The 58,335-nt window shown below is 36.2% G+C and overlaps 2 protein-coding genes and 2 long non-coding RNA genes across 7 annotated transcripts; 3 read left to right on the top strand and 1 right to left on the bottom strand.

Annotated features, from left to right (window-relative positions):
• The first annotated feature begins 457 nt into the window (after positions 1-457).
• LOC113072445 (uncharacterized) lies at positions 458-1,723 on the top strand. Its single transcript, XR_003280295.1, has 2 exons — positions 458-589; positions 1,194-1,723. It is a non-coding gene; the product is annotated as an uncharacterized LOC113072445 (long non-coding RNA).
• Positions 1,724-12,558: 10,835 nt separating this feature from the next.
• LOC113072443 (reticulon-4-interacting protein 1 homolog, mitochondrial-like) lies at positions 12,559-17,647 on the top strand. 3 transcript variants are annotated; one of them, XM_026245418.1, is made up of 5 exons: positions 12,559-12,893; positions 13,969-14,105; positions 14,199-14,382; positions 16,102-16,187; positions 17,457-17,647. In XM_026245418.1, exons 2-5 carry the CDS (start codon positions 13,969-13,971, stop codon positions 17,518-17,520), a joined length of 471 nt encoding a protein of 156 aa, XP_026101203.1. In that variant the 5' UTR covers positions 12,559-12,893; the 3' UTR covers positions 17,521-17,647. The 3 variants fall into 3 exon arrangements, with proteins under 3 accessions (XP_026101203.1, XP_026101201.1, XP_026101202.1); XM_026245417.1 differs by having other exon boundaries at positions 12,563-12,893; positions 16,307-17,647; XM_026245416.1 differs by having other exon boundaries at positions 16,102-17,647.
• Positions 17,648-17,788: 141 nt separating this feature from the next.
• On the bottom strand, positions 17,789-41,408 carry LOC113072442 (beta/gamma crystallin domain-containing protein 1-like). 2 transcript variants are annotated; one of them, XM_026245415.1, is made up of 21 exons: positions 41,261-41,408; positions 34,235-35,405; positions 28,299-32,409; positions 27,445-27,483; positions 27,127-27,245; positions 26,860-27,034; positions 26,583-26,722; positions 25,832-25,958; positions 25,708-25,743; positions 24,798-24,976; positions 24,475-24,601; positions 24,123-24,268; positions 23,346-23,472; positions 23,188-23,217; positions 22,743-22,855; positions 22,487-22,619; positions 21,708-21,847; positions 21,434-21,557; positions 20,885-21,043; positions 20,407-20,569; positions 17,789-19,179 (listed from the first exon to the last, which is right to left on the bottom strand). In XM_026245415.1, exons 2-21 carry the CDS (start codon positions 34,735-34,737, stop codon positions 19,091-19,093), a joined length of 6,780 nt encoding a protein of 2,259 aa, XP_026101200.1. In that variant the 5' UTR covers positions 34,738-35,405; positions 41,261-41,408; the 3' UTR covers positions 17,789-19,090. The 2 variants fall into 2 exon arrangements, with proteins under 2 accessions (XP_026101200.1, XP_026101199.1); XM_026245414.1 differs by lacking the exon at positions 41,261-41,408 and adding an exon at positions 36,655-37,074.
• A 3,535-nt stretch (positions 41,409-44,943) lies between these two features.
• On the top strand, positions 44,944-47,673 carry LOC113072441 (uncharacterized). The gene is made up of 3 exons (XR_003280294.1): positions 44,944-45,277; positions 45,375-45,475; positions 46,691-47,673. It is a non-coding gene; the product is annotated as an uncharacterized LOC113072441 (long non-coding RNA).
• Positions 47,674-58,335: the final 10,662 nt, after the last annotated feature.

Here is a 58,335-nt window from a genome sequence, read left to right as displayed (position 1 = left end):
TTCCGCAGAAGTGCACTTAGGACCCATATAAAGAAATTCCGCTCCATCTAACGTCACACAGAGCCATACTCGAAAAAAACTTTCCGAAACTAGTGACAAACCTGAAGGAGTATTTTTGGAACAGAAATACTCCTTCAAACATACAACTTAATTTTTGAAACTTTGTCCATGTTTAGCATGGGAATCCAACTCTTTAACAGTGTAAAAAAACTCAGTATGCATGAAATAGCATTTCACCCCCCCCCCCTTTAAGGTAATAGAGTAGACAATACAGTTACCTTAGACTGAAATATTATCCACAAATGTAGTGTATTTCAAATTAAAAATAGCTTTTATATAGAGATCTTCTCAGATAAGAGGATGTGATACTTTCTAAACCAGGGGGCAGGTGTTTAAACACGTCACACATCAGTAACTGTGAGAATAAAAACACCACGCCTGCATCACTGAGCACAGACTCTCTGGGGCACAGAAAACATCTCTGGACGAAAAAGAAGAAGAAGAAGAAGAAGAAGGCATCATCATGAATAAAATACTGGCATTGTGCCTTGGGCTACTGATTATAACCTTAGCCTTTTCATCTACTGCGGTAAAACACTGTCATTTCTTTCACTCTTGCCTTATGAGGATTTTTTTTTTTTATTGTTTATTTTTTTGCATTTTGCATTTTACATCTTTCTTATTTTTTCTTTAATAATTTTGTTAATTTATTTGTATAAACTTAGATACCTTTGGTACATAATTCTTAATTATTATTATATAACAAAGATGTCATCAATTCTCTGCATACCATGTCATGTGAGTGGATTTTGTCTTCTCTACTACTTAACATGATAGAGTCGAAGTTAATTTTTAAGTCTCAATATACTTTATTAGAATAGTAATAACATCAACAAAGTGCATTTTCAAGCAGCTTCTTAAAATAAACTTTAAATTGACACATACTGTATAAAAAATGGGCGGGAAAACTAAAATGGGCTTTGTGGTAACATCAAAATTAACTAGCTCTAATTAAAAAATATATATATATGGTTTAATATGGCTGTATCAGCCTGACTAAACTAAGTTACAGAAGCGAACATTATTTAACAGTCTGATCAACTGCACATTTCTACTTTTAACAGTGTACTGTACATTATTGTAATGTAAAATATTCTGCATATTTATTCTGATTTTATTTTATGTTGGTGTAGGACGGCTCTACAGATAATAGTACAAATGCAAATTCAAAAAGTTCCAGTGCTGCAGGATTGGGTCCGCTGCACACCGTGCTGTGCCTGCTGATCCCAGCAGCCACCCTGGGCTTCATCCACAGTAGATCCTAAACTGATGGAGAATGTTTAGATGACCAAGAGGAGCAAAGACATGAAGAGCAAACTTTCCAAAATTCCTGAAGATAGAAGACACAACAAGAACAACTCGACGAGGAGGTGCCACAGCAACTCACATTAGTTATTGACTTTTTTTTTTTTTGTATAAAATATATGTATTAAGTACCAAGGGTCCTCCAAACCCCGAAAAAACCACACCATTAGGCTCTTTGCTATGTTTTAGTCCTGCTTTCCATTGAACCCTTCAGTTGCAGCATCTTGTGAAAGACTACGAATCTGATCATTGTAATCCACCTTCTCCAAAATATTTTTGTTCTTATTGTGATGAACTATTAATTGTAATAATTAAAAATGTCTCTATATGCAAAATTAAAGTGGATGATTTTATATGATTGTGTGTGTGTGTTTGTTTTTAATCCAAATTCAAATGTGTTATTTTCAGACATTTTATAATCAGATTTGACTAATGCGCATAGATTGTAGTATTACACTGGAGTGAAGATTTATAATTCCTTTAACATCGTCAATATAATGAGTGAATTTGACTTTGAAGCAGTTTATTTGGCACACCTGTGTTCAGAGGAAGGAAGACGGATGTGTGCAGTCTTTCAGTTTAAAAAAACAATCAAGCAGGTTACAATATCTGCCAACTAGATCAGAATAAAATAACAATAGCCCATGCTCTCACACCACTCAGGACAATACAAAAATGACTCAGACCTCCGTTCAGACAGGTTCTCAGATCAGAATCAGTTTGATTTTTTCAGGATTTCGTTAATCTGACATTATAGAAAAACGTTCACATCACATGGATGTGCACTTTTTCTTTTTCTGCTGCCCACATCCTCCATCTCTGGAACAGATGTTTCCTTTCATTCAGTTTCTCTCTTTTTCACTGTCTTCTTTTGTATCTATACTCACTTCATTCACATTTCTTTTTCTCTATCCAGACTGAAACATTGTTATTCCAAACTACAACTCTTCCATCTTATTGTATCCCATTACACTTAAAGGAAAGAAAATTGGCTCATTTTCCAACTCCCCAGAGTTAAACATTTGAGTTTTACCGTTCTCGAATCCATTCAGCCGATCTCTGGGTCTGGTGGCAGCACTTTTAGCTTAGCTTAGCATAGATCATTGAATCTGGTTAGACCGATATCATCGCACTCAAAAATGACCAAAGAGTTTCAATTTTTTCCATTTTAAAACTTGACTCTTCTGTAGTTACATCATGTACTAAGATGGACAGAAAATGAAAAGTTGCGTTTTTCTAGGCATATACATGTCGACTTGTCTCCATTTAATATTGACTTAATCAGGAAGATATTCGACATTCTCCACCTCACATAGTGACAGTGTCAACCTGTTTGCACATTCACCTCTTGTACATTCCTGGTTATCTTAATATTTAAGACTGCAGTATACTTTCATGCACATTATTTTCTATTCTATATTTAATTCTACAACATACATCATCTTTTTATATTTAATTCTTTTATTTTTATTATTTACTTTTATTTAATTTTTCGTACCTATATTTATGTAAATTTTTCATCTGTGTTGTATTCTTTAATAATTGCACTGTCCATGGTGCGGACCTGAGTCACATTTCATTGCTGGTTATATATGCTCTATATAATCGTGTATGTAATGCAATGCAGTTGTATCATGGGTGATATTACACAGCGCCTGAAAATAGACCCCAGCTAGTTTGTGTAGTTGCAGCAAAAGCAGAGTTGCTGGGGACTATTTTCTGGGGGAGTTGGAAAATGAGCCTATTTGCAAAAAAGTGGAGTGTTCCTTTAAGCTCATTAGAAGCTGGCTTGCAATCTTATAAAAGTTTCTGTATTAAAAAGTATTTTAAGTAATGTTGCGTAAACACACTGAATAAACCAAAGTAGAAAGACCAAAAATAGTGATTTCTTGGAAAAAAAAAAATATATTTTTAGTACTTCTTCAAAACAGGTTACCTTAAACTGTGTGTAAGGTCACTTTTGAGATGCTGGTGTTTTTGTCCCTCTGATGTTAGAGTGGTATAAGCGGTCAGTTCACCCGAAACTCGAACAGGGAACTTGGTTCATCTATTTTAGGGGTGTGTTTGCGAGAAAATGCATTTATCTCTTCGTATTAATTGGACATTTAAACCCTGCAGGGCTAACAGCAGACCTCTCAATGAACATGCAGACAATCGCCAAATATACTAAAAGGTAAAACTTTGGTAGATACTAAAAAAGTATATAATAAATTGTAAAACAACAGATTCTAGATCCCATATTTGAATGCATTTTATGAATAAATAAACCAGAACGATAAGGGTGTTTTGTGTCTGAGCTGAGAGTACAGACCAGCAGCTATATCTTCTGTATCTGACCCTAACCCACTCTCTATCTCTTTGAAGCAATCTTTCAGTCTGTCGTGTAAATGTGAGGGCAGAACACTGTTTGTGTTGACTGAAGTCATCAATAACGGGCCTTGAAAATTTTATTTTCTTTATTCTGTTGAGAACATCACTATATCAGTAGTTCTGCTCATTGTCTAAACAGAGACTGCTTTTTTCTCTCTCTTAATTTATATAACCTCCCTATTTCTGACAAGAAGTGAATGGTTAATGAAAACTGTTGTAGCTCAGTCAGAGAACATCTCAGTTAAGGCCTATTCAAACCAAGGACAATAAATGTAATGTTACCTGAACTTTATTTGTTCTAATTCTATGCGAATAATAAATAATAAATGTATTTATAATGCACTTTTTATTTCAACAAAATCTCAAACTGCTAAAAAAATATAAACATTAACAGTAGTAACGTAAACAGCACAGATTATATCATTTGTTTCTGTTATTAAAAAGCTGATCAAGAGAAATTCCTAATCTATCGTGCTTTAAAGAGCTTGAGAATTTCAGAATAAACAGAATGTTATTGTGCTTTGGTGTGAATTCTATAGAAACTGTACTTCGTGTGAATGGGACACGCATTGTAAAAACAAATATAACCCATTATATAATCAATGATGCTGTCGACAGCAGATGTGCTGCATAGCACCTATTCTATTTCTAACACAATATGAATACTTAATTTAGATCTGACGACAAAACAAATGGATTTGGAACATTCACTATGACGCATCTAGTGTAGATGGCCGTTGCGTAGACTCAACAGACGTGCCTGGTGTAGACACAGCGTTAAAGGTGCAGTAACATTACCACTGATAAAGCTCTGTGTTATTAGAATAGCTAGGTATGGATCACTGGCCACACAGAAGCAGTTTTATATTGGTCAATACGACAATTTAGAATGACTAAAATCTGTGTGGAGAACATTTTCACCCTCTGTTGAATCTTCCAATCACACAGATTCCTGTTGAAAATGAGGTATTTCACATATGAGAAAATAAATGCCTTTATCCACCTTTATGAAGAGGAGCTCATGCTCTCTAAAAACCTCCCTAGGCTCATCATGGTCATCGTCACTTACTGACATTAATTTTTTTTTTAAATAAATTGATCAGCATCTGTTCTAAAGAAAACAGAAGGACACGCTGAAATGTCATATAAAAAACACTGATGTCACTGATGAATGTGGTTTTGTTTTGGCCTGTTGCGAGTTATGTACTAATTTGAGCCTCCCTGAGAAATGAAAAAGGGAGAGACAACTAACTGGTATGAATAACAGTGCATGCCAGTACTGCAGACAATTAAACTGTTTGTGTAACATGCTAGTGAGAGCAAAAATTAAATTAATATGATAACATCTACATCAACATTAATATACCCCCCCCCCCCCACCACCATCACTGGTTCTTGGTAAATAGTTTTCTGTTTTGAATATGAAGATAATTTAAAGAGATTCATGGTAATTATTCTTTATTAAGTATATTAGTTATATTATTATTATTCTTAAATTGTATTTTGAGAAACCTGTACACTGTAACAAGTATTGTGCCAGTGTGTGTGTGTGTGTGTGTGTGTTTGTGCTGTGGTCAGGTTTTTAGACTGCTATGTGAAGATTGTGTGTGATTTCATATGCACCTCTCAAACTCAGAACAGTTACATTATAAGAGGCAGCAGCCAGAAATGGCAGATCCACAAAATATTAAGCAACTGATTTTAACTTTGATAAAAAGACAAAATGTTTCTTGAGCACCAAAATCTGCATATTAGAATGATTTCTGAAGGATCACGTGAGGCTGGAGTATGGGCTCTTTGCCATCAGAGGAATAAATTACATTTTAATATAAATTAAAATGGAAAGCAGTGATTTAAAATTGTAATATTTAACAATATTTTATTAATTTTTTTTGATCAAGTAATGCAACCTTGGCAAGCATATCAAACATGTAAAAAAAAATAATAATTGATGACCAAATTTTTGAACAGTATATATGCAATACATATAATATACTGCATTAATTTTAAAGATTAAATTTTCATACTGTTCTTTTGTACAACTGTATACATTTTTAAAAGTGACAGAGCTCCAAAGATATTAAACTTGACCCCATGGAATATATGTAATTTATTTTCTGTCACATGTGTACCAGACATTGTTTATCAGTGTTGAACATGATCATGATTGTGTGCTGATTATGATCGAAATTAACCATAACTCAAAATGTGATCAATGATTTAACACAAGAATCTTAAGACAAACAGAATTAGATGATAAATATATATATATATATATATATATATATATATATATATATATATATATATAAAATTATTGCAACCTGGCTTTTGATGGGAAGACATCAGCTCTCTTTATTCAGTAAATAAACCTATAAATAATGACTTTATATTCTGTACATAACTGAAGCTCATTTCCGATGTAAAAAGCTATTGTCATACGTTAGAAACAGGATGTGTGCACTCTCACAGCGTGGTTAAACTGCACACAACAAATGCAGTTTCGCTGCTTGTCATGCAAACTGTGGATTCTGAAATCTACAAGCAATCTCTCAGACTACAATTACTTTCATTCATGTTTTCCCTCCCTGCATTGTTTTCATGTTTTTACAATATCTGTACTATGGTGTAAGCTTTACAGGAGGTCATTTTCAAGATCACAGTATATAACTCAATCAGTTTAACTCAGTGACTCCACTTATGCCAATGCTGCAGAATACATGTAAGTTGTATTTTAATCAAATTAAGTAGAATTAATCATACAGACCACCGTCCAAAATGGAGACAGTCTCATATAGATCCAGTGTGCGCTGATACAGCATTTACACTCACATTCACTCACATTCTCACTCACATTCTCACTTCTTATGTACCTAGACACCAAATTTAACTCTAATTGGTTTCACTTCCTCTGAACTCTACATGTTCGGTCTTTGCATTTTCGATATGATCTTTTTGTGTGTGTCCTTTCTCTGACCGATCGGTCCAGCTTTCTCTCATCGGAGTCTCTATACAAACGGATCATTGGAAAGTTGCCTTGTTGTTCCATCCAGTGGGCTACTTTCAACAGCGTCCAGTCCTGTAGTGTCAGCTGCAGGCTGCCATGCTAAACTCCCCGAATGACCTCAGAAAGGTTATTTGGCCTTTCAGATCAGGTGATACAAATCACATTTGCACAGGTAAACCAGAGGAGCCCTCAAGGACATTCAAAGGATGCACCTCTTAGAATTAAGCGGAGTAATTTCCCTCTCAAATCCACTTCCTGTGCATACCTGCAATGTTAACAGGCTGGGTGAAGACATCCTCCTGAGCACTGCTCGTTCTGTTGTCTTCCTGTACGAAGTCATCGTATCGTGCCGCATCGTTTAGCATTGTGGGTGTCAGGAGAACATCAATGCCAGAGCGAAACACATTTTTTGAATCTTCAGTGATAAGACGCCGCATTTGTTGAGCCTCATAGTTTCTGAGAAAAGGAGTGCAATGTGAGGATTCAAAATGCTGATCTCTGTAACACTACCATGAGAACAAGACTCAGCAGCGTAATAACACACAACTTCAATGTACAGTTCACTTTACCCCGAAACCTTTGCAACATCATAACATTTTATCATGACATAATTTTGGTATTTTAGTTAACAAAAACAAAAAATTATAAAAATAAATAAATACAATACAAAAGAGTGCAAACCTAAAGCTATAGCTTCATACTTTGGCATACTGTAATTTGCTTTGTAAGTGACTTTTCTTTTTGGCAGACAATTTCTCACCCAGATTACAAGAAGAAAGTGCATGTCATGTGTTACAATAACTTCTTCGGATATCTAAGGCTCAATATCTAAGAGGGGTGAGAACCAGAAAGGTGTAACTTTACAGGAAGGCATTTTACACACATGGATGACAGTATACTTTACAGATGCCTTCCCTACTGAAAAATAAATATACAATTTATTTCATACTAAGTATACTACTTATACATTTACGTATTATTTATATTACTTAACTGGTATACTGTCTGCTTAATTGGAACAACTAATTTTGTTCTTAATGCACTTTAATTGTAAGAAAGTAGTGCTTATTACTGTTATGACACTTTCAGCAGCCATTACTCCAGTCTTCACTGTCACGTCAGTTAATCAATGCAATGCATCCTTAATAATGTATTAGTATGTAAAAATGAAATTACTCCTACTTTATTTATTTTTTGTTATTTTAATTGTTAGATCATGTTAACTAATGTAGTTAACTAAGGTTAACAAACGGAAGCTTCAGATCTTACTGAACCTAAACTTTTGAACAGTTGTCTAACTGTGAATACTAACGCAGAAGTAGAAACAAAGTTTTGTTGATAGAAGTGGTCAGAGCTTAATGGTAAGCAAGGTAAAAGCAGGTAAGTTACTTTACCAAGTTGTGTACATCTTTATATTAAGATTGCGTTTGAGAGAGGCTATAAAGACTTTGAATGAACAAGTTTTAAATGATGGCCTGAGGACAAAAAGGGATATTTTTAGAAACACAGCACTTGAAGCAGATGAAGTTTTATTTTTGTAATTGTAGCTTTAAAATAACACCGACGTTTTAAATCGATCACGTTTGCATGTATGTGCATCATGTGCTATGTGACATGTTTAAGACATGTTTAAGCCTTATGTACTGTATTCAAGCCCATCGAAACGTGCCATGTTGGAATGCAACCTCACAGCAACACAGGACGTGGTAACAGATAAAAGAGTGCTGTGTGTGTGGCAGAGAAACGTCTTGTACCCGCGCCCCTGCCTGCTCAAACATGGCTGCAACTCGACTCCACTGGGTCAGTGTCTGTAGACAGGCCAGGTGCGTGATAATTATAAAATCATACAAACTCTATTGAAATATCATACAAACATAGGTTAATCTTACAATTAAATGTAATTATTTATTTAATATTTCACAAAAAAATCTGAAAAAAGCTATTTTAATGACATTGTGGCGAGTGGGGCGGGCCCGAGAGCCGTGGGAACGGGGCGAGGCCAGTGGAGTGATTGGAGATGAACGACACCTGCTCGACCCACGGGTCTCGAGCGTTCATGGCGGCACACTTCCTCGCCTGCTCGATGGCACCGCGGCACCACTGTAACGATAAAACTACCTAATTACGGGAAGAAGGAGGCGGGAAGAGGGAGGCGGGAACCGGCGGACAATCAAATCAAACTTTAATAATCAAAATAAACACAAAACAGCGCAGCAGCCCCTCACAGCAGACTGTGGTGCACAAACAAAACCAAAACACAAACTAAAACCCAGGCCTGGTCCTCTCTCGTCCTTCACTGTCGTCGCTCCTCTTTAATATCCTTCCATCTCCTCCGTGGGACTCGAGACCCATGGGTCGAGCAGGTGTCGCTCATTTCCAATCACTCCACCGGCCTCGCTCCTGTTCCCACGGCTCTCGGCCCCGCCCCACTCGTCACAGACATTACAGTTTTTTTGTCATATTATTGTGCCCCAAATTCTCCCTATTATAAATAAATAAATAGTATACAGTAATGTCAATTTCATTACAATATTACAGTTATCCTGCCTGGATAAAACTTTTTTTTTTACATACAAAGCAGTATGAATTCAATTTAAAAATAATTATTACCATATATATATATAGTAAATAAAAAATTACTTATGCAATTTAGGCATTTTTTCACATTATAGTAACAATAATTATATGCTTTAACATTATAATATGCTAGAAAGGTGCAATAAAATAGGCTTAATGTGAATACCATGGAAAAGTTCATTATTTTTTGTAATTTAATTCAAAAAAGCAAACTTTCTTATATTCTAGATTCATTGCACACAAACTGAAATATTTCAAGAGATTTTTGTTTTAATTCTGATGGTTATGAGTTACAGCTTAGGGAAATTAAAAAATCAGTATCTCAAAAAAATTTGAATATTCCATTTTGAGCTTGATTAGTTTGATTAATTTTGAGTATAAATACTGGCTACCTCTTGGGCTAGTTTAGAACATGCAACAATAATTATGGGAAAGAATACTGACTTGACAGTTGTCAATAGTTTCTGAGAAAAGGAGTGCAATGTGAGGATTCGAAACGCTGATCTCTGTAACACTACCATTAGAACAAGACACAACGGCGTAAAAACACACAACTTCAATGTACAGTTACCTTTACACCAAAAATCTTTGCAACATCTTAAAATTTTATCATGACATAATTTTGGTATTTTAGTTGACAAAAATAAAATAATAAATAAATACAATACAAAAGAGTGCAACCCTAAAACTTTAGCTTCATACTTTTGGCATACTGTAATTTGCTTTGTAAGTGATTGACTTTTCTTTTTGGCAGACAATTTCTCACCCAAATTACAAGAAAGTGCATGTACAGTTCACTTTAAACCAAAATCTTTGCAAATTGAAGATATCATGCTAAAATTTTGGTATTTTAGTTCAAAAATAATAATAAAAATAAATAAATACAATACAAAAGAGTGCAACCCTAAAGTTTTAGCTTCATACTTTGGCATACTGTAATAGCTGTGTTAGTGATTGAATTTTCTTTTTCTCACCCAGATTACAAGAAGAAAGTGCATGTCATGTGTTACAATAACTTTTCGGTATCTAAGGCTCAATATCTAAGAGGGGTGAGAACCAGAAGGGTGTAACTTTACAGGAAGCCCAAAACAAATATTTACTATAGTTTGATCTGACTTTGTGTAGTGATTTCTATTGTTTATAATAAAAACTGTACACACATGGCAAAAAGACAATCATCAACACCCTCCACAAGGAGGGTAAGCCATAGAGGTCATTGCTGAAAGGGCTGGCTGTTCAGGAGTGTAGTGAAGCGCATCAAGAGTGCTGTGGCGTCTGCTGATGTTGCTCCATTGAGTTTTATCAAGTCCAAAGCTAATGCAAGTCATTTAGCAGGAGATTTTGAACACTATATGCTTCCATCTGTTCACAAGTTTTATGGAGATGCTGATTTCATTTTGCAGCAGGATTTAGCACCTATCCACAGTGCCAATACCACTTCCAAGTTTGCTGACCATGATATTACTGTGCTTGATTGCCCAGCCAACTCACCTGACCTGAACCTCACAGAGAATCTATAGAGAAGAAGAAGAGAAGTAACATCTGACAAACAATACAGAGTAGCTGAAGGCTGCTATCAAAGCAAACTGGGCTTCAATAACGCCTCAGCAGTGCCACAGTCCCAGTGGAGAGCAACCCCACAGAGAGAACCAGGGTTTTGTGTAGAACCTCCTGTATCAGATCCCAAAGCTCTAAAAGAAAAAGAGCAGACCAGATGTATGTAACATTATCTGAAGCCTTGTGTAATAAGGTTTTTTACATACAGTCCATAACTCAAGGTGTGCACACGAACACCTATTAATCTAATGTAGAGCACTACATTGCTAAGCAAATACATTTTGTTAAATTATACAATAATAAAGGCTCACAAGGACCAAAATGTGAAATGTGTTACTGTATATCTACATCTGTTCTTAAAATAATGCAAAAAATATTGAATTATATGATATTTAATTTCAGATATATTGAGGACTATTCCTGTACCTTCATCTTAGAGCACCTGCTCAAATATATGAACTAAGCTTTACTAGCACGCTTATATTGAAACAAAAGTCCAGGCATATATTGGCTATTAAATATAAATTGCGTAAGATTCACAGGAAGCTGCTGAGAGATGCCACTGCTGCCTCCTGAAATTCCTCCTGCGATTGCCAAGTCAGAATCGGGATCTGCTGTGCTCTGCCCATGTTATAGGCTTGTTTAGCTCCATGGGTTATGAACCAGACCAAACACCCCATCTGTACTTCCAGCTCTTAAGGAAGACATGCAGACATTAGCATAATCTATTGGTTTAAAAAAATTATTTGCACTACAGATTAAACATTCAGGGTTGGTACCTTTTTTTTTATCTTTTAACTACTAAAGAAGTCTGTTATGCAGACCAACGTTGCATTCATTTGATCAAAAATACAGTAAAATACTGTAATATTATTACAATTTAACATAACATGTTTTAAACTGAATTTATTTTAAAATGTAATGCATTCCTGTAAATACAAAGCTGAATTTTTTTGCTTCAATGATCTTTCAGAAATCATTCTAATATGTTGATTTGGTGCTCAAGAAACATTTCCTATTATCATCAATATTGAAAACAGTTGTTCTGTTAAATATTTTGTCAAAATTGTAACAATTCTCAGGGATCTTTGATGAATAGTGAAAGTTCAAAAGAACAGCATTTATTAGAAATATATGTTTTAAACACTATAAATTCCTTTAAGGCCATCATTGATCATCCTTGCTGAATAAAAGTGTTAACATATTTTACTGGCCCCAAACTTTTAAAAAAGTATGTGTGTGAGTCTAAGCCCATAGCAAACTCATCTAAATTAGATTTTCCAACAAGTACTGCTCCTTGATCCAACAGCTTCTGCACAACTGTAGCACTGAATGGAAGAACATAACCTACAAATGCAAACAGACATGACGTTCACAAATCATCCCTGACACAGCAATGGTGTCTATGTTTCAGTCTTGTGTTAGTGTAATTTTAAACCACGTGTCTAGATATTAGACTAAAATATCCATTATAGCCTGCTAAAAAAAACTTTAGGCTGATCTTACTGGTGTCCCAGCCTAAACACCCTGCCAAACACTGCGGTGAACCTTTAGTTTTTGGTTAGCCAGACGCTGACATGGCACTTCCCGTTGACGTCCTGTCGTCTCTTCTTTCTGATTGGTTCAGTCAGTCGTGTGAAAGTTCACCGGTTTGTTTTGACTTTCGCGGGGCACGAGATGCGTTTTCGCTGAACCTGATGGTATAAAGCAGTTAGGTGTTTTATTTATAACCAATGACGGGTTTATGACACCGTGAGAGATTCTGAGGAGAAGAGCTTTGGAGTGTTTTAGATTGATCAATCATGTTTATGTGTAGAAGGTGGTTGGTTTGCTCGGTGAGGAGCTTCAGTTTCTCAGCCTCCCTCAGGAATGTAATGCCCGCATGGGTCATCGACAAATACGGGGAAAACGAGGTGTTGAGATTCACCAAGAACGCTTCCGATCATCAAATATCCCAATGAAGTGACCGTGAAGGTGCACGCTGCGGGTTTAAATCCCCTCGACATCAGCATGAGAGGTAAAGTGACAGGCGTTCAGCCCACATCACTCATATCACTGTGTTTATATGTTCCATTTCTCTTGAGTCAAAAATAATGAATGTATGAATCTTACATGGTAAAAAAAAAAACGTTTCCTACGACAGCGAGTGACATAAGGCCATATTCCATAAAAAAAGGTTGAACTGTCATGCAAACATAATTTGCCTTGTCATCATGAACTGACATTAGTGAAGCTTATTTATGTACTATTTCGATTTTTTTTAATATTTTTAATTTTAGTTTAAGCGCCAGTATTATATATATATATTATTTGTTATATTTTATATATTTTTCTGTTTAATTTTTACATCTGTTGAGCAATATACAGTACAATATAATAACAGAACCAAGAGAACCATCAGAACCAAGTTTTCTTAAAAGTACTAAACCTCATCCTGAAGTCTTTCACAGGACATGTGCAAAGTGTAGTTATTTGACAATTTTTTTTTTATCAAATATTACATATCTTTACTACTGATCAAAATCAGTGGTCTTTACAAACCCTCCTTAAATATACAGAGTGAACCTACCTTTGCACCAGTTTGCCTTTATGCAAAGTCATGTAAAAACAAATCACTTGATTGTGCTATTGTGTAAGAATCAAGAGTCACAAGGCATGTTGGGACCGGCCTTACCTGGTCTTTAATGCCATAAATGCTTACAAAAGAGCATGCATTTTTTTTAATATACATTGAATATTTGAAAACATTTTTGGTAGGAGTTTATAGTATACTTGGGTCTTACTTTATTTTTAGTGGTTAGGATGAATCATATGGATGATGTTGAGTTAATTAAGACTGACTGTAATAGAGCTATCCTTTCCTGATGCAGTGTTCTTATTCTGGGAGGATCAGGAGGACTGGGAACCTTAGCTATACTGGTGATAATAATGATTGAAAAATAGTTTTTGCATTTTCCTTAAACATTTTACAAAAATGTTGGAGTCACACTTTTTCTATTTCATCTCCTCAATGAGTAATCAAACATAATCATCTGTAGGTAATGCCTCTGTATAAGTGACCTTTTTTAATCTAGGTTACTGCTTCTCTACAGATGGTAAAGGCCTGGGGCGCCCATGTGACTGTAACATGTTCCCAGAATGCCGAGCGGCTGGTGAGAGATCTGGGTGCTGATGATGTTATGGACTACACTGCTGGACCGGTTGAAAAACAACTACAGACATTACAGAAGTAAGTGTTCGAGCAGTTTGTGACTTTTTTTATTTATTTTTTTTACTTGACATTGACTTTGAGTTTATTCCCCTTTCACTATCTCTCCTTCAGGTTTGATTTGATTTTAGATAATATTGGGGGTGAAAGTGAGAAATGGGCACTAGATTTTCTGAAGCCCTGGAATGGTGCTAAATATGTTACTCTAGTAACACCAGTCCTGCACAACACAGACCGACTGGGCCTCGCAGGTGGAATGATGCAGTCTGGAGTCAAAATAGGATGCAAAGTGCTGAAGGTAGGGACTTTCCTTTCACGTGATGAGAAAGAATAAATGAGTTTCTTCTGCCACAGAGACTGGATCTCCCCTTATGTCTACGGCTTATCTGTTTATAACCACAACCTTGTGTGGGTCTATTAGCAGCATGCATGAATCACTTCAGTGATTCTGTTAATAATATCACCAAGCTGCAGGAAAAAGAAACCAAAGATAAACTGAAAGTAAATGAAGGACTTCCTCCCATCTTCAACTTGATTTTTACTGTCTGATTATCAGAAGCCAGACCCAAGAAGCAGTTGAAAATAGGGATGATACTGAGTTTATACAATACTTTTGAAAAGTTTGGGATTTGTATGATTTTTTTTATGTTTTTGAAAGAAGTTGCTTATGCTAAGCAAGGCTGCATGTATTTGATCAAAAGGACAGTAAGAACAGTAATACTTTGAAATATCATTACAATAAATGAACTTCACTTAAACTGAAGGATGCTCAGAATGAATAAATAATAAATAATTTTTCAAACTTGCATTTGCGTGTTGATTTTGTATTGTTTTTATTGTATTGATTATATTGTGTTCAGCGCTTGAAGAAGCTGCTTTTAAAGGCGCTTTATAAAAGAACGTTTATTATTGATCATTTTCTAAATATTAAAAAATATAATTAATTTTTGTGATGGCAAAGCTGATATTTCAGCAAATGCTCAAGAAACATTTCTTATTATTATCAATGTTGAAAAAAGTGCTTCCTAATAGTTTTGTGTAAACCGTGATTTTTTATTTTTTTTTATTTTTTTTATGATGATTAGAAATTTCAGAAGAACAGCATTGGTTTAAAATCAAAATTTTCTCATTTGATCGATTGAATGCATCCCTGCTGAATAAAAGTATTGTTACATTTTTTTTACAGATCTTAAACTTACTGACCCTCTTTGTGCACTGTACTGTAAAGATTGTTTTTTTTTTCTTCTTCTTCTTCTTCTTTTTTTTTTTTAATGTTCTTTGGTAGTTTGCCAGATCACTCTTCGTGGTTGGTTGTTTGATGTCTTAGCAGGAAACACACCACACCTTTTTTTCTGACATTAAAGCTGCACTCATAGTGCACTATGTACCTACTTTAATCGCCATAGAAGGAAACATAGAGAAGTGGTTCCGGTTAGAATGTTCTTCCGCGGGATTCGTGCAGTTCTGTTTATTAACCACTAGAGCGCCAAAAGTTAGATAGTGCTGTTTTAAATCGACAAACTCTATTCATAGTAGCTAGTACAGTACAAACATTTTCATTTTGCACATGTATATATGATGTAAATGCTTAGCAAAATCATTAAAATCATTAAACATTTTAATTAGATTATGAATTCCTGGTGCCATTTTAACATACTGACCCAGTAAATGGCTGAACATTTCATTATCACACTTTAATCAGATTGAATAAGGGTTTTTTTGCACTAAAAATCTTTTTATCTGCAGTTTGTTCACTTCACTGGTTTGCACAGATCTGCCATGTGCCCTGCGGTGCTTTATTTTTCTTTATTATGTCTTTTTTTACATTCCCTTATTGTGTAGTTGTATTTTATATTCTAGTGATTTAATGAGTGTATATACTGATCCTGAATGGGTGAAAGTAGTATGGAAAAAAAGGAAGAAGGGTCAGGAACCTAAACCTGATCTCCTGACATCGTTTCATTGTTTAGTTAGGGAAGTAGAAGTCTTTTGAGTACTAACTCTCTCTCTTTCTCAGCACCTTAGGAAAGGAGTGTACTATCGCTGGGGTTTCTTTGCTCCTAGCGGCCCTACGCTGGACGAGATCAGTGAGATGCTGGAAAGGTACAGAAGTCTGTGTGTGTCTGACATGTCTCTTCGATCTGTCATGATTTTCAGTTTTTGCAGTTTGGGTTGTTCACACGGACAGTGATTTACATAAGTCAATCTATTTTCCCCTGCAGAATCTCGCAGGAAGACAAATGTCTCATCAAAACAGAACGACATCTTATCTTTACCAGCAATACAAAATGTCTGTGATCACACTTCCACATTTACTGGAGCACAGAAACAAGACAGAACAGTCATTATGAACTCGTGTTATTACAGTGCATCAGCTTCATGGTGGGAAAAACAGTGTGAAGTGTAGCTAACCATATGATAAACATCAGGTGTTGCAGATAGCAGACCCACTGTATGCACAAGAAAAACATTTCACTGAAAGAGTAGTTCTGGAGCTGAGATTTCGGTGAATTTAATGTCACACATTATAGAAAAGAAAGAAACCATATGAAAAAGTTAAAGTACTATATTATTTGATTATTTCTGTTTCTATTGTTTGATGTTAAGCAGCATTTAAAGGAGCTTTTCCATAATGGTAAGTAGAAAAACAGAACATCACAGCAGTGCAGCTGGCAGGAAATGTGTCTCATCTCATTTCCTTTAAAGCAGTGTGCTGTTGTGCCTGCAAGTGCTGTGTTTGCTAACCAACTATGTTTATGTTTCCGCTCTTAACTTTAGGACTGTGGTTAATGAGTGTTTTAAGAAGATATACACGAGACTAAAATCTTCAATATTTTAGAACCGTGTTTGGCCAGACTTCTGGTTAACTCCTAACCACGTTGGAAGTCTAAAGTATTGATTTTGTTCATATTAGTGTTGTTAATGCTTCAGATTGCAGACATTCAGATTCTAATCAATTGACATCTGATAAGGAATGAAATAAATCAGTTCAGCACATCATGTGTTTCCTGAAGACAACAGTACATTTACCACAAAGGTGACTCGACGACTCTTTACAGGTACAAAGCAAATCCACTACTCCGAGCTTGGTTCTTGTGTGGGTCACATACCTGCAGTTTCTTGTTTACTAGCTCCGAGTTTTAACCACAACACCACACTACTACACCCACAGTATACACACACTTGACACCCCCACCACTCGAGCACCACCTAATGTATCACAGGCGCACTTTAAAAATGTATATTCAGTGGATTTGGATGAGATTAACGTGACACAGATGAGTCATCATCACGTTAAACTGCAGGCATTATTCAAGTCCTCTCAGGATGTTCAATTTCACTTCTTATATTTGTGTTGTTGTGTCGTTGTAGGTCCGTCCCGTGGTGGAGGAAGTGTTCTCTTTTGCTCAGGTGCCTCAAGCCTTTCATAAAGTAGAGCAGGGTCATGCTGGTGGCAAAACTGTAGTCTCCATCGAGGACCAAAAAGAGTAACTACAGCAACCAAAAATATACCTATGGTGGCACTTTTTTCAGTGTCTGATGAATTAAAAACATTTGTCTAATGGCTAGTGTCTTTATTTTGCATTATAAAATCAGTAGGCAAGCCCTGTTCATTATTTAAAACATATTACTATTTTACATATGATTCATATTCGTAAACAACTTGGAAAGAAAAGAAAAAAAAAATCTAAATGTAACAGTATATTTTGGAAATATGGGCATGAACATACAAAAACGCTAAAACGGATTACTAAGAAGGTCAGAAAATGTACACAAACATACAACAACAACTACAAAATTATCAGTATAAAAGAAAACGGAGAGACAGAAAAGCTAAGAGCAGAACAACAGATCTTTCAAATGTATGTGAGTTTGTGAGCAGGAGTGAACTGATGCCAGATCTGCACAGCTAGGAGGAAATGTTTATAAAAAATTATAATATGTGCAATAGTGCTTTTTATACTTATTTTGCAGAATAATCTGACATACTAAAAAAAAAAAAACCTTTGTACAGCGACTGTAAAATTGTACGAGTCAATGAGTTCCCATATTTTGCCTTCAGTTGAGTTTGAAAGGCAATAAATGCTGCCTGACATTCAGTGAGGTCTATAATATGTGTTTGTATTCTCATTCATCTGAACAGCTGCTCATTTGGTGCAGGAGCCCTTGGAAGTATGTCATTTAAAATGTACAGTTTTTGCTCATGGGCGCTTAGTTCTGTGGCGAGGTTGTTTTGAGCCATTAATGTGATTAACTACTCTAGAGCCACAAGAAATTAATGTCATGACTGCTGATTGGCTGATGGCACAATAAGATCCACAAGCCCTTTACTAGTGACCATCCGGAGATTTGACATGAAAGGCTGCAGAAAAGAAAACCTTTAGGAGCCCTTAAACTATTAAGGCAATAGTACAAGTAGTACGGTATATGACTGAAGTATCTACAACTTATATATTTCTTGCAAAAAATAATTTAGTCAGAATACACAGCTACTTATAAAACGAAGAAGGTGCTTTTTGCCCCTATAAAGTGTAATTAGGACAGGCAAGGGGTAAACTGGGACATACGGAATTAACCTTGACGCTTTACTGAGACAAAACGTCACCTAAAGTGCAGCTCCATACAAATCGTTATGCTACTGCGCACTCTTTGGTAATACCATTGCATTGCAAGCAGGACAGTACTTTGTGTTTGTAGGTCTATGTAGAGCAATGACAAAACGAGAACTAGCACACAAGATGATGAAACTGGCAGGTATCATTAGGGTCCTTGATGGAGTCGATGAACTTCAGTTGAACGTCTGAAGACAACTGTAATCTAGATTGATGATTTAAAAAGGTTTGGTCTCCCACGCATTCTCATCTCAAGATAAGAATCCCATCAGTGACAGAGACTCATCTGAGCCATTATGAGTTTTTTGATTTAGATAATCTTCTTAGTGCACAACATCTTCAGACATGTTAGGGTTTCTGCTGGATAGCAGGAGTTCTGTTCTGACTCCAGCACTAAAGGATTTCCACAGTCCATCTCTGACTGGGTTTCTGCTCATCGAAGGTGTTGAGAATCACCTGGTTTTTATCATACTGTTGGCCACCTGGATGAAAAATAGATTAAGAAATTCAAATCCTTCTCAAGATTTCAACAGGAAGTAACTTTAAACACACCTCTTTAGATTTAAATTACACTACCATTTAAAAGTTTGGTTTATAGAAACTAATACTTTCCTTCAGCAAGAATGCATTAGGTGACAGAATAGAGATTTATGTTACAAAAGATTGCAATTTCAAGTAAAAGCTGAACTTTCTATTAATCAAAAATGATTTTCTTGCAATAAATCGGCAAATTAGAATGATTTCTGAAGGATCACATGACATTGAAGACTGGAGTAGCGGCAGCTGAAAATTCAGCTTTGCCATCACAGACATAAATTACATTTTAAAACAGATAAAAGTAGAAAATTGTTACTTTTAATGGAAATAATATTTTATAATATTGTTTCACTGTATTTTCTGATCAAATAAATGTAGACAGACAAGGTGTAATACATTAAGTGGGTACTAGGTGGCATCAAATGTGGGTTTCCACTGAAATGAGTGACATCACAGTGACGCTCAAGTTACACAGAAATTGAACCACAAACAGCCTCATTCTGAATTCAGACCAACAAAAGGAGCCAAACAGCAGTGAGCTTTCATCACAGAGATTATTGTCACAGTTCAAATTAATAATTTAATCTTATCTTACATGTTGTCCCTTATCCCCTGCTTTACATGTGAAAATTATTTTTCAAATTATTCCCTTTCAAAGTGTTTCAGACCATTGAATAGCGCTGGGTGATATATATATATAAAAATTATATCCTGATATTGTCAATTATTTAATATTTTCTATATATATCTAGATATGTTTGCATTTGCATTTAAATAATAAAAAAAAACTATAGACCAAGTGATAACTTACTGCTTTTTATTAAATGAACACATGTATATGTAACTCAAGTAGTGCAAAACAAGCAAATGCAAACATATCGAGATATATATAGAATATCATAAAAATTTGGACAATATCGAGATATACATTTGTTTTATATATCGCCCAGTTGCCAATAAAAATACCACACAGGTATGATGTGACGTCAGAAAGTGTCATCAGTAAGAGTTTATGAGCTCGTCAGTGGAGGGTGCTGTTTTATGAATGACAGACACACACACTAGATATGCATGTAAATGTTTATCTACTGTTCCACTCGAACTATTTGGTTTAATTTCATGTCTTTTCTTTTCACTGTCTTTTCTTTTATTTAAGTGTATGAAGTACTGACCTTTGACCTCCAGCACAAGGTCGGGCTTGAGATTGTTGCGTATGATTCCGTCTCCTGTGATGCTCCAGAACTGATTGTCTTTGCCTAGTTCAGGTGAGATATTCAACCTGCCACCTGCCATCACCACACCTCCAGACGTCTCCACGCAACAGTCCTCGATCATCTGAAGGGAAAATGCGAGAGAGATCATGGTCAGGGTAAGCAGACAGCTACTTGTCTTTTGAAAATCAGCTTGCACAGGTAAACAAAAACAGTTTCCTTCCAACTTAGAAACTGTTTCTGAAGCAGAAATGCTAGCTCATGCATTCATAACCTCTAGACTGGACTGTTATAACGCACTGTTAGGAGGTGGAGGAGCTGCTTTGCAACAATTTTTATTGTGAATACAAATAAACATGAATTGAATTAAACAGAACCAGAGTCAACATCACAGGTGCACTCGAGTACAGAATTGGATCTGGAAAGATGTCTTGAGTACCTTGCAGTGCAGTAGTCCATTCTCATAGACCCATATCTGGTCTGGACCACCAGTTTCCTCCAGCACTTGCACCCGGAGCAGCATTAAATCATCCAGTGGTCCAGTCAGAGACATCAAGTAGCCCGTTTCAGCACAACGCAGCCGGAAATAAGCACGTTTCTATTGAGAAAGACACAGAAGATACATGATCGTTTTTAAATGTTTAAAACTAGCAATACTATTAATGATAGAAACTACTATTGATAAAGATCTGCTTTCAAAAAAATGTATTATGTATAAAATATGTATTAAATATATATGTATAAAAAAAAAAGTATTATTATATCATCATGGGTATTAACGGTCTCATTCTGGATTTACTGTCCGCATGCTGTGTTGGTTTTTCCTGCCTTTATATGTGCGGTTCCCAAATAATTAACTCTCACACCTAAAACCAAAACTAGCCAACCCCCACTGGATCTGAACACATACACACAGTAAAACACTAAGTAAAAGTCTTTTTTGTTAGGACTTTCACTTGATAACTAGGCATGTGGTGGCATTTTATACCTGTAATAACGGACGCAGAGAGCCAATCTGCTCCCAGCCTTGGAACTTCTGCCAATCACCGATCTCGCTGGGGTGGAGCAGGACCTGACGACCATGGAAGTTGCTGTATTCATACAACACCCAGCTGATAATAACAAATAACACAGAGAAAAATCTATTCATTTACAATATTCTCACATCCAAATGAACCATAAAGGAGAACAATAACACTAAATTTGGTGTTCTACACCTACACCAAAATCTGAGCTTTGAATGTGCTTCAGAAACCACTCACATTCCTCCATTGACCAACAGAGAGTTGACCCGCCCATCAATGCCAGCCAGAGACAGATTCAAAACGCCATCGGTCAGAACCACTTTACGTCCTCTGAAGCCAGATTTACAGAAGAGTGTGATGGAGGGCATAGAGAACTCCTGAGCGGACAGAGAAACAGTGAACATGTGTTTATTACAAAATCCAATCATTTAATTATAGAAATCATAGGCTGTGCTTTGAATATGTTACAGTGTTTTGTACCTTTTTGCCGGCAAAACACTGAAGATGTCAGAAATCTCTCTAGAATTATTTCCTGCCAACATTTTCACTTTTATTTTGCCTCACCACAATCGTGTCAATTATTTTTGGCAACATATTTTGTCAGGAAAAAACATAGCTATAATATAACTACATGACAGACTACATGAACACACCCCAGTTGAAAGAAATGCTGAAATGTTTTTTTTTTTTAATAAAAAAAATATATATATATATTTATTTTTTTCTATTTTTTCTATGTATTTTTTTTTTTGATTTTCAGCATTGTCATTCTTGGTTTTACAAAAAATTATCATCCTGTTAAGCCAGATGAATAGTATGTTCAATGCTCTAGTTGTTTAAGTTAACAAGGCTTAAAAATACACCTACATGATTAATGAAAGTAATATGTAGTGCCAAGACAGCACTCATCTGATAGGGCTCAAGAAGAGGGTTCACCCTCAGAGCCTCATTTTCAGTCGGACCAAATGAAATATTCTGAATAGCCTAGGGATCTTTTTCTTCTCTTCAGTACTCACATGTCCTACAGTGTGGACAGAGCTGATTTTGCAGTCGGAGTTGAGTAGGCCCAGAGACTCGGGATTGGGGTATTCTCCTTCTTCCACTACATACATGTTGTCAGTGAACTGTGGGCCATCGAACACCACCCAGCTTCAAGCAGAGACATACACAATGAGATGCTGATTATTTTGAAACACTCAAATCTTGCTGATCATTCTGAGCAAAGTTTTATTCACATTTAATGTATTTCTGGTTGAAGGCAAAATTTCTCACCTCCCAGCCAAAACCTTGCAGGACATGGGGTAGAAACCCTCCGGCAGGAACGCCATGTTTTCATCTAAAGCATGCATTGCTCCCTTGAACCCTGGTTCAGCAAACAACTGCACCTGAGAACCAACAAGAGTCAGTGTTTCATTAATGTATCACATGAATGAAGCTTTAATTAAAGGTGCTTCCTGATATAAAATCACTTTGATAATATGCAGAAGAAAAACTGGAATAACTAGATCTTCACTTCAGTTGAAACCACCAATTCCTGAATGCCTGTCATTCACAAAGCTGTACACATCCTGCCTATCATCTTCATGTCCCTAATCTAAGAGTCCTACATAGGACTGTAGTACTCTTAGCTCGTAGCTTTAAATCCATTGCACAGATTTCTCTTTTTAATCAGACTCCAGTTGGGACCATATCATTTGGGCATGTCCTTTAAACTCACCTTATATCTGGACAGTCCTTCAGCCTGTTCCTGAGGCAGAAAAAAAGAGATTATAAGATATGGCAATTCAAACACAATCAAGGTTTTATTGAGTAACAAATAAAATTGAAAAAAATTTCATTGCAAAAATAGGGCAGATATTGTAGACAAATGATTACCAGAACCACAGGCTGAATTGACAAGATCTTGCAGTTGTGTGCTCCCCAGTCCTCTGGACTCCCGTAGAGACCCTTCTCTAAAATGTACAGCTCACCCAAAAAGTGTGCCTTTTCAAACGCTATCCACCTTTTCAGTCAGACATTAAACAGTTAGTCCTTTTAACGCACACACATTTATATAGATATATTCATATACATTCATATACACATACTGTATAGCGCAAACAGTAGAACATAGTGCTACAGTAGCAATGCCAAGATCATGGGGTCAATCCCTAGGGACAGCAAGAACTAACAAAATGTGTGCCTTGAATGCAAAGTCACTTTGAATAAAACCATCTGCAAAATGCATAAATGTAAATGCAAATTTTAAAATGTAATTTATACGGGTGATGGCAAAGCTGAATTTTTATGCATCCTTGCTGAATAAAAGTACTGACTTCCTTAAAAATATGTATATGTTGGTTAGTTTGGTTCATGACTCTGTATTGAGGACTTCCTTTTAATCCTTATGAACAAAATGAATGGAAATATTTTGAGAACTAAGAATACTTATAATATGGGTGGTGACTTCTGCACACTTAAATAATGAGTTAAATAATGACAGAATTATCATTTTTGAGTGAACTACTTCTGATTTTAACTCTGTAAGCAGCTGCCCACAAGGGATATAAACATTTCACTGACAGATTTACGGCGTACCAAGGTCGAAGGTTATGAAAGAAAGGAAGAAAAAGAGAGAATGGTGCCTGGAGGAGTTTACATGCAGACACTCACACGCCAGAGAGGACTTCCACCGACTGTGTCTTTATGCCAAAGCCAGTGGCTTCCATGCTAATGACAGGTTCCAGCAGGTCCACATTCATCCCTCTCTCGCTGAAATCCCGCTCACTGAACATTCTCACATGAGGAGTCATGAATTCCTACAGAAGGACACCAAACCATGAAACGACTTGCAACTTTCTTATTCCAAGAAACAGCAGTGTTCATCAGAAAAACACAAAGTTTATGAATGTTTTTCATTTCAAGTCTTCCCAGCATAACTTGCTGTGAGGAGGTTATGCTGTAAATTGTTTATTTAATAATAATCTTGAACTGTTTTATTCAGAAATGGTCTCCGTGTACATACTGCTAATATAGGACGTATAGACAGGAGCCTGTCTTCTAGTCCACCCCAGTCAGTGAAGTCTGCATACTCTCCTTCCTCCAGAAGATACTGGCGACCCTCGAAGTCTGGTGCAGAATATCCTACCCAGCTATATGAACAGAACAATGACATGAATAACTGCTGGACCCAGCTATAGGCAATAAACCATCAAGAAATAGAGGTATGTATAGATCTACAGTTATTAAGTGACATGTTAAAGGTCTGGATGCCTTTGCAGACTTTGAGACCAAACCAAAAAACCAAAATCCTACCATGTCAGCCGTCCTGTCAAAATATGTACTCACAGGCCACTCAGGATCTTCAGTGAGCCGACAGAACTCAGCCTCTTTCTCCTGATGCTGTCAGGACTCTCAGTTTCATCTTCTTCATCCTTCTTCTCTTCCTCTCCTTCATCAAATTTGTTAATATCCCGTTCGATCTCTAAGCACTCCCCTTCGAACATTGGTTTTTCAAAGAGTACCGCCTGATTTCACATAGAGAAAAAATACACTTTACAGCTTCCTGACTATTTAGAATAACTTCCTGTCAACTACATTCACACATATTTTTTGAGACACACTAAAACTTCATTCAAATCTAAAATGGGAATCAATACTGGTCACCAGAAATTCATTTTCTACACTGCATCATTATTATTATTAAAGTTCGTACATTTCAATTATTATTAAATAAAAAACTTCCATGAAAAAGATGCTTTATTTCATACGGCAAAATTCATGACATGTTCAGTGTTTGACTGCATTATGTGTGCGTACACTTGTGTGAGCCTCAGAAAAGAGCCGACTCAAGTCCTGTATACTGCACTCAAAGCCCAGCAGGACATGAGTTCAGGAAGAATGCCAGGAACTAAACTAAGCCAACAAACTAAGCTGACTTCCCTGGTCTGTTATAACCATTTGACTGTTTCATATAAGGGATATTTAATTGTAATTAAAGCATTATCGGTCATATGCCTCTGCTGTAAGAATCATGAACTGAAAAAGTTCTGACTGTATTTATCTTTAGTTTCAAAGTCAGACACAATGCTGGCTCAGGGATAAAAAGAACAAACAGTGGCACGGACAAACCCAGCCTCTGGGCAAGCTCAATCTGGTCCAGACTACCTGCACCAACAGGTACTTGTAATTCCAGGCTGTACAGAATGTCTTTCACCAAATAAATGTGTAAAATTAGTCTTTAAATTGTAAAGCGCACCTTAATTTCATTGGGATTTTCCACTTTTATTGCACCCTGTAAAAAGAAAGAGGAACAGAAAGATGGAAGTTAAAAGATGGAATGAGATGAAATGAGTGTGTGAAAGTGAGTGGTATGAAATTACCATTTTCAAGGGCCGCAGTGATCCTACAAAGGGCATGGGAAAGCCCCAGTCCTGAGGGCAGGTATATACTCCTTCCTCCAAAACAGCTAAAAGACCCTGGAAACCTGGGTCACTATAGACCAGCCATCTACAAACACACAACTACAGTAAGAATAGATCTAAAAGGATTTTAGAACCTGGTAAAAGATAACCTTCATTTTGTAATTTATTGCTTCATGAAGTTTTGGCAAAGAACAAACATGCCAAGGCAGAAAACATTTATTTTGGAAATGTCATCTTCATCCAACATGCAACAACAAGAAAACAACATTCCAACTGAAACGCAGTCTCGTTCCCTCTCAGAACCTGTTAACACAAACTCAAAACTTTCCACTTGATCATGCATTGAGGACAAACATGAGGCTTATGTCCTTCATATCGCATTTTAGCTCTGAGATATCTTAGTTTTGCTCCCATGCATAAGATTTTTTGTCCAAAAGTGACATTTATAACATTTCAATTTCAAGGAAAAAAAATTAAATAAAAATAATAATAATTATAATTATAATTATATAATATGATAATAATAAGAAAAGTTTCTTAAATTGCTATACAATTATTTCTCAAGGATCCTATATATATATATATATATATATATATATATATATATATATATATATATATATATATATATATAATTGTGTATATTTATTTATTTCATCACTGGGGTAAATCATCATCATAAAGGTGCAAACATCAGAAGTTCACTTACACTCCACTGTCAACCTTAATGGACCCAGTATTCTGAGGAATACCAAATGAACAGGTATCTATGGTGTCATCGCAAAATGAAGACATTCGTCCCCTCCCATTCAGCTCTGTGAACAGGTCAATTTTTGGTGTGGTGTAGTCCTGAGAGGAAAATACTAGAGCAAGTTATCAAAGATCAAAGCATGCATGCTAGTGTTTTTTTGTTTGTTTAATTTGACTGATTGATCAGAGGACTGAGGTCAAACACTGAAGTATATGACTCATGATTTTTGACTCACCCTTACTGCAAGCCTAATAGAGCCAATAACCATGGGTGTGGCTGGGAGCAGCTGTTCGTTTGGCTGTATTTCCCCACTGGGCTCTGTCTCCGCCCACTCATTTGCTATCTCTGATGGCCCCTCCTCCAGTGCAATGGACCGGCCCTGGAAGCCTGGCTTTTCATACAGCAGCCAGCTAACAGGACAAACATTAACATTAGCAACCTTGCACTTTAAAATATCACAGGATTAGTCACATTCTAAGTGGAAGTAAGTGACTGTCCTTACCATCCTCTAATGACCCTTATGGAGATGAGTGGACAGAGGTTTAGGGAGGTGGCATCTTCTATGTCTCTGAACACCTCATATGTCTCTCCTCCAAAATTAGGTTGCTGGTATATCACAATCTGCAAGCAATGATATTGAAAGATTATCCATAAATGTGTTCAACTGTTTTTCCTTTCTTATGTGAAGCATTGTAAAAGTGGATAATGAACTGGAAAATAACAATTTACTATCTGCACTAAAATGTATACAAAATAAATGTATGGAAAATTATTATTATGTTCAACTCTGTACAGAATGGTATCCTCAGTTTTGCAATACCTTTCCAGGGCGTCTGTGGAAGCCTCTTACACCAGATGTCTAGAAATCAAAAAACATTAGTTAATCCTCAAACACTATTTTCATTATAAATTATTGACATTAACATTGATTACATTTTCAAAAACTACTTTGCGAGACTGACTGGATATTTGGTTTAAATACAACACAGCTCACTATGGTACTGAGATCAGTGGTATCTATAAAAACAAACTGAAGCCTAGAGGGCTTAACATTCCTCTTGTGTCTTAAAGAAAAGACTGACATATTTTCCACTGATAATGATTGAACCTGGCAGGTACAGACAACCTAAGCAGTTTCAAAAATGAAGCAAGACTTCCCTACATCTCAGTGAAAAAAACTATAAATAAAGGCTTTTGTACACATTAAGCACTAGTGTATGAAGCAGATGCTGTACTAACATAATACAATTACTGTATAAATAATGTTTGTGTAAAATGTGTAAAAAGTATTATGAAATGTAGTTACAGTATTGGTGTCAACATTTAGCCAAAAACATACTTAAGTGAAAGGTGTAACTGAAGTACTCCAAAGTAAAAAAACATCTTTAAAGACTGTACTTTGGTGGCTCATGAGATTTCCCTCGACAAGAATGACTATATTTGATTATCCAAATGACTAGAGTAGTGTAGAATTACATTTAATACTGAAAAGGATTTTTTTAAATAAATGTGAAGTTTACAATTCACTGGAATGTAATCTGATCTAATCTAAGTAAGAGAGAACATTTTAATTAGATGATTCATTTTATGTTAACAAAATAATTTTGGGGCTTAATTCTTACGCATTGGAGATTTTTGAAAACAATGGACATTTGGTATTAACATCTTCCTTACCTCTGTGTATGTTGGTGAGAGAGTGCTGGGTGTGGGCAGTGGAATCTGCTGAGTGCTGTTGGATGGGGATGTTACTACCGATATGCCTTGCAGTCCCATGCTTGAATTAAATTGGTTGGAAGTGAGATTCAAATCCAATGAAGGGACAGAGCCAGTGTCAGGCCTTTGCTGGCTCATGGTGTTACCTTCTTTGCCTTTATTCATTATTTTTTCCAAAAAGTCAGGCAGCTTGACTTCTGAGAAAGTTGGAAGAGGTGGAGGTGTGTTTGGGCTCTTAACTGAATCAACAGGTCCTGCCTTTACATTGCCACAATCTGGCAAATCAGCAAGCCCCTCTTTTGCAGTGATGATAGCATGGGACAGCGATATGTCTCTCCGATCTCCTAAGGTTGGCACCACCCCTGTTGGCTCAGTTCTGGCTCTGTTTGCGGAGTTCACAAGGTTTGAGATTATTGACATTTTTTCCAACCTTGAGGGCATTTTTCCTGAGCCTTCAGTGTTCTGATTTTCTCCATCATTTTTCTCCTCAGTGACTGTGACCTTTTTGGCTTTGTCTTGTTCCCGTCTAGACGAGAGACCTTTATAAAGAAGGCTTTCCTCAGAATGTTTGGACTGTGGGTTGGTTTTTGCCTTTTCATTTTTCTTCTTGATCATCATGGCTGGAGAGGGATCTTTAGGTCCTGCAGTTTTTTTTGTCCCAAACTGGAACTGTTCTGGGTCAAATATCTTCTCAAGGTGATCTTCTTTAATGGCAGGCATGGCAAAAGGAGGTGATGGCATCTTGTTCTGCCCATGTTTTCTTGGTGGTAAAGAGAAAGGGGAACAGTTCTCCTTGATGTTACGTATGAAATCATCAAAGTCACTAGAAGTGTCATGCTGTTTGTCATCACTTGCAGAACAATCCAAACGTCTCTCTGTTTTCTTCTTCTCAAAACTTTGGTCCACGTCTAACCAACTAGATGGTGCTATTTTGCTATTTTGTGAGAAGCCTTTGGGCTCCAAAGGAAGATTCTGAGAAGTAAACTGGTGAATATTTTGGTCAGTTGGTGGTTTCAGCTTTTGTAAGTTAGTAGCTGGTATTTTATCGTTAGGCTTCATAAGATTCTTGACTTTCAGTTTGGACTCTGTATTTTTAACTTGGATTTCACTCTTTCTGTCCACTTTGGAAGTCAGTTTATCTGTTATTTTAACTGAGGTTAGTTGCTGATCTGAAGTCTGATCATCTTTTCGAATGGGTTTAGAAGCAGCCTCTGGAGCCGTGATCACTGCTAATGGTGTCTCATCAACTTGCTTTAATTTATTTAATTCATTCTGTTTGACACACTCTGGGATTGTTTTACACAAGTCTCCAGACTCAACCGGTTGCTTATCTAATACTTTGCATTTCCCACTTCCTTCTTCACTTGTAACCTTTTCATCTAGTTGTGGAATTGTTTTTGGTTGTTTTAAATCTGAATGAACATTATTTTCCACACTTTTCTCTTTAGTCTCAGTCTTTTGGGTTGTCTTAGACGAGTTCTCTGAAATGACCTGAATAATTTGTTCCCTATAATTTGTTCCATTCTCTGTACCTTTAAAGCTCAGATCAGCTTTCTTCTCAAATCCAGCACTGGACTTCGGTTTGACAACATCTGGCTGCTCATTAGATGCAAGCTGCACGTGTGACTCTGTTGAAACTGGTATATCAGACTCTAGTTGTTGTTTTTCTGAGTGTGAATCATTCTTTTGTGAAAGCAACAGTTTTCCTTTGGTTTCAGAAGCCCCAGATTTTTCACTCTTTATTTCAAAAGTGGCTTTTGATGGTTTGGATGTATTGGCTATTTTGGAAATGTCATCGGCCTTAGAAAGGGCACATGTCTCTTTCTCGAATTCAAGATCCTTATCTGGGTGATCATCTGACTGCTTATCTGGCGTAATCTGGACATGTGACTCTGATGAATCTGGTATATTTGATTCAGTCAGTGGTATTGTGGACTGCAAATTTTTGTTTTCTGAAAGCGACACATCCAGTTTGACTGTGTTTTCAACAGCACCAGATTTTTCACCCTTTGTTTCAGAAGTGGCTTTAAGTTGTTTACCAATACCTTGAGTGCTAAGATCACTGGTTGTGTTGTGGTCTGTCACATGTATTGAGGAAATTTCATTTTCCTTGGAAAGGTCACATTTCTCTTTCTTGAACTCAGTAAGTGGCTTTTCTGTGACTGATTGCCTGTTTGGTATATCCTGGACATTTAGGTTTGATGAATCTGGAAGATCTGACTCTGTCTGCTTTTCTGAGTGTGAATCGGTCTTCTCTGAAGACAAATCCAGTGTGACTTTGGTTTTAGAAGATACAGATTTCTCACCATTTGTTTCAGAAAAGGCATTTGATTGTTTAGCCGTCTTAGATTTTGTGGAAATTTCATCTGTCTTAGAAATATCTGGCAGTTTACCTGACGCAACTTGCACATTTGGGTCTTTAGAAATTGATAGATTTGATTCTGTCTTTCGATTGGTTTGTAAATCATTGTCTTCTGAAAGTGACACAACTGGTGTGACTTTGGTCTCAGCAACATCACAGTTTTCACTTTCGGAAATGGCTTCTGATTGTGTAAAAATATGTTCTACTTTGTCAGATTTCAAAGCAGCTGTGGTTGTGACAGACAAATTTGTCATTTTCTTGCCTTTGTCCATTTTTGAATCTGAAGCTGCTGTTAGGTCCGCCTTCCTAAAATCTTTCTTGGGTTTGAGTTTTTTGGGACTTTTGAGACATGGATTTGCTGACTGTAAATCATCATGCACCTCCTTAATATGGCTTTCCAATTTGAGCTCTGGTGAAACCCTGGCCACAGCATTCCCAGTGGCTTGATCACATTTGGAAGATTTGCCATCAGCAGCAGGACCGTTAACCAGTGATGACTCATTTCTCTCTGGCTTGGTAAGTGGCAGTGAGGCTGGTTCATGTGACTCACTCTCTCCGTGGGCAACTTCTCCATCTGAGGACTGCTTTTGAGGGCTCAGTGGTGTCATTTGAGGCAGCTTCCTTCCTGTTGGTGACACATCAGTCATGAATTTTTTTGGACTCTTTGGCCCACTCGGCTGGGTTTCATTCGCTGGCTTCTCCTTTTCAATGTTCTGCTCTTTTCGGTCCGTGCCAAGTGCTGAGGAAGAAGGTTTTTCCTCGGTTTTGTTGCCAATGTCACCTGATTTGACTTTACTCTTTGTATAAGAAAAACTACTCTTTGATGTTGGACTTCTCTCAGTTGCAACTTTCGGTTGTGTTTTTGACTTTTGGATATCTTGAATTGCTTTGAATTCAGTGTTATGTTTTGTTGAACTAGAGTTCTCCACTGAAGTTGGGGAAGATGGGGATTTATCAGCAGAAAGGGAATGTTTTAGACTTCTTTCTCTTTTAGGCTTTGAAAGATCGACCTGTTCTTTATTGGGCTGAGAAGTTTTTGTCATTTGGGAGGCATCATAAGTCGGTGACATTTTCCGCTCTGGGCTTATTGATGCTGCCTCATTCTGACGTTTGGTGGACATCTGTCTTTCAGCTTCTGAAGAAACACTATACACTGTAACAACCTCCAGTACTTTCTTTGGTTTTGTTTGAATCTCTGGTACCTTTTTCTTGGGAATTGCAGTCTTGATGTCATTTGGTTTGTTAAGTGTAATGGATCTGTCCTTTTCTGTCTGAGATTTAATCTCTTTTTGATCTGTCTGCTTCTGTGAAATCCTCCGTACTGGAGGCACATCCATCTTTGATACCTCATCTAGACTTTTAACGCGAGACATTACAGCTTTTGTTTTAGGGGCAAGTTGTGGTGAAGGGGTCTTTTCTTTAATTGCCACATTTGGTCCACTGGTGGCTCTGTCCATACGTTTGGATGGCACAGATGAGTTTTGATCACTGGTCATCTTAGTATTCAATGGTACTTTATTAATAGGCATTTCTGGTAAATAAAATTCCTTCCCAAGGTCTGTAGCATCTCTGTTTTCCGTTGAAGGTTCAAAGGAGCAGTCTACATCCTCATCAAGGGGCTGCTCTTGGACAAAAACAGCATTATCTTCTACTGACTCATTCGTCTGTCGTTTAGACTGCTTGACATTCACACTTTTGGGGTTTGGTAATCTATGGAAAGACATAAAAGCATGATGAATGAGATAATCAAATCAAATCATATTACATTGAGACAGCACTTTTATAACATTATGTAACACTCATTTATTTCCACAAAAATATATTAAATATTATATTTATAAAATAAAAATATTACGGTAAATATTAAAAAGCACAATAAAGTTTTCAACACTATTGAAATGTTTACTGAACACCAAATTAGACTATTAGAATGATTTCTGAAGGATCATATGACACTGAAGCCTGGATGGCAACGTACACTCAGCGGTTAGTGAATCACAAACTTATTTTGAAAAGACTTTAGTACAAATCCCCCAAAAAATCCCACCTACATGTGAAAATATTAAAATCATTATATTATATTTAATATATATAATCTGCAGTAAACATATACATACAAGGAACACATTCTTGAAATATATTTGATTTAGTTAACAGATAAACGGGGGGGGGGGGGGGGGGGGTGCACGTAACATAGCCTATATATGCTGAGTTTCAGTCCATTATTGTGACAAGCTTAATTTGTGCACAGAAAGAAACCCAAATGACAAAAAGTGACATCCTATTTGTTTTCTTTATTTTTGTTTTGTTTTTTTGTTTGAGTGTACACATATACAAAAGCAGACTTTATACAGTGATGCATTATTAATAAGACATTAAGTGTTTAAAGTTGATTCAGCTGGTGTAAGGAAACATGAATATACAGCCTGTATATCGTCTGCGATTATGAAAGCGATTTTGCATAGTTTGTTAAGTGTACTTTTAATAACTCTTCCTAATAATTGTAATCATCTCTCTCTCTCTGTCCGTATGTATAGTCAAGCCAGATTGAGTTAGCAGAGGAGGAGAGCACCTTTGATCACCAGTGAGTACACTGGTCCATGGCACTTAGTTCTTTTGGGAATGGAACAGTAGAAATGCATATCTACAGGGGCCGCAAGGATGGAGTACTGCTAGGTTATGTCCGACTGACTGTGGGGGGCAGGTGTGAGCAAAAATGCCAGGGCCCTGTTTTTTTCCCAGTCCAGCCCTGTATAGGTGCTGGACATATAATTAGAATATCATCCAAAAATTGATTTATTTCACTAATTCCATTCAAAAAGTGAAACTTGTTTATTATATTCATTCATTACACACATACTGATATATTTCAAATGTTTATTTCTTTTAATTTTGATGATTATAACTGACAACTAAGGAAATTCCCAAATTCACTCAGAAAATGTGAATATTACTTAAGACTAATACAATGAAATAAATTTTTTATTACAAATCTTGGCCGACTGAAAATTATGAACATGGAACATATCAGCATGTACAGCACTCAATACTCAGTTGGGTCTCCTTTTGCCTGAATTACTGCAGCAATGCGGCATGGCATGGAGTCGATTAGTCTGTGGCACTGCTCAGGTGTTATGAGGGCCAGGTTGCTCTGATAGTGGCCTTCAGCTCCTCTGCATTGTTGGGTCTGACATATCGCATCTTCCTCTTCACAATACCCCATAGATTTTCTATGGGGTTAAGGTGAGGCGAGTTTGCCAGCCAATTAAGAACAAGGATACCATGGTTTTTAAACCAAGTACTGGTAGCTTATATATATATATATATATATATATATATATATATATACACACACACACACACACACACACACACACACACAAAAATCTAAATCTATGGAAAGATCTACGAGTCATTGTTCATCTCGTACTCAAAATCATGGGAATCCAAGTATCACATTGCAGTCTGAACAAAGGACTCGCTGCTCAGTAACCCAACACAGACACACACACACACACAACACAAGAATACTTACATTTTCACCTTAACCTGCTGTACATTCTGCGTTATATCCAAGTTAGTCTCATTTTGTGCCTCTGTTTCAGCTTGTTCTTCCCCCTCTAGGCTTGACTGAGAACCAACAAGCACTCTTTCAGCAAAAGCTTTCTCACTGTTTGACCGTTTCAAGCTTCTGCGCTTCTCTTCATTGCTCTCAGCATGCAGGTGTTTAGGAATGAGGCTGTCTTGAGTTTCCTCCTCTGGTGGTTCAATGCTGTCTTTTGCAGCATTAAAGGTGAAGATGGATGGCTCTGCAGCTTGAGAAGGAGCAGAAGTTTTGCTAGGAGCTGCACAGGGGGCAGAATAACTCTCGGCTGGGCTGGCCAGAGCAGGTTCTGTATTAGAAAGTGAGTCAGTGATGGAGCTCTCACTCTCCTGCTCTGTCACGTGAGTTTCCACCCACAGGGCTTTGTGTACTTGACCAGGTGAGGGAGATGCTTGCACTGACCTCTCCTCTGCCTCGGGTGAAGTGGTGTTCATTGGGGCGAGAAGCTTATTATTGCTTTCTTGATTGCTTCGTTTGGCGCTGTTTTTTTTCTCTATGTCTGTTTCTCCTGGTTCTCCAGGCTGAATATCAGAGGACGATGAATTTCTGGACTGTGATCCCAGAGTCACCCCAACCAATGCGGTGTAATTCCCACCACCTGTGACGGTGGTTTTCAAAACTGTCTTTTTAGTCTCCGTTCTGCCTGAGACCGGGGTGGACTTTGGCGTGTCAGGGGTGTGTATAGGTACGTCTGCACTTTTCTTTATTGTTGAATCTGTTGTTTCTTCCAGGTACACCTTGAGCTTCTTGTTCACCTCCTTCACCAGATTCTCAGTCCTCTTGTCGCTGGAAGTAGCAACCCTGCTCACCTTGATCACTTCCACCTCTTTTACACTCGCTCGTCCACTACTGTCACTGTCAGCAAAAGGCAAGTCTCCTCCATCTGCAACAATAGAGGCTACACTACACACACTGGGACTTCTATTCCCCGGCCCAAACACTGAATCTTCGATCTCTTTGTGTTCTGATCTTGAATACTTGGTTGAGCTGTTTGCCTCCGATGACAAATTTTCATCATTGTCATCTGATGCGGTTCTGTTTTTTTCTTCCGACTGAAAAAGCTTCCAATACGATTGAGAACTCCACTCTTCTCCTCAGAACTCTGGTACAACAAGAAAGGGAAAAACAGGTAAGAACATATAAATAAATACAGATCTCAGATATGAAACTATTATTAAACTGGAGCACTTGTGGCCATGCGAGAGGGGTTGGAGATTTGAGTCAGAAATTAAATGTTTTAGTTCCACTGGCTAAATTATATTAAATTATAATGGTAAAATAAAACAGGAGGGCAATATACAAAAAATGAGAGTGCAGTGTCTTTCTGTATTTCAGTCATCACATTTTTTTATTAAAAATATTCAAAGCAAAGAGTCACTGCATTATTTGTGTTTCCAGAATTTTCATATTCACTTTTTTTGCTTCTTTATTCAGCTTCACTATTGGTTGTTTATCTTCATTTCCTCAATAGAAACAGTATCTATGGTAACTGATTTAGACTGAAGTTGTTTCCCCCCACGTGGGAGCAGAATTTCCTGGATGACTATCTATACTGCACAATGCACACAGCTTATCATACTTTATTGCTTCAAGTTCAGTTATTCATGATTTTACTCTTAATTAAAAATAAACTGCATAATATTAGTTTACCGTATTAAGGGATTCAATATAAGATAGTCACACACAGTCATTTGAGAAATTATGTAATGTCTCAGGACAATTTGAGACAAGTCACAAAACATCCTCTTTATAATTTCAAAAGCTGAATGAGACCAACTCAGACTTGGAGAGCACTCAGAGAATAAGTGCAAGAACATACAGTCACCCGAGAACAAGAGGAAGCACATCAACATAATATTCATGACAACACAGAACTTTATTTTACTCAATAAATTGGCATGACTGAAAGAGAAGAATAATCAAATAGGCATTTAATAGCTGAACTCAAGTAATTTTAAGTAATTAAATGTAAGAGGGCATCCGAATTCCGGCCTATATTTCATTTTAATTGAATAGAAGAACTCATTTTGAAATTGGTGTTTTAAAATCTTTTACTGTCTGAGTGCTGCCTACAGCATTTTGGGCATCATAAACATAAATGTCCAATTTGGGCATCATAATCATAAATGTCCAATTCAGCTCAGCTCGGATTAAGATTCAAACAGCACATTCGGGCAAAAATTGAGCGCGTATCTGAGATTCCTAAACGTGCTTGTATAGGCTTCGATAGGCAGCTCACTATATTTTGGTGGTCAAAACCACTCTGCAAAGCGCCATAAAACAGCGAATACAAACACAGATACTTTCCCTTAACATAGTATTGGCTTTAAACGAAATAGCTTTGTCCTTACCATTTTATTCAGCTTGAAATAAGGATCGAGTTTGTCTCTCCGTCTCTTTTTTGTTTTGTTTTACACATGTACCGACATCAGGACGCAGAAATCATTGCAAGCAATCCAAAGTTGTCAGCCATAAAAACAGAAGAAACACATAGCCAGCGGGTATTAATCCAGCTCGGTCCTCGATTACAATCGATATTCCGACTGTCTGTCATTCAATCGCTGTTCAGTCGCAGACTGCATGAGCCGGAAAAATGGCAAAACTTTTTGAAGTCGAAATCATGTTCTGTTTACTTTGGTGGCACCGTTTCATGAACATTGCAGGTTATGCCACATGCAAGCGAGCTCCCTTTAGAGCTGTTGTGCAACTCAAAGATAAACAGCATTATTCATCCCCTGTCAAAGTATGAAAATCGAGCACATCCAGCCAAACGCCACACCCTTCCTCTCTTACCAGCGTGCCTCTCTCAACAGACTACTGGACATTAATAAGAGCAAATAATGCAACATCTTTATTATGCCATGTCAGATTAGATGATAAATTAGAAGGTCATTTGTAGACAAAAATATCTTAAGTTTTAATATTAAAAAATACCTATAAAAACAAAATTACTTTACTGATTTGTATTGCAGTCAACTTCCATCTTTCACTTTTATATATATATATATATATATATATATATATATATATATATATATATATATATATATATATATATATATATATATATATATATATATATTAGGGGTGGGACGGTTCACTGAAGAAAATCGAACCGTTCTTCCCACGGGTCGGCACGCGCTGGGACTGCGGATCATCCTAAATCTGACAAACCTGTAATATGGTTCGCTATAAATAACACGTAAAACAAACAGGGTTCAGCTAATATTTCTGTTGATGGATGTACATTCGGGCTTCCCAGACCTTACAACAACAACATCAGCGATGAAGAAAAAAAAGAAAGAAAAAAAACAAGTGGAAAAACCATTCACTCTTGTTCAATGCGAATGCTGTGTGCTGGAATATGATCAGTCATTTATTCCGTCATTTCCCGGCTGGTGATCGTTGAAATCTGTGGTTAAACTAAACTCATTTAAACTTTGCCAGTTTAAACATTTAAGAGCCGAATGACTCAAGCTCGTGCGTGCAGTGAGAATATTTGTGAGTGCGCTCATCCGCGCGCAATTCCCGAGCCTCAGAACGCGCGCAAATATTAATCTCTCTCTCTAAAGTATTGTGTTTAAATGGACACAAAAATAATGTCAAAATCCCCGTCTTGGTAAGTATCCTACAGGAGACAAAGCCGGCTGAGCGTAGGCCTACTGCATCAGAACACTGGAAGTGACAGTCTTTTTATTATTCGAACAGCATGCAACAACAAAGAAATCACTCACTGCTCTTGATTAAAACGTTTCTGTAACTTCTGTTTCTGTTTTATATCTTTACCTTATTGTATTTATTTGTGCTGCTACTTGTAGTTATAATATTCTTAATAATATATGATAAAAACATTTTTTGAAAGTATAGCTAGTTTTTCAAAAACATAGCACATACCGAACCGTACCAAAACGGTGACTCTAAAACCGTGAAACAAACCGAACCGTGAAAAAGTTGAACTGCTCCACCCCTAATATATACAATACATAAACAAATGGGTGCGCAGTCATTTTAATGTTTTTTTTCCTCTTATAGCGCCACCAAGTGGCCAAGCTCCACATTTTTTTTTTCATGTTAACTCAGATTGAGAGTTTTCAAAAAATATGTCCCTCCAAGTTTCAAGTCTCTATGACTTACAGTTTGGTCTACGTGATTAGTTTTACGTGCAGATCCTTGGCCATTCTAACAATTACAATAGGGTTTCAGTGCTACACACTTGAACCCCTAAAAATAAAATTACATTGTTACATATGACCAGTGAACTTCACAGTTTGTTTGATCACAGTCTTGCTCTACACGCACTGAGCCTTGAGTATGAGACTGAAGAATAATACTGAATTAATATTCATTCAGTAAAGTATAGGATGAAAATGTTCTTCTAAATAGCATTAAACATAAATCATAAGCAGTTACCATAAGTTATTGCTAATAACTTTTAAAAAGGGAAGGTGTGTTCTTTGTTTGGCATCACATGGCTATACATAGAGGAATAAAACCTTGAAGTTCTCTTTGTTATGGACAACAGCAAGGCCAGCACTCCTTAAGACTGCCATTGAGGTCTTTGTTTGACTTCACTATTGTGGGACTTTGACTTTAGTTTTCTGTCAACTCAGAAGGTCAGCCTGAATAGTTTAATTATATTTTCAACTGTTGTTATGGAAGTCTTTGATAAAGAGACAATCAGCATCTTAGATCTATTGGTAATGAGCAATGTGACTAAAAGAACTAAAAGTGGACTATGCATAAATGGCCACAGAAATATAAAATCTAGGGCGTATATATCTGTTTATCAGTAGCTAATGCATGTTCGGAAAACCGACTTCAAAAAATTTAATATTTGTACAAGAAAAAGTGTACATTTAAGATCCCTGTTACATTGTTGCATTGTTACAAGTCATGGCCTAATGGTTAGAGAGTCAGACTTATAATCCAAAAGGTTGCGAGTTTAAGTCTAGGGCTTGCAGGAACTGTAGGTGGGAGGAGTGAATGTACAGTGCTCTCTCCTGCCTTCAATATCATAACTGAGGTGCCCTTGAGCAAGGCACCGAACCCCCAACTGCTCACCAGGTACCGCAGCATAAATTATGCCCACTGCTCCATGTGTGTTCAATGTTGCGTGTGCACTTTGGATGGGATTCCAAGTGACCAGCTCGAAGATCTGGCATGCAAAACATCCATAGAACTACAGCACAAGACTGTTTATTTTCTATCTGTTCCAATCCAAAAATATTTAGATCATCTCTCGAAACAATAAAACAAAGATATGTGAACATAAAGCAAGTTTTGGGCCATTAGCAATCCAAATCACCCACAGCAATATTTCAATTACTAAACACAGTAGCACATTCTAAAATGTTTAATGTGAAACACTTAAAGTGTCTTTAAAATGGTGATACTAAAAGATCAAACACCTTATTGATGATGTGTGCTTCATAAAGGCAAGCAGATGAGCCTGGAATGCAATGCGCTAAATGGTTAAGTGTCTTCTTTATAATGGTTCTCTATGGAAAATATTTAATTTTACACTTTGCGCATTGCATTTATACTCTGTGTTCATCTGTTTGCCTGTACAAACTATGCATCATCAATAAGGTGTAAACCAAATTTGGCCTTTAAATATCACTTACTACTAAATGCAAACCTCATAAAAATAACTGGCGGTCAATTGAGGTCAACATGTGGGGGTGCGTTCCTGTGTGACGTCACATGAAAACCATCAGTTGGTAGGTTTAGGAGTAGGTGTGGGGGAGAGGGTAGGATTAGGGGTGGGGTTAGGATTAGGCAATCAGGTAGCGACTTGAACGAGGTGGGTAATAATTTCGCCGGGGGTCAAAATTGGGCACAACAATGAAAGAGGATAATTTTCTTACATTTTCAAGCAAAATTTCTAATTAAAATGTTGAGAATAAACTCATTAAATTAGGAGAAAAAAGTCACTGTGTTTGTAGAAAAAAACTTAAAATTTCAAGAAAAAATAAGCAAACACACTCTTGTTGATTTTCTCTTATTGGACAGTGTTAATCAGCGTCTTTATTATTGAAATTTTTATTGAGTTTATTCCCAACATTTTTTTTTTGACTTTTTTTCTCGAAATATAATTATTTTTTTCTCGAAACACAACAATCTTTTTCTCTTAATTTAATAAGTTTATTCTCAACATTTAATTTGGACTGACTTTTCTCGTAATTTAACAAGTGTTTGTAATGTAACGAGTTTAATCTTGCTTTATAATGACTTTAATTTTGAGTAGGTTTTATTTATTTATTTTATTATTGCTTGGCCCATATCCTCTTCAATACATATTAATATATGTTTAATATACTGTATTATTATATATAATGTTTAAATCTTATTAATATCCACATTTTCATGAGCATTTGATATCCATACATATTACAGATCTAGAGTATTAATGTTCTGTTTACCGTGGTAAAGACTGTAGTAGGCTACTATAGACTTGTATTTTTGTGAGCTGTTGTTCACTCAGTTGTTCAGCCTGTGCTGCCCTCTGTAGGCTCATTAAGGAGCTAACAACACAGAGGCTGATCACTGGAGAAACTAAAGCTGAAGAAACTGTTTACTGTATTCTCGATTTATGAGTCTTTTCTACAAAAACATCTGTGCAGAATTAAAAAAAAAGGACCACATAAAACAAGGAAAACATTTCAGACAGATTTAGCATCTGATAGTATTTTCCTTGTTGTACAGAGAGCTGTGACTGCTGTAATGTGATTCTCTGATGAAAGTAGAGCAGCAGCAGCCCAAGGCTAAAGCAAACTAGTCTCTGCATCGGAAATCCAGTCTACATTCTCTTCCTTATGGTAAACTTCAGTGATGTAATTAAGATCAGTATGTTTTTAACAGGGAATATCAAAGTAAAGTGAATTTGAATATCTGTATTTTATGTAAGCATGGAAAGACATCACCCAGAGCTACCCGTATCAAAATATTTCCACCTACCTTCCTGTGTTTGCGTTTTGGAGAAGATGGATCTTGAAGTGATGTGAGATCCAGGCTTAGGGTGGAACAAGACAGAGAGCGGACAGGGGTAGGACAGGTGTCGGTCATCAAATAATCTGCTGTTTGGATGCTCATCTGATCAAAACTCCTGCGGAAAAGAAAATCAATTGTTACTATAGTTAAGGACAAGTAATGTATCAGTACAACAGATCATAAGGGACTGTATAAGATTTTGTATTGTCTGTTTTTCAATCCAATTAAAAGACGTTTCACCACTAAATCCTCTCAATGTAACCAGATAAGAACATGTCCAGGTCACATTTTTAGGGAAGCTTGTTTCTAATTGCAATCTCGCAACCCTGTGGAAAAACCAGCATATGCTGGGTAGGTATGTTTTTGAAGCATGGCTGCTTGTTTGAGCTAGTCCTTATCTGGTTATCAGGTCATGTGCTGGTGCTAAGCAGGAGTCAGTTGCTTAGGACCAGCCCATTACCATCTTAATCCAGCTCATAACCATCTTAAACCAGCAGCCATGCTTCAAAACACACCTAACAAGCAAATGCAATTTATTTATTTTTCTGACAGAATTCAGACTTTTTCTCATAATTAAAAAATATCTATTCTTTTTTTCAGAATTGCACAATATAAACTCACAATTCTGGGAAGAAAAGTCAAAATTGTGATGAATAGTTTTGCTATTTCAAGAAAAATAGTCAGAATTATGAGCTAAAAATTAACAGTTACTTTTTTTATTATTCTGCGGTGGACACACAAAAAAATTACAGAATTACAAGATATACAGACAATTCAGGAAAATAACAGAATTGCATGATTTAGTCTTAGTAGAAAAAGTCTAAATTGTGAGATAATATAATTTTAGAATAATATATATATATATATATATATATATATATATATATAGATAGATAGATAGATAGATAGATAGATAGATAGATAGATAGATAGATAGATAGATAGATAGATAGATTTTTTTAACGTTAAAGAGCAATTAAATGTTGCAAAGGTTATAGAGAGATGAATTAATTAAGTAAATGTATTGCATATTTCTTGGAGGAATGTGGTGTCATAATTTCAGGTTCAGAATACAGATTAGATTGTTTGTTCACAGATTAGATTAGCTTCCTCCTGGAATAAAGGTCCAATAAAAACTGTCCCAACAAAAGGTTTCTCCATTCAGTGCAGTGTCAGAGCCAGCTCAGTGAGTGTAGTCAGTAAAGACAGAAGAATTCTCTCTGGGTATTGTGCAAGTTAACTATTGCGCAATTGAACCTTTTGCAACATGTGACCACCAGAGAGCAGTCTGAGATTCGATTTGCTTAGTTGCACAAGTCTGCTACTGCTATAGCCTTTGTCATCCCTTGTTTGTCTTCACTTGCAGGATGACTCTTGTGTGGGACATGGCTCACCTCACCAGAACAGAAAAAAGTACTTCTACAACATTTCTGTGTCCCATTATGAAAATAAAGATCGAATGATTAATGATTACAGATTATTTCCTTTCACTGCTAAAAATACAAGGGAGGTGCAGAAATTTGTATGCATTCTTTTTTTCCAGAGAACATACAGCATTTAAATAAATAAAGCTATTAAAGCTCCAGACTCAGTCCAAATGACATTCCAGACTTCATAAAAACACTTTACAGCATAAACAAAACTTGAATGCCATTCAGGGGAAATGACAAAAATGTTCTTTGACAGGTTCTGAAGCAAAGGCCTGGCAGATCTTCTGCCTGCAGCGAGTCTGATCGGCAGGTTCTGACCACAATCCAGTGTTCAAGCTTGACTCGTCACATTGAAAGAGTTCAGATGAATTAAACTGTCTGGGATTCGCATGCAATATAAATAGCTAATGATATTCTGGTTTCTTAATACTAACTATTTTAGGTTTAGACTTTCCAGGAATATTTTAGTAAATCTTCCTTCTGGTTGTTACTGACACATTTGTTTAGCTTAGTCTCAAAAAAGGGTTATAACTTCAGTTCCCTCTCTTGACTGTTTGAGCCCTCTGGGCAAAGGTAGAAATACGTGATCTGGCATGCGTGTTTGTAAGGTAAGCCATGATCTCAGGGCTATGGATGCTAACACAAACAACCTGAAACACCTGCGGCTTTTCATAGTTCATCTGAATAAGCTCATAAACAAGTTCAAGTTGTTGTTTCATTACAGATATCCATGAGTAGTCATTTCAGTGAATTTTGAATTCTCTTGTTGTTTACGTGACACACAGTAGTGTCAGTTTTCTGTCTTTGCAGTCAACAAGCAAATGTTACAGCATGACCCATTAACACAGATTCTGGATGACAGGAATTGCTGATCTTCAGTACCATGTCTTCATCTGACTCAGACAGATGAGCTGCGGATTCCAATATACTGTATATGATTAATAATAATATGAGATGTGTTGACCTGTCACATACAAAATTTTGATTATGTATCATAAAAACATATGATCTGAGCATTCATCCTAACTCATACATATCCTTAAAAGTATCATTTTGTTATTTACTGCTTACTGATTTAAAACAAGCATCCACCTAATCACATGAGAGCACGTCACATGTGTCTAGTCAGCATTTGTCCCTGTCACAAATAATAGGTGCAATTAAACACCATACTCAACAACCAGACTGAACTGTTCAACCAATCTTTTCAGTCTCACAATCAAATATAACACAATTAAATCTCCATTACTGCTCTAGCAATCTTTCTTCCAATGAGGATGGAGATCTGCCAGTGTTTTATGTAAACTGAAACTAACAATATTACAAGATGGAAAACCTAAACAAAAATGTTAAAAGATTTGTCTTGGCAATTAACTGAAATAAAACTGAAGTTGTAAGTACTAAAATTACTTAAAGGAAACTGAAATAAATATATATAACTAAACAAATCAAACCAGAAAAAAAAGACAAAGTTACTAAAACCTAAACTAAAATTAAATCATATTTTTATTAAATAATATAATGTTTATTTTCTGTTGATCATCTGTATGTAAAGGTATATGAGTGTTTACATTATACACGTTTGTGTAGTTATAACAAGTTAATTTTTGTTATGTAAACTCTTATGTAAAGTCAATAATGATATAAAAAAATGACAAAAAAATTGCTTATTTATATTTAGATAAACAAAAATAAACCTTGCTATATTTGGCTAAATTTTGGGGCTTTGGAAGATTTCCAATATTATGCAGATAACAAAACAAAACAAAACAAAACATTTATTCCAAGTGCAGTTTAGTTGTTTCATTACTTTTTTATGTTGACACAACTTGAAGTTACTGAATTTGTTAATTCAACTTAAAATTTTAAGTTTTCACTGTCTTATCTAGTTTGAAAGTTTACTGAACTAGATTATTTGTCCTGTCAACTTAAAAAAATGTGTTGAATCAATTCTATAGCAATATCACATTCTCAACATCACTTATCGCGAGATCTCGTCATTCTCGTGAAGGCCATTGAACACAGAATACGGTCGTCAGCTATACTGGTCAGCTTCTTCACAAAGTTTGGACATTTTCTCAGAATACAACTTAATCAAATATTTGCATAATTGCATTGCATTAATTGCATACGTTCAAAACTATAGGTTTTAGAATAACAGTAATAATAGCATAGCTGTATCTTTTATAAATAGCCATACAATAAGGATAAACACAAATGTGCTAAATTTCCTTTTATTTTGTTATAATTCTGTGTTGTGCCATTTAAAAACATTGTCTGGATGGTAAAGTTTGGCTTTCGTAATTAAAACAAACTTGTCAATACATTTGACTTTCTCTGTAAAGATTTATTTATACATTTATTATTATTTTACAGTGTTTTAACATATTTCTGTATTTTTCATGTTTATGATATTTTGGAATGACTGAAGATCAGTGCAGAATTCAATAATCTTGTGGATGGATTGTAGCAAGTCCTTTTGCAGTTGAATCCATTAAAATGGTATGCAGACATAATGGAAATGACATTCACATTGTAGAGCTTGGACAAAGTTGTAAGTAAATAAATTCACTTTATAAATGCACAATTATTGGAGACTTTTAGCTTTATGATTGTAAGGCACATTTGAATTCCTTTTGTTTTTATTAAAGCACACAGGCTCGGAGCAGGAATTCATCAAGGACATGACTGTTGGGAATACAGTTGAGGATGACCAAACTGAGCACCATCAATCTGCAGTGCTGTGTTTCAGGTAATAGAAGAAGAAATCTTGATGATCTGGGTTTGTAACATGTTGTGGGTTGTGTACTGTGTTAGACTATCTGGGACTTGTCACAGAAAGAAACTCATTCAGGTTTAGAATAACTTGAGGTTTAGTAAATGACCATTTTCTTTCTTTTTTGGGGGGTAAACCCTTTTAAGAATATGTAGATATTTGCATTGGAAAACAGCTTCATCATTTTTCATTCAGTTTTATTCCTTGGTAAATTGGTATTTAAAAGGTCTTTATAAAGTATTGAATTTATTTCATAAAACCAGCAGAAACCCTGTTTATGGCACATTGGCCATTAGCAACTTAGCTTAAAGGGTTAGTTCACCCAAAAATGAAAATTAGGCCAAGTTTTACCCATCCTCAAGGCATCCTAGGTGTATATGATTTTCTTTCAGACGAATACAATCTAAGTTAAATAAAAAATTGTCCTGGCTCTTTCCAAGTTCTTTAATGGCGATAGACAGGTGTGTTTTTTCTCAACAGTCCAAAAGTAGTCAAATAAAATGCACCCATCTATCCATTAAAAAAATCACCCCCCTATTGTTATTATAAAGCTTGGAAGAGCAGGGATAATTTTTTTATATAATTAAATTCGTCTGAAAGAAGAAAGTCATACACATCTCCTATGCAATGAGGGTGAGTAAAACATGCATTTTTGGGTTAACTAACCCTTTAAGAGTCATGCTTTCCTCTGGAACATGCAGTGCAACAGACTATTATTTAAAAGGAATAACTCTTTAAACCTATATATTTTTTTGATCATTATTAAAATGGTGGGACAGATTAGACAGTAAAACTAATGTTGCATTGGTTCTGTCACATTTTTTTCAGAAATCATGTAGAATACCAGTGAAGAAAATAATTTCCCCCCTATTTTAGCCTAGATGGTTCTGGAGGTGTATTCCGCTTATTTTACCATTGTGATTTAAAGTGTTTGTGTTCAGCAGAACAAAGAAATGTAACAGTTTCATACAGGAAGTTACTTTGAATGTTTGTAAACAAAACAGTTGAGGAGCACCATTTACTTTTGACTTTCATGTTTGGTTACAAACATTTTTCAAAATATCTTCCACTTGATGACCATTTTCACTTATTGGTAGCTGTCCTTTTAACAAAACACACAACTTTAATAGTGTATGTACATATGTGGGTTCAGTTGATATAAATTTAATAAATAATGTAATATTTTCCCAGTCATCAGGTGAAATTGAGGATGTTGTGAAAGAAACTGATGAGGACATTCGGATTGTAACTGAGGAGCAGCAATGTGATGTGCTTCCCAAGGAATAACCAACATTGCTCTCATTTGGACATCTTGTCATCACTGACATCTCCCATGTCCCCAAGGCATTTGGACTCCTAATGGGTCTGTATGTAGTGAACATCCACTAACTTAAGTGCATGAAATACAAAAACTTGTGAAGAACAGCTACTCCCACCATGTGCTCACTGCTCACCATTGTTGGGAGTGAATGTACAGTGCTCTCTCCCTCCTTCAATACCATGACTGAGGTTGTCACGGTTCTTGAATTCACTGCCTCATCCTCTCTGTGTGTGTTTGGTTGTGTTGGAGGTGTGGCCACTGATTGCCAATCACCTGATCACCACCAACAGCTGCAGTCACTTTCACCGGCCTATATATGTTCTCATCTCACTTCCTGTCTTTGTCAGATCGTTTGGAGTTTGTTGTGAGTCGTCCTGTCCTGGGCTGTCTTGTTCTCACGTTATTGTCCTGGTTTCTGTGTTGTCTTCATGGTCGTTCCGTTCCTCGTGTTCCACTGAAGACTGGTTGCCCATCTGTGTCCCTGTGCTGCCAGGAGAGGACCATCATGCACTTGCTTCTATCGGACCCACTACAACTCTTTGCCTTCTCAATAAAGAACTGAGATTTCACTCGCTACTGAATCCTCCTTATTTATCCTGAGAGAGGTGCTCTTGAGCAAGGCACCAAACCCCCAACTGCTCCCCGGGTGCTGCAGCATAAATGATGACCACTGCTCCGGGTGTGTGCTCACAGTGTGTGTGTGCACTTTGGATGGGTTAAATGCAGAGGACGAATTCTGAGTATGGGTCTTTACTTTTACTTTTCAATGTTCATGATGTGTTTATCGGCTCTACAGCAAGTTTTATCATATAAACTATGTTTTTTTTTCTTTATTCTTTCACTGTATTTTAGAATGCCCATTAAAGTCTCATTTTCCTATACAGTAATGTACACATTTTCCTTCAATTTGACAAGTGCTTTTGCTTTACTTTCTCTGTCTCTTGTTATAGGAGCACTAAATAGCATTATGATGTGGGAGAGTTTGGAAACTTTCAAGATCCTTCTGATGTTAACACTTATGTTTGGTCATGTTGCGCTATGAAATTTAGAATTTGACGGTTCAGATCTTTGTGCTTCCATGTGCATTTCATTCATATTTTATTATACAGAAGTACAGCACACAGATTTTTTTGTAGCTAAATATGATTGCTTTTGCCTTATATATAGGCCTACATATAATATCTTGGTTTCTCATTTTGACCAATAAAATATTGTTAGGGGGGTGCATGTAAACTTGTGCAGGGTTAACATTTATTATACATCACACTTTCAAGTGTTGGTTCAAATCTTTAGACGCATGTGTGTGTGTTTGTATTTTGCAATTTGCCAGGTTATATATGTGTGAGCAATGAAACCCAATGCATCTGTGTACAAGGTCCACATTTAATGTTTATGTTTATGTTATGGTTGTGTCTGAAATTAGTACATAAACACATAAAGCTCTTTTTTTTTTTTTTTTACTTTCATGTATAAAGCAACATTGTGAAATACAGATTTAAAGGAACAGTTCACCCAAAAATTACACTTTTGTCATTATTTGCTCATTCTTAAGTTGTTCCAGACTTTATAGCTTTCTTTCTTCTGTGAAACATAAAGCAGACGTGCACCAGACAATATTTTGAATTTAATAAAAGTAAATAAAGAGCCAAGCTGTCAAACTTTAAAATATCAAAAAAACTCTATAAAGGGATCATAAATGTTGTCCAGATGACTCGTGCAATGTATTCCAAGCCATACAATGTCTCTATGTAAAGAACAGACCAAAATTCAAGTCGTTCATAAAACAAATGAGATTCATATGGACCATTATTAAGTTGTTTTCTATGACAGGATTTATGTGAGTTTTAAAGTTTTTTTTTTGTCATTTTGGATGATAGATCCCATTCACATTCATTTTATATATATATATATATATATATATATTTTTTTTTTTTACAAAAAAATTGTGTGTGTGTGTGTGTGTGTGTGTGTGTTGCACAGAAGAAAGAAAGACATACAGGTTTTGAATGACATGGTGATTTTCATATTTGGGTGAATTATTCCTTTAAAATAAAAAATATGACTACAAATGAGATTAAATGTAATTAGGAACAGTAAATGTGACCAGAGACTCAACTTTTGGCATCACAGTACAGGTGTCTAAGAATGTGACAAATTAGACATGATGAGCTGTTGCAGATTAGCTGAGCCACACCCCTTCATCACATAAAATGCTCCCATAACCTTTCAGGATGATTTAATTTTACACACAAATGCACACACTCAAAAGACACACTAAATATTGTAACGGCATTAAAACATTGTGACCTGGTCAATTTCACACCTTTTTTTCTTTTCTTAAAACATCAAATACATTTTTCTTTTTAAATGATTATTGTCCCAAAGACAGAAATTTATTTGTGTGGTAATGGAGTGAAGAGCCTTGTTAAATGTAAACTTCCACTGTGGCAAATGCAAACCCATGACAAACGTAATGTGGAAATTACAAAAATAAATATTGTAATTATATGTTATTACTTTATAATAAATACATTTTATAAAAGGTGTGTGTGTGTGTGTGTGAGTGAGAGTGACAGAGAGAGAGAGAGAGAGAGAGAGAGTGTGTGTGTTTATTATATAGAAATAAAATATAATCACAATATTTTTGTAATTTCTATCTTATTTGATCATTTACTGGAATATGTAGGAAAGACCAACAGCGTTCCTGTTGCTCAGTGGCAGAGCATTGTGTTAGCAGCACAAAAGGTCATGGGATCAATTCCCAAAGAACACATATACTGATAAAAAAATGAACTGTAAGTCGTTTTAGATAAAAGTGTCTGCTAAATGCTTGAATGTGAATGTAACAGGTTTAGGTCTCTCGTTAAGGAGAGAGATAAGACTCATGTGTTTAAAGGTGAATTGTTGTGATAGAAATACTAATTATATCACTAGTTTTGAGTCTTACTGATTGGGCTGTGAGGAAACCTGTGACATATTTAAATACCATTGCACTGGTATTTATATAGCACTCCAATGTACGTAAAAAGACATTTTGCCACAATTGGTTGTAATGTTTGTTTAACCATGATATTTCAAAACAAAGTCACTCTAGATGTCGCAGGCCTATAGGGTCTAACTCAATCTGACATAATGACATTATTATTAATGTGGCAGAGTTGATTGGTTCTTTTTGTATCAGCAGCCAATGAGCTTGCTGCTCAAAGATTCAAAAGCAAGTCTCGGTACTTGCTCTGTAGTAGCAGACCAAACACCTTGACATTTCCATGTATAATACCATACTAAACTATTATAGAGTTCATGGCAGAACTTCTTTTATTTTAAGTCAGAAAAGAAAAAGAAAATAATTATTTTACTTTACTAGTCCCCTTACATGGATGCAGTGCAAAAAACACAGTCAGTCTTCTATTTTATATAATACTTTTAAAGAAAGTCATTCTGTTACCTTACTAATCCTCTCACAAACAGGCAGTACAAAAAAAACAGTCAGGAGTCTGAACCATGTCAGATGTATGTATGGTTAAGTTCTTAAGCCAACCAAACTAATTCCTGTAAGTGTTTTTCCTGTCAGCACACGTCTCCCTCTGTCTGCCTTCACCTCCCTTGGATTATGTGTCTCTTATAATGTTTCAATTTTTGGTTTTGAACGTCGCTTTCTCCACTTTAGATGTGGGTTTGATATCCCCACTAAATCCTGATTTAATATAAACTGTGTGGAAAGCAGTACAATGAATCTGAGAATCATGTGACAGACATCTCATAGAGTAAATATGAGTATTTTCCTTCAGGTGTTTTGGAAAGCATTTCCGAAAGCATGCCAACATTCAGCCAAACACATTCAAAATGTTGAAAACAAATTTTGTTGTCCTGAACAGGGTTGTCATGAACAGAATTTACAGAAACTAACTAAATGTCTATCCACCCTTGATACACTCTTAAAAATAAGAGTTCCTTTAAGTAGCATCAGTGGTTCATTGAAAAACCTTTACATTCATTGAACTCTTCCGTTCTACACAAGGATATGAGAGTTAGGTTACAAATCTTTTAAGAAATCTGTTGATTTATTATCGTAGATGTACTATAGTTAAATAACTATAAAATTGCTATAATTACCTTTGTATTGAATAACTGTATAATTGCAAGGTATTTTTAGGCGATGTAAATAGTCTTAGTCAGTGCATGATTAGATTCAAGTGAAGCTTACAGAGAATTGTCCCTACTAGGGCAAAATTTTATTTGATAGTATGCTGAATTTTTTTTTATTTACAGTGTTTACACTTCAACCTCTTGGGCTGGATCCCCTACAGCAGGAACACAATTTGTGCCTCTAATACAGGTGCATCTTAATAAATTAGAATGTCGTGGAGAAGTTAATTTATTTCAGTAATTCAACTCAAATTGTGAAACTTGTGTATTAAATAAATTCAGTGCATACAGACTGAAGTAGTTTAAGTCTTTGATTCTTTTAATTGTGATGATTTTGGCTTGCATTTAACAAAAAAACCCTTCACAAGGAGGGTAAGCCCCAAACATTCATTGCCAAAGAAGCTGGCAGTTCACAGAGTGCTGTATCCAAGCATGTTAACAGAAAGTTGAGTGGAAGGAAAAAGTGTGGAAGAAAAAGATGCACAACCAACCGATAGAACCGCAGACTTATGAGGATTGTCAAGCAAATTTGATTCAAGGATTTGAGAGAACTTCACAAGGAATGGACTGAGGCTGGGTTCAAGGCATTAAGAGCCACCACACACAGACGTGTCAAAGAATTTGCTGAACCACAGACAACATCAGAGGACTCTTACCTGGGCTAAAGAGAAGAAGAACTAGACTGTTGCCCAGTGGTCCAAAGTCCTCTCTTCAGATGAGAGCAAGTTTTGTATTTCATTTGGAAACCATGGTCCTAGAATCTGGAGGAAGGGTGGAGAAGCTCATAGCCCAAGTTGCTTGAAGTCCAGTGTTCAGTTTCCACAGTCTGTGATGATTTGGGGTGCAATTTCATCTGCTGGTGTTGGTCCATTGTGTTTTTTGAAAACCAAAGTCACTGCACCTGTTTACCGAGAAATTTTGGAGCACTTCATGCTTCCTTCTGCTGAACAATTTTCTGAAGATGCTGATTTAATTTTCCAGCAGAATTTGGCACCTGCCCACACTGCCAAAAGCACCAAAAGTTGCTTAAATAACCATGGTGTTGGTTTGCTTGACTGACCAGCTGAGCAAACTCACCAGAACTTAACCCCACTGAGAATCTATGGGGTTTTGTCAAGAGGAAAATGAGAAACAAGAGACCAAACAATACAGATGAGCTGAAGGCCACTGTCAAAGAAACCTGGGCTTCCACACCACCTCAGCAGGGCCACAAAAGGAGCCCCTACCAAGTATTGAGTCCATGTACGGTAAATAAACATACTTTCCAGAAGGCCAACAAGTCTGCTTTTTTTTTCTCTGTCTTATCTAATTTGTTTTTGTTCATCACAAAATCATCACAATTAAAAGAACCAAAGACAAAAAAACAACTTTAGTCTGTGTACATTGAATTTATTTAATACACAAGTTTCACTATTTAAGTTGAATTACTGAAATAAATGAACTTTTCCAAGACATTCAAATTTACTGAGATGCACCTGTAATTAGAGCCTTTATTCATTCTGATTTCTGTGAGATGTGTCTGGGCCAGTTGAAACATCACTTAGTGATCTCATAACTCCTCTTAACAGATCTAGTTCTGTGTCAGCCTGTGCAAGTGTGCATTTCAGAAACATTATATTGACATAAAGATAAGACGAAAATATGCATGATATGGAAAGAAATTCCCAGATTAAAATATCAGTAGCAAGTTACCAGTTTTATCAGTAGACAGATAACTGCAACAAAACGAACCATAAATCACCTTGCAATAGCAAATGTATCAGTTACAAAGTAAAAAATAATTATGACATTATTAAAAATAAAAAAGCATAACTTTTTAATGTCAGTGATATACCAGACAATAAAAAACATACATCATCAATTGAATGAAAGCTGCTTTCCTCATATCTTTAAAAAGATGGCAAAACAACATGAATGGTGTTAACTGTCGTCCTCTGCAGTTAGAGACAATAACTTCCAGTTTTAAAGCCTGCCTTTATTATTATTATTATAAAAGGCGCTGATGAATCAGATTTTTAGTAATTCTCCTCAAAAGTCACAGGAAATACAATAACAAACCGTATTCAAAGAATTAAAACAACTTTATAACTGGTTTCCCTAGTTTTATTAGGAAGCTTTATTAAATCACAGCTCAGATCATTGATCAGCGAGAAATACAAACATACGAAAAGCATTGTATTATATAAACTACAATGTGAAGGAGTTTTATTTTGCTCACTGGGTCGTTTCCCAATCACTCTTTGCACATTCCTGCAGCATGAGTCTGTGTGCATATAGGAACATGCAGAGCACCCTAAGACAAAGAGCTTTTCAGACAAATAGTGGGGTGAAAGTCAAGAGAGAAACCCTCCAGCTTTAACATTCTGGGTTTGTTTATTCTTGTTTAAATCTGTTTTTGGTCTGTTTTCTTGTCTTGTTCTCTGTTTAGCTCATGTGATCAGTTTTCTAGTTGGTTATTGGTTGGTTCTACTCTCCTTCGTTCTGTGTCTGCCTGTTTGTTTCTATACCTTCTGATCGATCAGAGTCCTTAGTTTTCTGTGTATATAAGCCCTCATTCAGTTAGTTTCAGGGCTGAGCTCTGGGGCTGAAGCGGACTCTGAACTGATGTCTGCAACATACTTTGATTATAATTCCTCAGTTGTTGTGTAAATCAACATCCTTTTTACCATGTCAAAAACAGCTATGTACACAGCGACCTGTTTCAGCATGTCTATTTAAATGCTATTTGTAGCATTAGATTTTTAGCAAAACATGCCTTGAATTGTCCCTTGTTCAGAAAGCAGTCTGGAGTAAAATTATTTGCACAGCAGCAGACATAAATTAATTTAGGTGTATTCACTGGCGCATTACCATCAAAAACAAAACTAATCCACTGCGTCCTCAGTGGCTCTGATGTCAGGAGAAATGGAAGACTTCAATGTTCACTTTTACGTCCAATGACAAAACACTAACATTGCTTATGAGTCATTGTTATTGCTACAGCTGTTCAAGCGCAGAGAAAATAGAAGACAAGAGTATGACTAGCTGAGGGCAGAAATATGCTAATACAGGATGGTCCATCAGCAAACAACACCAGAGCCCGAGCAGTATGACATCATTTTGCTCAGAAAGTCAAAACGGATTGATAATTGATTCTGTTTAGGTTTTTGGATGATTAAATATTTTTTTAATTGTAGGGTGGTTTTGTCCACACATTGCTAAGATGCAAACCATAAAAGTGTAAACTTGAAAAGTGAAAAGGTGAATTTTGCATCCGATGTCCCTTTTAACATTAGTTAACAGAATATTATAACAATGCACATTACTTTTACAGTGTTTATTAAACTAGGAATATGTTAATTCTTACATGAATTAATACATATTTTACATAATAGAAATTTGCTAATACTCGTAGTCGTTAAAATGCCCCGATACCAAATGCTGATCCCACACAGCATGTGATAAGTGCCATATTTAGACAAAGAAACACTGACAATATATTGGGTTTCTGTACTCAATATTTAAAAAAAATATCGGTATCGACAAGTACCAAAAAAGTATTGTATCAGGTAAGTACTGGAAAAAGTGGTATGCGGTGCATGCCTAATTTTAAACAAACATGAATTAAAAATTGACAAAGGTATAATCTTCAAATAAAATAATGTTTTTCATTGTTACTTCATGACAACTAAAGCATTCATTAATGTTAATAAACTTTATTGCAAAGTGTTAACAGTAAAATGTTACTGAGATATAGACAATATGATTTCCCCTTGATTCATTAAAAAAAGTCATCAAAATGCAACAACAAAAAAAGTCAGGATAATAGTGTGTGCTGTTTGTTTTTTGTGTTGCCTTGGCAGCAGTTAATTTAAAGCAGAAACCTGAGTCATTTATGTCAAATACAGAAAGAAACCCTGAAATGTGTCAACTGAATACAAACACATGGGTTCTTCAGACAAAAAACAAGCAGTAAATCAATGGAAAAATAAAAGGAAGACGTTCATGCTTAAAACTCCAAACTCATATATGAATGTTCTGAGTGGAACAAATCAATTCTATTTCTGCTTGCACATCCAGATGTTTGCCGACCACAGTGAGTCACTGCTCCTCCAGAGCTTTCTAATATATGCCAGTTTTAGAACAAATCTGGCAATGGTAACAATTACTCTCTGCTGGGATCCTATCCATGCAGGATTTTTGCTTAAACCAAACACACTGTACAGGTTTGGCTTGTGAGAGCCTAAAGTTTTAAACACATAACAAATATAGCCAAAAATCTCAAAAACAGACTTGCAGGTCATCTGCACTTGCCCATTTAAACAGCTCATAAAATCGGCCAAATCACCCTTACAATAAAAAATGTTATGGCCAAATTCTGTATCAAATATTTGCTGCAAACAGTGCAACTTAAACATTTCTTCTTTTTTTCTTTTTTTTTTTTTGCTTTATGAGCATGTTTTGTTTAAAATCTACTGATATCAATAGGTTCGTGTGATGATTAGGTTTAGGTTTGGGATTAGAAAACATCACCTCTGTATAAAAAATGTCATCTAAGAGCTGTCATCACTATAGTATAACCACCGTTAAGTGTGTGGTTCTGTAAGTTTGTTTATGTCATGTCATCGAAGCTTCCAGCAATATCAGTCATCATTATGAAGAGCTGGATTTTTTCTCAACCCCCACCTGCCTGCAAACACACACACACATGCCCTGCCCTGCCCAAAGGCAACTTTAACCATGAAGCACACACAGTAGCTCCTTCTCATGTCCAACTTCTCATGTCCAACTGATCTGTGTTTCCACACAGTGTTCATAAACCATTTGGCTTGGCTTTTTAATCACCTGCAAAATGCTAATTAACCTATTGTGAGCCACTTTACATTCTCAAACACTTGCCAGGGTTCTAATTGTACACAACAACCACTTGACTTTGTACTGGTTAAATCAACAATAACTGAGCAAATAAGATGATAAATCAATATAATTTGTCATAGTGAATTCAAGCTACTTGTTTCTATAAATAGACAAAACATGCATGTTTTGAAAACTTGTAATACTCTGTTCTGAAGGCTGTGACTCTTGCCTGAAGTAGCAGGAAATTCTTGCCAGTGTTCTTCATTTGTAGTCACTGATGCTTTACATCCTTTAATATTTGTCTTTAACAAATTATGCATGTTATAACCTATAGTCAAATCAAATTAGGCTTCTGTTTTGTCTCTCTTATATCATCTGTTATGAAAGTGAGGTGATATATGACTTATATCATATCACTTATATACAAGATTAAATAGAAAACAAAGAAGATTAAATAGAAAACAAACTGACAAGTGCAACAGGAAAAAAATTAAAAGTGTCTTGTGATTGAAAGGCATCCAACTGAATCCGTTTCTACTTCCTGCAGCAATGCTAAGTATTATTTTCTTATAATTATAAATTAAGTTTAACAGTCTTAATGACCAAAGTCAGAAACATCTCCAAAATACTAATTAAATGTCAAATGTACAATTTTTTTTAATTATAGACAATAATTGTTATTTTAGGTCTTATCCAGCGTAAGCTCAGATCAGTCAGTTCAGAAAAATAAATTTAAAATCTGTCCTAATCAATAGAAAATATGTTGATAAAATATTGAATCAAATATTTGGCAATAATATAGCATAATAAAAGATTTATAAGCAATTTTTTTGTAGACCTATCATTTTTGACTGGGAAGTGTAACAAATTTTTTTATTTTTTTATTTAATTATTTTTATTGTTATACCCTGTGTGAGCAAAGTCAGTAAGCTTCAGTCCAAAGCGTGAACATTAACTAGCATTTCCAGAAAAAGAAAATCCTCTCCAGATTACAACATAAATCGTTTTTTCATGGTTAACCAAACTTTAAAAGAACATTTGATATTATAATTTTACTATAATTATAATTAACATTTTAGGAGCATTACTTTTCAATGTTCTCTGAAAATTCTGAAACATGTAGAAAATTATTTTTTAAATGTCAAATGAACGTCCAACCAAAACATTTCCGGAAAAAATATCATGAATGATGTATAAATTATGTTTCTGTGCTAATGTTTTAAGAACATTATTAAATTGAAGATAACAAACATTATATTAATGTTACTGAAAAAACATTTGATCATAACTTTGAAAGAAACTTGCCAGAACGTTAGTTCTGCTTGTAAGACCACAGCACATGTGACTAAAGTAAATCCATAAAAAGCATCCAGCTTGTGCAGGAAGAAACCTGCTATCAAAATACAAGGATGTCACATTAAAGGGGGATGAAATGCTGAGAAATACTGAGTTTTTTACACTGTTAAAGAGTTGGATTCACATACTAAACATGGACAAAGTTTCAAAATTAAATTGTACATTTGAAGGAGTATTTTTGTTCCAAAAATACTCCTTCCGGTTTGTCACAAGTTTCGGAAAGTTTTTTTTCGAGTATGGCTCTGTGTGACGTTAGATGGAGCGGAATTTCCTTATATGGGTCCTAAGGGCACTTCTCCCGGAAGAGCGCACGCTACCGTAGAGCAGAGCAGAGACGAGACATTCACTGATCAGAGCGAGAGCAAAATGTCACAAAAGAAGTTTTTGTTTTTGGTTGCGAGGGCAAGACAACCCTGCACCGATTACCAAAAAATATAAAAATAAAATCAAGGGACCAGTGGACGGAGTTTATTTTTACAGAGCATCAACGGAGTTGTGCAAGTGTTTTTGTTTGTTCCCTGCATTTCGAAGATGCTTGTTTTACAAACAAGGCCCAGTTTGACGCCGGATTTGCACATCGTTTATTTCTTGAGGATAATGGAGTCCCAACGAAAAAGGGTCACGATCGTGTGTTGGAACCGCAGGCGGTGAGTAAAACTGCTTCAAATATCTCTGTGTTGTAACTTAGCTATCGGCGCGTAAGCACATCAAGTAAACCTTGTACACCTTTAAAGAAAAAAAAAAGACGACATAAAGTGGAACTTAGTCATTTTCCAAAATCGCTAAGTGTAACGGAGGCCAGCGAGTAGTGCTGTGCAGGTAAACCTCCCCGATCTCAAGAGACGCACTAGCAACAGACGCTAGTGGCTGTAGCCATTTAGCGTCTTTGTTAGAGGAGACCCGGGTTCGAGCCCCGTTCGGAGCGAGTGCGAGGAGCGTCAGAAAGGACCCGGGAGAGAGGGGTTACATAAGCAAATATATACAGTTTCAATACATACCACATAGAGACGCTGTTGTAGTCGTTGCTGCTGCTGCTCTCGTTCAGTTTCAGCCTCGGGATCTGATTCTGGATGATTTTTTTTTTCTCACGGTAATGTCACAACTTCCAAACGCTCTCAACGCAAAAGCCTACTCGCGCTCGTGATTCTTTAGCTCCGCCCACAGGTCACGGCCTCCA

This window comes from Carassius auratus, unplaced genomic scaffold (assembly GCF_003368295.1).
Source record: "Carassius auratus strain Wakin unplaced genomic scaffold, ASM336829v1 scaf_tig00009064, whole genome shotgun sequence".
NCBI classification, from domain to species: Eukaryota; Metazoa; Chordata; class Actinopteri; order Cypriniformes; family Cyprinidae; genus Carassius; species Carassius auratus.
The sequence above is the reverse complement of the archived record's forward strand: the minus strand, read 5'-3'. Positions and strand labels throughout refer to the sequence as shown.

Bases quoted from the DNA above. Each gene is read 5' to 3' on its own strand.
- LOC113072443 (XM_026245416.1), top strand. From the start codon at position 13,969: ATGGTAAAGGCCTGGGGCGCCCATGTGACTGTAACATGTTCCCAGAAT. The intron at 14,106-14,198 runs GTAAGTGTTCGA...TCTCTCCTTCAG, and splicing joins CAACTACAGACATTACAGAA to GTTTGATTTGATTTTAGATA. The intron at 14,383-16,101 runs GTAGGGACTTTC...TCTCTTTCTCAG, and splicing joins TAGGATGCAAAGTGCTGAAG to CACCTTAGGAAAGGAGTGTA.
- LOC113072442 (XM_026245415.1), bottom strand. From the start codon at position 34,737: ATGAACACCACTTCACCCGAGGCAGAGGAGAGGTCAGTGCAAGCATCT. The intron at 23,473-24,122 runs GTGAGTGTCTGC...CTGACTGAAAAG, and splicing joins GTGGAAGTCCTCTCTGGCGT to GTGGATAGCGTTTGAAAAGG. The intron at 21,044-21,433 runs GTATAAAATGCC...CTTTCTCAATAG, and splicing joins CTCTGCGTCCGTTATTACAG to AAACGTGCTTATTTCCGGCT.